Consider the following 72,089-nt stretch of genomic DNA (forward strand, 5'->3'; position numbering starts at 1 on the left):
TAGGTGAGGGGAGATCGAGCTCAACTATGTCAACACTCATGATAACCTTGCAGATATTTTCACGAAGCCGTTGGATGAAGCAAGATTTCGCGAGTTAAGGCATGAGCTAAATATCATTGATTCGAGCAATGTTGCTTGAACACTTGCACTCCCAACCATACTCGACTTGTTATCTTGTTTAGGTGTAGGCATGGACATAGGGGGAGTGTTGTTCTCTTAATGAACTCTCCCTCCCCTTATTATGCATAAATTGATCAACTCTTTCACATTAGCCATTTTTTATGGTACTTGTGCTTCAAAGACGAGTTTTGGTCATGGGCCCAAGGATAATTCTTCGCGGTGCCATACCAATTGACTCAAACATAGGTGGCCTCGGCCACCGCCCTCTCTTGTAGAGGTGTGTGGTTCTTGTCCTCGTGCTAATGCTTTTGTTGCTTTGTGTTTTCTCTCTTTTCTTGCCATTTGTTTCTCTTTTTCTTTTGAGCTAAGCCTTTGTGTCTAGTCCTTGGAGTATTGGTTGGGCGGTACTACCGCTGGTCGTGCGCGGTACTACCGCTTATGTTGACAAGCGGTACTACCGCCCACCCGAGCGGTACTACCGCTGGGGGCGGGATCAGGGGGTTATGTCGGGGCAGGGGGAGGTTTCTCCTCCCCCATACCCATTCGCACCACCCCTTCGTCCCTCTCCCTCTCTCCAGCGACTCCTCGCCGCGGGAGGGCTCCGGCGGGCCGCCGTCTCCGGGCCATCCCTCTCCATTCCCTTCGGTGGAGTCGATCCCCACCTCGTCCTCTTGCCATGGATGCCGGTATTGCCCTCGTTCCTTCTCTCTTTTTGTCTAGTTCTCAGATCTAGCATTTTTGGGGAAATAGTGGTTGCATCTCTAGATTTTTGGCTAAATCTCGGCTTGAGTAGTTTGGAGAAGGCGTCTAGACTATGTGGAATAAGTTTTGGTAGGATTATTTTTGAATTTGGCAGTCCGGTAGTGCCGGATCTGACCACGGCAGTAGGAACCGCCGGTTCCCCGTCTTGCGCGGTACTACCGCTCCCGCTGGGGCGGTACTACCGCTTGGGCGGTACTGCCGCCTATGGCCAGCGGTACTACCGCTGCCTGCAAGATTCCATCATTCCCCTACCTCTGTTTGATCCGTGTTGTTTTGTTTGGAGGCTTACACTTTTTCTTTCGTGTTGGTTTTTCTGTTCGTGTGTTTGGTTCCAGGTGGTGAATGTCCTGAGGAGCAAGTCCGCCGTGTCAACCCCGGTCGTGCAACCTCAAAGCACTACTGCACCTCTGAGTCAGTAGGTGCTTCCTCAAGTGCGGCTCCTCCGCCTCAACATCAGAAGAAACTTGCCAACAGGCCGAAGCTAAAGGGCAAGACTGTGACTGAGTTGTCTGCTAAGGAGTTCTGGGAAAGGCATCGCCGCAACCCCTATGCGGAAGACCAAGAACCCAATTTTGTCAACCGCCCGTTCTGGAACCGCTTTCAGTTTGCCATCTACTTTGATGTGATCAAGGCCAAGAAGAATCTCTTTGTTAGTGTTCGCTCCATCGACACGGATGCCATGGAGAAGGATCTTGAGTACTTTGGTGAAGCTCTTCAGATGTGTACTCAGCTCAACATTCTCAGAATCATGCAGTTCAACAAGGACTTTGATGCAGATTTGGTGGCTCAGTTCTATGCTACTGTCCATCTTGGAACTGATGAAGAAAGGACTCTGACCTGGATGACAAATGGCAAGTTACTGTCTGTCAAGTGGAAGGCCTTCATGGAGTTACTTCATGTGGAAGATCGCGGGCTTGAGACTCTTGTCGGCTTTCACCCTCACCGCAACGTCAACTCCACTCACAAGCAAGCTCTCTGGCCCTACTGCACTGTGAAGGTTCACCCTGTGACTAAGAAGGAAACCTATGAGTTGTCTACCTACCTGGACATCCTTCATCATGTCTTTCGAGAGACCCTCTTTCCTCGCATCGGGAATCTGGATATGGTCCACTCCTATCTCGTGGATATGCTTCTCTTCTGCCAGCATGAGAAGGAAGCAAACACTGGCGAGTCCCTGGACATTTCTCATGTTATGTGGTCTGAACTTCTCACTGCCATTTCTGAGCGCAAGTGCCCGATCTATGGTCCATTTATCATGCTGCTCCTTGAGAAGGCCTGGGCACGTGTCCATCCCCAGGTGATGCTGGAAACTGGAGAATTGGTCTCTCATGAGATCAAGCGTCTGAGGAAGAAGGACAGTTGGGGCGGCCCAGCCCCTAAATCCGGGGGGCCATCTACTGCTGCTGACATGGAGACCGAGGATGGGACTGAGGCCGATGATGACGATGAGGATTATGAGCCTTCTGGGACAGAGCCTTCTGGGACAGAGCCCTCTTGGGCAAAGAAGATCAAGCGCAAGATGAAGAAGCTCTTCTGCATGGAGTCTCATGGTCAGTACATGACTCATGTGGCTGAGAAGAAGGCCAGGGGGCGTCACAAGGAGCTCATGCGTCAGCTAGGTGCGACCGTTGTTAGTGGGTCTGAGGGCCAGATCACTGAGGAAGAGGAGTGGATTCAGCAGCACTGTCCGTGGACCGATTCCGACACCGAGCAGTTTCTGACTAAGGATGGTGGTGCAGATGACCCTGCTGGGATGTGATGAGAGAGCTCCTCAGTTTGCCTTCACCTGGAGCCATAGCGTCGCTCTTTACCCTTTTGGTGTCTCGATGCCAAAGGGGGAGAGAGCTTAGGGATTTGCTTTATGGTGTGCTTTATGGTGTCGTCGTTTTCTGTGTTGTGTCGTTGTGTTTTCTCGCGATTTGCCTTGTTTGGTTGTGTGCCAGTGAGACCTAAGTTCCAGATATATGGTGTAAGACATATGCTACCTTATCTTTATCTATGTCTTTCTAGTACTTTGGTATCTTATGAGTTGCTTGTCTATCATGTTATATTACCTGCTCTCATGTATCCTATGCTTAGGTTGTTGGACTATAAAATATAGGGGGAGTGTTGATCCTAATGTGTGTGTCCTACTTTCAAAGGCACTACCAACTAGGTGCACACATTCAGGGGGAGCCCGTCTATATTTTGTAGTTCTAAGTTTCTTTACTTTCATGATATATCCTTATGCAAATCCCTGGTTGTCATCAACCCACCAAAAAGGGGGAGATTGTTAAGGCATATCTCTCTAGATGTAGTTTTGGTGATTGATGACAACATGTTTGCGGACTAATCGTGTGCTTTGAGCATTTCAGAGATTCATCATTTGGCACGAGACGATTTCTTTCCCCTCGGAGTGTCATTCAAGACGATGTAGCTCTTTCGCTTCTTTTGGTGGATTAGTTTCGTAGGAGTCACCGTACTATCAAGAGGGGGTCCGCTTTGGTAAGGCTAGGGTGGAATTAACACGTACACATCCTCTTTACACCCTCTGAGCCTTACCGCTTCATTGGAGTTTTCTTTCCTCTCTCTTTGGGCTGAGTCTGGTCCCAGCGGTAGTACCGCGGTACCCAGCGGTAGTACCGCTTAGGGGTCACAAGCGGCAGTACCGCTCCGCAGCGGTAGTACCGCTGGTGGGTCCTCAGCAGTAGTACCGCTACGGTACCAGGCCCCTACCGCGTCGACTCGAGGGGTCTTTTTTCGTGTCGGATTGTGCGGTACTTCGCAACGGCAGTAGAGCGGCATTACCGCTCTTAAGCGGTAGTACCGTCCTACCACCGCGGCAGTACCGCCCATGTCCATATCTCCCCTGCCCTCCAATCTCCACGGTAGTACCGTCGTGGGAGCGGTAGTACCGCTGGTCTCAGCGGTAGTACCGCCCTCTGCGGGGCTGTTGTGGGGGGTAACGGTTGGATTGTTCCCCCCCACTATATAAAGAGGTCTTCTTCCCCATAGTTGACCTACCTCTTCCCCCAAAAGCTCCATTGTTGCTCCAAGCTCCATTTTCGCCCGATCTCTCTCCCTAGCCAATCAAACTTGTTCATTTGCTCGGGATTGGTTGAGAAGGCCCCGATCTACACTTCCACCAAGAGAAATTTGATTGCCCCCACTTATCCCTAGCGGATCTTGTTACTCTTAGGTGTTTGAGCACCCTAGACGGTTGAGGTCACCGCGGAGCCATAGTCCATTGTGGTGAAGCTTTGTGGTGTCGTTGGGAGCCTCCCATTAAGTTGTGGAGATTGCCCCAACCTTGTTTGTAAAGGTCCGGTCGCCGCCTTCAAGGGCACCAATAGTGGAATCACGGCATCTCGCATTGTGTGAGGGCGTGAGGAGAATACGATGGCCCTAGTGGCTTCTTGGAGAGCATTGTGCCTCCACACCGCTCCAACGGAGACGTACTTCCCCTCAAAAGGAAGGAACTTCGGTAACACATCCTCGTCTTCACCGGCTCCACTCTTGGTTATCTCGTCCCTTTACTTTCGCAAGCTTACTTGTGTTATATCTCTTGCTTGCTTGCGTGCTTGTTGTCATTGCATCACATAGGTTGCTCACTTAGTTGCATATCTAGACAACCTACTTTGATGCAAAGTTTAATTTGGTAAAGAAAAGCTAAAAATTGTTAGTTGCATATTCACCCCCCCCCCCTCTAGTCAACTATATCGATCCTTTCAGCTGGCTTATCGGGGGTGCCGTGAATTTGACACGAGCGATCGAGTATGCGGTCCAAACTGGACGGGCCCAGATTGCTTCTTTTGAACAGCTTTTTCCGCTGACCAGATTTAGAGCCACTGAATCCGGCATTGACAGCCGTGTCTGCGGCGTTGTCGCCGTTGTTGCGGCGCTTGTGTCTGTTGCGACGCGGTCTGCCGTTGCTATCCTTGGCGTCTGAATCGCCAAGATTTCTTGACGTGTTGTTGCTGCGAGCCAGCCAGCTGTCCTCGCCCGCGCAAAAGCGGGTCATGAGTGTCGTGAGGGCTGGCATAGACTTCGGCTTCTCTTGGCCGAGGTGCCGGGCGAGCCACTCGTCGCGGATGTTATGCTTGAATGCCGCTAAGGCCTCTGCATTTGGACAGTCGATAATTTAGTTCTTTTTAGTTAGGAACCGGGTCCAGAATTTCCTGGCCGATTCCCCTGGCTGCTGGGTTATGTGACTCAAGTCATCAGCATCCGGTGGTCGCACATAAGTGCCCTAGAAGTTGTCAAGGAATGCGTCTTCCAGATTCTCCCAACTGCCAATGGAGTTTGCTGGCAAGCTATTCAGCAAATGTCGAGCCGGTCCTTTGAGTTTTAGTGGCAGGTACTTGATGGCATGTAGATCGTCGCCGCGGGCCATGTGGATGTGGAGGAGGAAATCTTCAATCCATACTGCGGGGTCTGTTGTACCATCATATGATTCAATGTTCACGGGTTTAAATCCCTCTGGGAATTCGTGATCCATTACTTCATCAGTGAAGCATAGGGGGTGTGCGGCACCTCTGTGCCGGGCTATGTCGCGACGCAGTTCATACGAGTCTTGTCTGCTGTATTCAGCCCGGCCGGATTTGCTTTTAGTATATCCGGCGTGACGATCATCGTCACGCATTAGGGCACGCCCCCGTGATCCGTAGATCGATCTTGTATGTCCTGCTTTGTTTTCCAATACGTGTCGCAGGTCCTACGTGTTGCCCCGGGCCTTGGTGTTTTTGTTTGACTGGCGACGGGGTGCGGGCTGGACTTCGGGTTGATATGCCATTCTGTCTCGGCCACGGGGTGGCCGATCAGCCGCATCATACGCTGGTAGTGTGGGGTTTAATGCTTCCTCCTCGAGTTGGGGTAGCAACCTGCGCTTTGGGTAACTCTTGGTTGGGCGCTCGAGTTCATATTCCTCGGCCGCCAGGACCTCAGTCCATCTATCCGCTAGCAGATCTTGATCAGCTAGAAGCTGTTGTTGCTTTTTCTTCAGGCTATTTGCCGTGGCTATAAGCCTGCGCTTGAAGCGCTCCTGCTCGACGGGATCCTCAGGCACGATAAATTCTTCATCGCCGAGGCTCACCTCGTCTTTGGAGAGAGGCATGTAATTGTCATCCTCTGATTCTCCGTCTGCTGCCTGTTCCTGAGGGCTAGCTTGTCCATCCTCCCGCTCGAGGCCTGGCTGGAGGGGATTGTCTTCGTCTTCGGCACTATCCGGAGCATTATTGTCTCTTGTGCCGGTATCGCTGCTTTTGCTATGGCGGGACTTAGAGCGGCGCCGCTGACGCCGGTGCTTGGATTGCTTCTTGGAGGGATTATCCTCCGTTGCCTTATCGCCATCGCTTTCTTTGGGGGTGTCCACCATGTATATATCATATGATGAGGTGGCAGTCCAGCGCCCTATGGGTGGTGGTTCATGTTCGTCTCCTGCATCGTCGTCCATACCGTCGATGTCTTCAGAGCCGAAATCGAGCATGTCGGTTAAATCGTCGACAGTGGCTACTAAGTGGGTGGTGGGTGGGGAGCGAATTTCTTCGTCGTCTGCATCCCACTCCAGCCGGACATAGTTCGGCCAAGGGTCTCCTGACAAGGAGAGAGACCTTAATGAGTTTAGCACGTCGCCCAGCGGTGAGTGCTGAAAGATATCCGCGGAGGAAAACTCCATGATCGGTGCCCAATCAGATTCGATAGGCACGGATGCAGGCGGTTCAGAGCCCGTGGCCGGGGACGAATACAAGTGTCCGGCAACACGGGTCTCATAGGAGGTAAAGTCAGTATTCGGCTCTATCGCCGCTGCGTGCGTGGCCTCCGTGGCGGGGTCTATCCACCCATCCTCGGACGGCACGATCTGCTCTGGATTGAGGGCCGGAGTAGCTGCAGGTGTGATCTCCCGAGCACTGTCCGACGGTAGAGCTAAGTCATGCTCGTCGTGACTGTGCGGCGCACCTGACATGGGCTCGAATCCGTCGAAGATCAAGTCTCCGCGGATGTCGGCAGTATAGTTCAAGTTTCCAAACCTGACCTGATGGCCAGGGGTGTAGCTCTCGATCTGCTCCAGATGGCCAAGCGAGTTGGCCTGCAGTACGAAGCCGCCGAATACGGAGATCTGTCCGGGGAGGAAAGCCTCGCCCTGGATCGCATCGTTGTCGATGATCGAAGGAGCCATCAAGCCTTTATCACGACGGCACAGTGGAACTCTCAATGAAAGCACCAATGTCGGTGTCATAACCGGCGAATCTCGGGTAGGGGGTCCCGAACTGTGCGTCTAAGGAGGATGGTAACAGGAGGCGGGGGACACAATGTTTACCCAGGTTCGGGCCCTCTCGATGGAGGTAATACCCTACTTCCTGCTTGATTGATCTTGATGATATGAGTATTACAAGAGGTTATCTACCATGAGATTGAAGAGGCTAAACCCTAGAAGCTAGCCTATGGTTATGATTGTTCTTGTCCTCCGGACTAAACCCTCCGGTTTATATAGACACCGGAGGGGGCTAGGGTTACACAGAGTCGGTTACAAGGGAGGAGATCTACATATCTGAATTGCCAAGCTTGCCTTCCACGCAAAGGAGAGTCCCATCCGGACACGGGACGAAGTCTTCAATCTTGTATCTTCATAGTTCAACAGTCCGGCCAAAGTATATAGTCCGGCAGTCCGAGGACCCCCTAATCCAGGACTCCCTCAGCGACGACCTGCACGGGCATGGACATGGGAGGGTGAGTCAAACCAGAGGGAGAGAGAGAAAAGGAAAACCGAGGGAGAGAGGAAGCTGATGGAGGGAGCAGCGGAGCTAGTCAACGGTGGTGAGGTGCTCCGGTGTGGTGGCGCGGGGCGGCGGCCTCCTAGACGTCGGTGGAAGACCGGCGAGCTCATGGATACGCCCGAACAAGTGCCGCGCAAAGCATCGGAGGCATTGCATGGAAGAGACTTTAGTCCCATACTGCTAAGGGAGGGACATGATGACCAGCATATAAGGGAGGTACTTCGTTGCTATCTGAATACTTGAACCACACAAAGGCTAGTGATGCAAGCACACACGCATATGGCGCGTGCGCCCGCGTGTATATTCGTGACTGGACTTAGGACTTTGGACGCTTGGCGCGGCAACGGTCGATGTCACTAACTATATTTTTTCGCATTTCAAAAAATCCTTTTTTTGCCAAGGAATGTTTGAATATCAAAGGAGGCGACGATGCCAGCTATACTCTGAGCCAGGGAGTGCGGGAAATTGTTATCATTGGAAGCTCCTTTCACATATAAATTTGTTCTCTGTGGTGTCTTGTTTTGTGTTTTTCTTTCTTTTGCTACCTTGTTAGACCTTTGTTGTGACTTTGGCGGTTGTTGTATTTATAAAGTGGTCAAAAGCCTTTTTCGGTAATATTACTAGGGCTGATCACTACATGGGTAAACCTGGAACTCATAAGTTGAGGGAGGAAAGTTGATACGTACCACAGATAGTCTCGCGGTTGTTGAGCTGATATTAGTTTTGTAATTGTTGTGTGGTACACTCGCAATAGGACAAATGAAGCTTGGTTTTTCGTAGGGCGGAGCGATCGGATGTCTGGCGAGAAGTCTGTTTGATAGCGTGGCTTGGTCTCTTTTGTATTTCCCGCATCTCCTGAATCTTGGTTGCTCTTAGCTGATGATTTTAATTTCAAGTGTTATCTCTTTCACTGAACCGCAAGGTCTGGTCCCAAGATTGTGGCAAGTTGTTGGATTGAACTCAAGGACTTGTGTTCAAGTTGATAATTTGGAGGCAGCCTATAATCCTTCCAGTAAAGCAATGATAGAGGCTCCAAAAGAAACTTATCTCTATTTTTGTTTTGAGTTTATCATGGCGCGCGAGATTTTCTCCTTGCTCAACTGAGTGTTCATAAATCAACAGCAAGGGCGGCTGAAATTGAAATGTGTTTGAGTTTGAGCATCTCCTGCTCGTGTTTGTATGCTCCTTGGCCAATTATAGTAGCATTGTGATTTTGAATCTTTGTTATTTATTAATATTAACCCAAAAAATCCAGTGTATCGTTGGATCGGAGCAAAGGTTTAGTCTAGAAAAATTAAGAAACTGTCTACTCTACCGCATTAAAGTCTATAGCACTGTAGGAACAAAACCTTCCCACTTGATCAATTTTTTGACACATGCACGAAACATCTAAAGACCAATTTAAATGTATTATCTGATAGATGGGCCATGCAGAGGCAAAATATCAGTTGCATCATAGAGTGATCAACTCGGCTCATCTAATCAATGGATGCCTCATATTTTCCATTTAGACGAGGACATACTGTACATGTTTCCAGGCTGAGATGATCACAGTGTACCATAATGTTTTCAGATATACAGTCCGGTGAAAGATGACAATTATGCACCGCATTTGGTGCACGTTTGTTGGATCATTACATGACCTGAAGCAAATACATTTTTTCAAGAAACTGGCAACGTAGATTGTCCGTCGTTTTCATTAAGATTGGAAAAGGAGCCTAATAACAAGAAAGATTATATGAATGTGGCAAGTGCCATCTGCCTAAGAAACTCTAATTACTCACTAAATCCCGCCTTCTCCCAGAGCTTGACCTCTCCTCAATTGCTAAATTGGTCACATGGTCGATTATTTCTGCTTTGTTACGAAAAACTCATGAATTACGTTTGAGAAAAATCTTCCTCATCCCCGTGATGCTCATCACTTTTATCGCCTTCCTCTTCCTGGGTGGCAGACGATCATGTAGAGAAGACCACCACTCTCTGACCGTATCAAGGGGCAAAAGAGATGTGAGGCCTCTAGTCTAGGATTAAACAACCAGAACAGGATCTCCCGCGCAAATGGGCAGGTGGTCGACAGATTCCGGGCATTGATTGCAGAGAGTGCATGCACGCTAGTTGAGATGAGCTAAAGCAAATATTAAGATAATAGATATGTCAGATATATAGGAAATTGTTAGTTTGAAAATTTTGCATTAATATTGTGTTACCGACCATGTTCATGGAACAGCATATTCAAACATATAATAACCTAAGAAATTTACATTGGAATTGCGTTCAGATATTCGGAGAATTCACAGGCGAGGATCATGTCCGGCTTGAAATTACCGACTCTCTGTGAAGAAACTGGTATGAGCACTTCCACCGCCCTTTTTGCAAGGTCGACACCGATCATCCATGCCTTGTTATCACGAAACTTTACCTTAGTCATCATGTAAACAACGTCATCACCGTCAATGCCTAGGGTGGGGTAAGTTGAAGACAGATCCGACAGAGTTGATTTCCCGGCTTGAGCATCCCAGAGCTGTGGGAGCAACCTAGCATGGTCAGGATTGTCAACCGAGATGGCATCGATATCAACAGTGTGCCCCTTGTGCCAATTGTTCCAGGTGGTATGCCTATTACATGTATGGAGCTTCCAGCCAAGACAGACAGCAGCTAGCACGGGTTTGGCACGGGCATCCTCCTTCTTGTGGGAGAGCGGCCGAGGATGAGGGATGATGTCGACGCTGTCAACATTATCCTCCCGAGTCTTTCTAGGAATAATAGACACTTTGAACCGAAGTTCCTGCTCGACAAACTTGATGCGACCATTGCAGCAGGTGACATCCCGGACCAGCCGCGGGGCAGCTCTCCGTTCCTCATTAGACTATGCAAGCTTGGGTATCGGGATTAAACTAAGGACAGGGTTCTTGTCAAACACGTTGCAGGTGAGAATGCCGCGCCAGAGGTCGACCCAGCCTACGGCACCTGCACCTCCTCCCAGCGCGATCGCCTTGTCTAGACGAGGGCCGGGCAGGTCCTCTTCCCTGACCCCGGCAGATGTTTGCAACCGCAATGCCGTGATGGTCCACTTGCCCGTCTTGGAAGAGAAGACTTGGAGCTGGTAGTCTGAACGGACCATCGTCATGAAGAGATCGGCGATGAGGAATCCCCCTTCGTCGTCGAACGGCAAGACGCACGTGTGTAACGAGTTGGCGGTGCCCGGAGGAGTATGAGGAATCCGCGTGAGCGACGGCGGCAGGCCTTGTAGACGAAGTACTCGAGGCGGACGACAGTGAAGGCGAAGCGGAGGAGCACAAGATCCTTGGCCGAGAAGACGACCAGGGGCTCGCTCGCGATCGCGAAGTCGCCGCGCTGGAGCTCGGGCCCGTGGACGCAGAAGTGGGCAGGCAGATGTTTGCAACGGCGACGGCGTAATTAACGGCCCACTTAATTGCCTCGTCAACGCGATTACTACTACTACAGTACTTCCTCGCGTCCGCCATCCAAGGCGTCGCTCGCTCGATCGACCCTGCTAAGGAAAGGAAGGAACCAACTACTAGTACCCGATACAGGAGTAGTACGACCACGAGAGAAAGAGAGAGAGAGAGAGATGGTCGCGATTCACCGTTTTCCTCGATCCAGCCAGAGCCAACAAACGAACGAATCCCTTTTCGTTTCTTCCATCCTTATAATAATAATCGAATATAAAAAAACGACGGAATTGGTATACGACATGTCCGCTGGGTGTGGGACCCATCCATCCTCCCATGCCCCTCTTCCCCTCTTCGTCGAGCTCCCACTCCCACGCACGCAAGTTGGCCGCCCGCCGGGAATCCGTCGAACCTCGCCTCGCCTCCGCCATGGCACCTCCTCCTCCTCCTCCTCAAAAAAGCTCACCTTTTTTCTTTCTTCCTTTCTTTCTCTGCAATCAATTCAAATAAGTCACTTGGGTTGGGTTGGGTAGGTCGCCGCCGGCAAACGACGCCATCCATCTTGCGCAACCATTTTTGGTACGGTGCGAGCATCTCTCCTCTCCCCGCGCTCCTGCTCAGTCCTCGATCGCTACGTGCACTGCACTGCAGCTTGCCCTCCTCCTCCTCCCCTCCTCTCCTCTGCTCCCCCTCTTCCTCTTCCCCGTCGCATTGCCTCCCTCCGCGCCGGCGGCCGGGCTGGGCACCCAATGCAAGCTGCTCCGGCCGAACCACCACCCTCGCCGTTCGCCAACCAACGGACCGGACCGGACCTGCTGTGTCCCGTCCGCCTGCTGCAGGGCGGAGCGCACGCACGCAGGGTGTTCGGCCCAAAGAAGGTTCTCCACGACCACGACCCGCGATGCCGGCCGGCCGGCGACGAAAAGGTCACCTCTCGTCTTCTCGTGCCCAACGCCAACGGCCGGCGCTCAGCTGACCTGATCCATCGCCATCCTCTTAATTTGAGCCGCATCGTACGGTACGTTTCATACCCGACGTCACTGCCGGCCGGCGAGCACGTACGGCGCCGTCAAACACGCCTGGGCAGCGAGGACGGCGAGCCCAGCCCGTACATGCATGCAGCGGCGGTGAAGACGAACAAGGCCCGGTTGTTTTGTTGGCCTCGATCGACGGTGAGCAACGGCCGTACCTCGATCGTCCCGCCGCCGCGATTTCTCCCTCACCTCCCCGCCAAGGCATCTCCTCCTCAAAGGAAAAAACCTCACCTTTTTCTTTCTTTCTTTCTCAGCAATCAATTCAAACCAGTCACTTGGGCTGGGTAGGTCGCCGCCGGCAAACGTTACGTACGCCATCCATCTTGCGGGCCGGCGACCATGCATTTTTCGAGCAAGGATCTCTCCTCTCCTCGCGCCGCCGCGTTTCTCTTCCCTCGCTTCTGCTCACTGCCCTGGCAATGGCTACGTGCACTGCATCCTCTTCCCCGTTCCCGTTGGCCGTTGCCTCCATCTCCGCCTCGCCGTCCCGTCCGGCCGTCTGCCGGGCGCCGCGCACGCACAGACTCCTAAGCCATGCATGCGCGCATGGTGCTCCGTGCCTCGCGACGCCGGCGATCGAGGAAACGCATCCTGTCGTCTCGTGGCCGACGGCCGGTGCTGAGCTGAGCATGGCGCTAGCTCCATCCAATCGTCCTCAGTGCCATCCATCGATCGAGGTCCACAAGCGGCCATCGTCCCTGCCGATGAGCACGCCGCCGTCAAAGTCGTTGGCCTCGAATCAAAGGTGACTTCTTTTGGCCGCACCCGCATCGTGTCGTACCCAACGCCCGATGTCCCGGACGGCGAGCACGCCGCCGTCAAATTAAGACGCCTGGGTAGCGACGGCGAGCCCGTACATGCAGCGGCGCCGGCGATCGACAGGGGATGAAGCCTGCATGCGGCTGTGAAGACCAAGGAGAAGGTCTGGTTGTTGGCCTCCATCGACGGTTAGCAACAAACGGCCGACGGGTGCATGCGACCCGCCGGCCAGGCATACGTACGTACGTGTGCATGCATATTACTCCCTCCGGTCCAAAATAGATAACTCAATTTTATACTTTCTCCGTTCCAAAATAGATGACTTAACTTCGTACTATATCATGTGGGGCCAGCTCTATAGGCGTAAGGGACCTGCACGGGCTGGCCCTGCACCTGCCTAAAGATATGTCCTAGTTTAATTACAGTCTTTTTAAATTAGGAGTCTGGGTATTAGTTGGAAAGGTTTAGTCCCAAGAAGGTACCCTGCCAACACCCAATTATAATAGGCGTCTTAGTCTGGTCTTGTAATTAGGCTATATATAGCCAGCCCTTGGATCAATAAACGCAAGCAGAATATCCTACAACCTCTCCTCCCTTGCTCCTGCGCCACGGCGCCCCTCCTCACCCCCTTCTCCAACCATAGGCAAGCGAGGGTCTCGCCCTCGTCCTCCTAACAACCACGACAACCTGCGCGGCAATCAGCCGGGCCGTGACAACTTGATATCAGCTTCCTCGTCGATCCCAGCGGCCATGTCTCCGCCACCGCCGTCGGCGCCTCTACCGCAAACCCTAGCAGACTTCGCGACCAAACAACACGAGGATCATGAGGCCTTAGTCGCCACTTTGAACAGCCTCTCGGAGGAGAACCACACTGCTCGGACAGAGCGCTGAGGACCGCGCCACCCTCCAGTCCATCGTCGCGACACTCAAAACCCTCCAGGACCAGCTGACGGACACGTCACAGCAGCAGCGCGCGCAGAACCTGGCCCTCCTTCGGCTGGAAGGCAAGGGCACGCCTCAATTGGGTGGTACGGGGCTCCTGCGGCCCCCAGATGCGCCCTCCCACACCGGGGCCCCGGCCGATCCAGGGGATAGGGCTCCGCGCCTCTACAAGATTGATTTTCCCCTCTTTGACGGGACCAGCAATCCACGGCCGTGGCTGACACATTGCAATCTCTTCTTCCTCGGGCAGCGAACGCCGGAGTCGGATAAGACTTGGCTTGCCTCATACCACCTCACCGATGTCGCCGCATTATGGTATGGCCACCTCGAGACTAAGCTGGGCCAGCGGCCGTCCTGGACCGAGTTTCAAAAACTGATCGCCAACCACTTCGGACCGCCGACCCGTGCCAACCCCTTTGGCGAGCTGATCTCCACCCGCCGCTCCGGCACCGTGGCAGAATACTCCAAGCGCTTTCTAGAGAATCTCTCTCGGGTGCGCCCCATTGCTGACGACGATGAGCGGGATATCTTCACCAACAACTTGGGCGAGCCTATGAAAACTCAGGTCGAGATGCTGAAACCGGCGACTTTGGACGCAGCTATGGACTTAGCAATCTCCTTTGAGCACCTCAATACTGTCACCAGCACCGCGACCACTCCGGGTCGGCCCAGCCGTCCACTCCGCCCCATGGCTGCACCTACTCCGGCCTTGCCGGACTCCTCCAACCCCACGCCCGCGCTCGTCTTTAAACAACTCACGCCCGCCGAGATGGATGAACGGCGCGCTAAGGGTCTCTGCTTCAATTGTGACGAGAAGTTCGCGCGGGGCCATCGCTGCAAACGATTGTTCTATATTCAATCCGCCAACGCCGAAGAGGAGCAGTTTGAGGATTTTTAGGAAGCACAAATCTCACTCTTGGTTGTTATCGGAATTCCCACCAGCAACACAATGCAGGTCACTCTTCGCATCGGGGACCATGACTTGGTCGCCTTGCTTGATTCAGGCAGCACTCATAACTTCATCCACGAAGAGTTGGCCACCATCGTCGGGCTGCCTTTCTCCTCCAATCGTCGTTTGGGAGTCACGGTCGCTAATGGCGATAAGGTGACCTGTCGGGGACTCCTTCAGCAGGCTGCGATCATCATTGACAAGGAACGTTTCGTTGTTGATCTGCATGCCATTCCATTGGACGGGTTCGACATCGTCCTCGGTACATGATTCCTCAAAACTCTTGGGCCAATTCTCTGAGATTTCACTACGCAGTGGATGTCGTTTTGGCACTCAGATCACCGTGTGGAGTGGTCGGGCCTCGGCTCCCTCGGACGTCCTGCCCACCTACACGCGTGCGAAGGCAAGGAACTTCTGGACAACCTGCTGGCCACTTTCACCGATGTTTTCGCCGACCCACAGGGCCTGCCGCCGCATCGCGCACATGACCATCATATTCATCTTATTCCCGGGACACCGCCGGTTGCTATCCGTCCCTACCGCTACCCAACGATTCAAAAAGATGAACTAGAGCGCCAATGTTCAGAGATGCTGGCTCGCGGTCTGATCCGTCCTAGTTCTTCTGCATTTTCATCCCCCGTTCTACTCGTCAGAAAGGCCGACGGGACTTGGCGTTTCTGTATCGACTACCGTGGTCTCAACCTTGTCACCATCAAGGACAAGTTTCCAATTCCTGTTGTCGATGAACTTCTGGATGAACTCAAGGGCGCCCGCTTTTTCACCAAACTGGATCTCCGGTCGGGTTACCACCAGGTTCAGATGGCCCCTGAGGATATCCACAAGATGGCCTTCCGCACACATGAGGGCCTCTTTGAGTTTGTAGTGATGGCCTTTGGTTTGACAAATGCCCCAGCGACGTTCCAAGCACTCATGAACGACGTCCACCGTCCCTACCTTCGTCGGTTTGTGCTTGTGTTCTTCGATGACATCTTGGTCTACAGCTCGTCCTGGTCGGATCACCTACGTCATGTCAAGCTCGTTTTGGAGGCTATGCGCAAACATCAGCTGTTTCTCAAGCGCTCCAAGTGTTCCTTTGGGGAGGAAACCATGGCTTATCTGGGACACGTCATCTCCGCTGCAGGAGTTGCCATGGACAGCGACAAGGTTCTTGCCATGGTAGACTGGCCGGTTCGGCGCACCGTCCGCGCTGTGTGTGGTTTCTTAGGACTGGCAGGATACTACCGTAAGTTCATCCGGGATTTTGGCACCATTGCAGCTCCCCTCGCGGCACTCCTCAAGAAAGACGGATTTCTTTGGACGCCTGCAGCGACTATTGCCTTTGAAGCCCTCAAGAAAGCTCTTACCACAGCCCCTGTGCTTCAGTTGCCGGATTTTGCTGTTTCATTCATTGTGGAGTGTGATGCATCTGGATCTGGTTTCGGGGCAGTCCTCCATCAAGGTGGCGGCCCCATTGCCTATTTCAGCAAAACCATCGCTCCGCGTCATGCTTCTCTTGCCGCTTATGAGCGGGAGCTCATTGGTCTGGTGCACGCCGTGCGCCACTGGCGGCCCTATCTTTGGGGCCGTGCGTTCGTCGTCAAAACTGACCACTACAACCTAAAGTTTTTGCTGGACCAACGCCTCGCTACCATTCCACAACATCATTGGGTGAGCAAACTGCTGGGGTTCGACTTCACGGTGGAATATAAACCGGGTCGCCAAAACATCGTCGCCGATGCTCTTTCTCGCCGTGATGCTCCTGCCGGCCAGGCACTCGCCATATCCAGGCCTTCTTTTGATCTGTTTGAAGCTCTCCGTCAGGCTGCACACACGGACCTGGCGCTTGTCACTTTCCGGGAACAACTAGAATTTGGTGAGTTAGGACAGCCTTGGGCTCTTGTTGATGGTGTTGTTACCTTCCAACAGTAGGCTTATGTGCCACCCGCGTCGCCGCTGCTCGGGGAGGTCCTGGCTGCAGCCCATGATGCGGGCCATGAAGGTATCCAGAAGTCACTTCATCGTCTTCGCCGGGATTTCCATCTGCCGCAAGCAAGGGCCGCACTTCAGCAGCATATTCGTGCTTGTCAGGTTTGTCAGCACAACAAGACGGAGCAGCTTCATCCAGCCGGCTTATTGCAGCCCTTGACAATGCCCTCTCGTGTCTGGGAAGACATCTCCATGGATTTCATTGAGGCACTTCCGAAGGTGGGCGACAAAAGTGTGATACTGACCGTTGTGGACCGTTTCTCCAAGTATGCGCATTGCATCCCCTTGGCGCATCCGTACACTGCGGAGTCTGTTGCTAAAGCCTTCTTCTCCAACATTGTCTGACTTCATGGGTTTCCCACATCCATCGTTTCGGATAGGGATGTGGTTTTCATTTCGGGCTTTTGGAAGGCTTTGTTTGCCGCCGCGGGGACACGCTTGCACATGAGTTCGGCCTTCCATCCGCAGTCTGATGGGCAATCTGAGGCCGTCAATCGCGTCATCACCATGTACCTCCGTTGCATAACTGGGGATCGCCCACGGCAGTGGCTCCAATGGTTGCCTTGGGCGGAGTACTGCTACAACACTTCGTACCACTCAGCGTTGAAGGACACGCCTTTCAGGGTGGTTTATGGACGGGATCCCCCCTCATTCCGGGACTATACGCCGGGCGAGATTCGCAATCAGGCGGTGGAACGGCCGACCGTCGACCGCGATTAGTTCTTACACGACATCCGTGAGCGTCTCCTTCAGGCAGCACAACAGTACAAGCATTACTATGATGATAAGCATCGGGCCCTTTCTTTTGATGTTGGAGAGTGGGTTTGGCTCCGTCTTCAGCACCGGCCGGCGGCATTCCTTGGAGTAGGCGCCAAAGGGAAATTGGCTCCCAAATATTATGGGCCTTTCAAAGTCCTCGCTAAAATCGATACGGTTGCTTACCGTTTGGAGCTGCCTCCACGCGCCCGCATTCACAATGTTTTCCATGTGGGGGTCCTGAAGAAGTACCATGGCCCACCGCCGGAAGTTCCGTCGATGCTTCCACCTCTGTTTCAGGGTCGAGTACATCCAACCCCTGTCCAAGCATTGCGTGCCAGCAGGTGCTCATTCACTGGGAGGGCCAGCCGGCGTCTGCTGCTTCATGGGAGGATGTTACAACCTTCCGTGAACGTTATCCAAGCTTCCAGCTCGAGGACGAGCTGTTTCAGAATGGAGGGGGAGATGTCATGTGGGGCCAGCCCTATAGGTGCAAGGGACCTGCACGGGCCGGCCCTGCACCTACCTAAAGATATGTCCTAGTTTAATTACAGTCTTTTTAGATTAGGAGTCTGGGTATTAGTTGGAAAGGTTTAGTCCCGAAGAAGGTTACCCCAACACCCAATTGTAATAGGAGTCTTAGTCTGGTCTTGTAATTAGGCTATATATAGCCAGCCCTTGGATCAATAAACGCAAGTAGAATATTCTACAACCTCTCCTCCCTTGCTCCTGCGCCACGGTGCCCCTCCTCACCCCCTTCTCCAACCATAGGCAAGCGAGGGCCTCGCCCTCGTCCTCCTACCAACCACGACTACAATCTGCGCGACAATCAGGCGGGCCGTGACATGAACGAAGGGAGTATATGTACACATACACAACCGAAAATAAAGGCCGGCTAATGCATTGACCATGTTATATACGTATACAAAAATCGTGGATCCATCATTTCTTGCTAGACTAGATGCATCGACTAATTAATTCGTGGACCGGTCTGTGGTGCACAAGCATCCATGCACTACGTACGCCCGTTCCATTCTATACATGTCTTTATTTATTTTCTACAAGAGACAGAAGCCGCAGGTTTTTTGTGACCGGTCGTTCTTTCTTCCTTGGAAGAAAAAGGGCGATCGCACCGTCGTCTCTCCCAAGGAGAGTTTCTCCGCGGTCGTTCATCATCTTGGCTGGCGGCGATGAATAAAGATTTTTCAGATCCCTACCCGATAAGGCGATCGGACCTATGGTTGGGGATGGTTTTGAAAACCAATCTATCCAAGCAAGGACGGTGTGGTGGCGGCAGCCTCCTCGTGGTGGACATGTGTCGTCGGGCTTCGCGGTTGCGATGGCGTCTGCTCCAACATCGGCGCGGAGGTTGGGTGGTAGTCTAGGAGCGGACACCATCTATAAGACGGGATGTGTGCTAGGTTCACGGTTGATGGATGGCATGTGTGGTTTCCTCCTTCGGCGTCTTAGTCGTGGTGGAGTGCCAGATTTAAAGTTCGATGGCGTGTCCAGGGTGTTGCCCCGATCTGATTCGTTCAACGCAATGGCTTCACTTTTGGTGAGCCACCTTGCAGGTCCGGAAAGTTGCATATTACTGATGGATTCGCGTCAAGCTCGGGTGAGAAAGTGATCTATCATTCTTTTCTTTGGTGGCTGGCGTGGTGGTGACGGAGGCAGGTGATGGACGTTGGTGTCAAGCTCAAAGATGTTCTGCTATTTTTTCAGTTTTGCCATGTCGGTTCTTACATAACTTGTACTTTGATCTTTATGATACGAGTGAGACACGTATTAACATGCAAAAAAAAAAGGCTAGAAGTCACGTACGTGTACATAATTTGCAGCATACTATTAATGTAATTGCCTCTCTTTTTTTCTTCCCTCCTCTAACTAATTCATTATCTCATGTAATTGCCTCTCTTTCTCTTTGGTTATTCCGCATGTACAAAACTTATTTGGGGATTAGGTGATACTAGACCCGATCGATGATCCTTGATTCATCTATAGAACATCTAAATAATAATATTACTGTATGTATACGATAATTCCTTGCCCCTCTCTTGGCTTCCCACCTCTCGATGAGAATAATGGTGTGTGCGACTCATGGACTAGAGTGGCTTGGCAGCATGGGTGCTGGTTGTTGAAGGTCCACGAGTCTGCGATTAGACTGTGACGCAATGATCCATGAAACCCAACGACGAGTAAATGGCCATTTTACTGTCGTCATCTTGCTGGATCATGCGTCAACAGCCACTCACTCAGAGTAGATTTCTACTCCAACCCCCATGACACTACCATGACAAAGTTGACCGTTTTCCTGTCCATTTCTCCCGCACTTTTCTTCTGTCGATTTATCTTGCCAAATATCCCCTCCCCTTTTATCCCACCCTTTCCCCGTTGATTTCTCCTGCCAAAATCTACTGATATGTTTTTCCCTTCCTATCTGAGGATATAGTTTTGGTCAACTTTTAAGTGCTTTTAGTTGGAAAAATCAACATGTGATAATAATGTTATGTCATGTTAATTATGAAAAGATAAATAAGTACTTAAAAACTTTTAAAACATTTATTCAAGTGGTTGGTTATATAATACATCGTAGACACGGAAATTAGTTTAAGCTATGAATCCTTGGCCATAATTTTAGTTATGAAAATCAACGGTGATACACGTGCTCTTCCCTCCGTATCCTCATCCTCAAAGAGACATACCTTGTATGCATGCATGATACTACTTTTGTCCGGGTTTACATGTCTAGTCGATCAAAACTCAGGTAGCAAGACAGGAATTAAGTGGCGCGATTAACTGTCCGTAATTACACTCCTGTGTGGCGCGTGCATGCAGCGGTACTTTCGCGAAACTAGTAGTACTCTCTCTCTCTCTCTCGTGGATAACTTGACCCAATGAGCGAGCTCCATTGGCCTCATGTTTATTTAGGAAAAGGCTGGAATTAAGGGAGGTATTAATTGCACGCTGGAGAATCCGTTAGGATAATCCGTTTTTTCTAGCCGTATAATCCGACCTTTTAAATTCTGAATCCAATTTATGGGTGAAGTTTTAAGTAGTAACTAGCAATGTATGAATGATAATCTTTACTTTCCAAATATTTCACTCCCGCTCAAGTCCAAAATTGAAGCGGTCCAAATTTCCAATCCCAAAATCTTGCTCGTGCGGGAGCTAACCGCCAGAGAAGAGCCTGAAAATTTTCAATCTTCCTCCCGCCCAAGTTTCCCGCCATCCGTATCTAAAAATTTCCCATCTCCAAAATCTTTCCCCCGCCGGAGCTAGCCACGAGTGAATGAAGAGCCCAAAAATTCGCCATTCCGAAAATTTACTCCCGCCGGAGTTGGCCGCCAAGCCACGGGAGCACAAAACTTTCAAATCATCAAACGAAGAAGAAAGAAAAGCCGCAAGCCCAAGAGTCCATGACCCACCTAACCCCGCAAGCCCAAGCTCTCTCTTTCTTCCATTCCCCTCTCGGTTCCCCCGTCTCCTCCCTGCCCACGCCGCCGCCGCCGCTTCCACCCACCCTCCCCTCACCGGCGGCCCTGCCCTCTCCCTCTCCCCTACCTCCGCCGCCACCACGGCCGCACCGGTGCTTCCGGAGCCGGGCGCGTCCGTGTGAAGCGCGGACATCCCACGAAACCCTAGAAGCCCCCCACTTCGCCGCCGTGCAGCAACGGGAGGAACACCGGCGGCGCCACGGGCACCGCCGACTTCTTCCATGGCGAGGTGCTGCACCTCGGCTACGGCGGCGGGATCCTCCAGGCACGGGCCGGGCGTTCGAGACCTCGTCGGAGGCCGAGGTGGTGGGCAGCTTCGTCGCCATGGACATCTGTGAGGATCCGCTCCGCGGCATCTACCTCTACGGCTTCCAGAAGCCCTCCGCCGTCCAGCTGCGCGCCGTCATCCCCATCATCAGTGGCCGCGTCGTCAACACCCAGGCCAAGTCGGGGACCGGCAAGACCTCCATCACCCCCCTCCCCGTCTGCCAGGTCGTCGTGAGCAACGTCCACGGGTAAGCCCAGCCCATCCACCCCACTCTGCTACCGTCGCTGGATTGTCAAATCTTTTGGTCAGGCCAAAGACTTGGATTTTAGGGTCCATTTACCTATTCGTCTTGGATTATCAAACAGTTTGGTGGGGCGATTGTTCGTCTCATTCGCGTAGATTCGTTCGTGTGCGGGGCCTTCCGTGCTCTGGATTTTGTGGTGCTATGCGTGACTGATTTCGGCACAGATTTGTGGAATACTCTGAAAATATTCAGAGTCCATCCATCTGCTCTTGACGATATGCACTGGAAGTCTTTTTTACTTTGTGTTTTACCCCCATTTAACCTTGTAATTATTCAGCTTTCTATGATGCATATGCACTTGATTCAAAATAGATCTGTGGAACCTGTTAAAACAGTCAAGTTCTAGTTTCTAGTGCACTGGATCCATATGCTTATGCCTCTGCAAGTGTGTTGCACATTTTACAGTGTGCTGGCCTTGATGCCTTGTCAGTTCCAGTTTCTGTGCCGTTAACTGTGCGGTTCACCATTGTTTAGTTTTAGTACTCCCTCTGTAAAGTAATATAAGACCATTTAGATCACTAAAGTAGTGATCTGAATGATCTAATATTACTACTTTACAGAGGGAGCACATCTGTAATGCACTAGCTTTGATAATGTACATATACCACTTGCTCCAAAACAGTGAAGCTGAAGTTAATATTGGGTACACTGTCGATTCTGTAGGATGCAGGCAATTGTTATACGGTCACCAACCAGGGAACTTTCCAGTTGCCACACAAACAGAGATGGTGATGCAAGCTGTTGGTAAATACTCCCTCCGTCCGAAAATACGTGTCATCAAAATGGACAAAAAGAGGTGTATCTAGAACTAAAATACATCTAGATACATCCCCTTTTATTCATTTTGATGACAAGTATTTCCGGACGGAGGGAGTACGTACATGAGCGTCTCTGTGCGTGCCTGTGTTGGTGGCAAAAGTATTGTCGGGGATATTAGGAAGCTCGAGTCTAGAGTGCATGTTATTTCAGGCAGAGTATGTGATATGATCAACAGAAGGAGCTTGCGCACAAGAGCCATCAAGCTCCTAGTCCTGGTTAGATTACTGGGAGTCATGCTGCATTTGTTTTTTTAATTTGTTCAAGTTCAACGATTCTAACATGCCTGATTTGGTTTCATAATAGGATGAAGCCGATGAGATGTTGAGCAGAGGTTTCAAGGATCAGATATATGATGTCTAGAGATATCTTCCCTAGAACTTCAGGTTGGTCTTTGAACTGCTCTTTTGCGTAGTTTATCAGTCTGTACTGTCATCATGATGATGCTTTTTACTACAGAATTCAAGATGTAACTTGATCGGTTGTAGGTTTTGCTTAGGTAGAATCGGCTAGTTCTTGGGTTATCGGGTCTTGTGATGGACTGTGTGTGATGCCAATGTTTATGCTTCTTCTGGTAGAATTAATAACCAGTGTCACCGTTTTATATCTACCAGTAATAATATGATTGTTTGATTATTAGTGCTTGGTCCATGCCCATGACACCTGCATCCAACCACAAATATGTCTACTGGGGCAGGTCTGATATTTATACCAAAGATAAACCTCGCTTTCATTCCTGGTACCCAATATGGGGTCTTGATTGTTATATGCCATCAATCATGTAAGCAGATCTTTTTTCCTACAAAAGATTTCATCATTGAGCTACGGTTGGAACTGCTACCTTCATGTTATACACATGTTGGTTATATTTAGTTGTACGTGTGGCTGTGTTGGAGAACTATTCGCTCCTTTGCATTGTTAAACATGTGTTTTTGTTCAAGACTTACCTGCTGCGTGCGTGCTGGCCATCGAGCCGCCGCTGTCTGTGATGTTGATCATCGGATTATGGTAATTGCTCTAGGCTTTCTAAATTTCTCTGGTCATGCTTGTCTTAGGTTTGCTCATCCGTGTACAGGCTGAAATGCGGCAAAGCTTGGCTGCCTTGACATGTCCAAGCTAAAAAACGACGAACTCAAACTTAATGGTGCTCGAGGTGGACGCCGCCACCCAAGACCAAGCTGGCCTCCTCCACAATCACGCGCCTGAAGATAATGGGGCTTCCTACACCGTGTTCGCATCGCCTCCACCGGCATCGGGCTGCTTGCTGTATAGGTGAGATCCATTTCCCCTCACCGTTGATGCTAACCATGTTCCTGTGTTTGATTCAAGCCATGCTATAAGACATACATGTAGTCAGCATGTACTATGATTCAAGCCATGTGTTATGTGATCATGATAGCAGATTTTTTCCTTACCAAAAACAAAATTGAGCTTTGAAGAACTGTTGGAGGCTTCTCAGGTTTCTACCTTCATGTTAAACATCTGTTGGTTATAGATAGATTTATTTATGTGTTCATGTGTTGGTCTATTGGAGAATTATGTGCTGCTCTGCATTGTTAAACATGTGTTTTTGTTCAATACTCCCTCCGTCCGGAAATAACTTGTCATCAAAATGGACGAAAATGGATGTATCTAGAACTAAAATACATCTAGATACATCCATTTCAATGACAAGTATTTCCGTACGGAGGGAGTACATGCTTGCTGTGTGCTGGCCATTGAGCCGCTGCTAGCTGTGATGTTGATCATCGGAGCATGGTGCCATGCTTAATTACTCCAGGCATGTTGAAGTATGCGTGTTAGGTTTCTAAGTTTGTGTATTTCTATTCTCCGTGGATCCAAATTCGTGTGTTTGATTCAGACCATGTTATAAGTCAGAGTGTCAGAGTGCATGTATCATATACAATGCATGTTGGATCTATGTGATATATGCAATCAATCATGTAAGCAGTTCTCTTTCCTTGCTACCGAAAATTTGAGCATTGGAGAGCTGCTATAGGCTTCAAAGGCTGCTACCTTCATGTTTAACATGTGTTTATAAGTAGATTTATGTGCGCCTGTGTTGGTATATGGGACAACTGCTTGCTCCTTTGCTTTGCTGAACTTAACATGTGTTCTTGTTCAAGGCTTGCGTGCTGTGTGCCGGCCATCGAGCCAGTGGCTATCTATGATGCTCATCACCACATTATGGTAATTACTCTAGGCATGTTTAAGTATGTGTATCAGGCTATCTAAATGTCCCTGAAACAACTTGTTCTAGGTTTGTTTATTCATGTACATGCTGATATGTGGCAAGGCTTGTCTGCCTTGATGTGTCCAGGTGCAGAAAGGATTAAGCCAACTCTGTTTTTCAGGGCATGGTGTCATTTTTTTGCTGTTTAATTTTCTTCCAAGCGGATCGGTTGTTTGGTTTTCATTCTAGGAATGAGTGAGATTTCTAGACGCATTCCATATTTCAAATTAGTTTTGCGAATAAAAATGCGTACTTGCAGTTTCAATTTGTGTCGATGTTAGCAATTTAGATACCATCATTCTATAACCAGTTTTGCATCGAGGTACCTCTATGGGTAGATGCATTTCTTCCAGCTTATAGCTAGCACAGTTGCTAAGCCGCGACTACATGAAGTCATGAAGAGCTACCATTCTGTTTGGTAGCTAGTAAGCTCATTAATTGTACGAAATAATCTCTACCGTTGCAAATATATGAAGATGCCCAGATACGGTACCAGTTCTAAAGGTGCAAATATCTGATGATTCCGCATGATTCTTCTGATATATGTCTCAAAATTGAGCTTTTTAAAACTGAGGTTCAGCCTGTCACAAATCAGTTAACTGTTTCTCTGCTTCAGTCGAAGTTTGTTATCATAAATTGGGAAAAGAAATTGGTCTAATGACGCTCTCTTGCTTGCTTATCAGGTACCAACACCTGGGACGGGTTCGAGATACGGGTGCATAAGAGGGTGATCAACCTCGTCAGCTCCCTGTCAGGCAGATTGCCATTGAGAGGTTGAGGTGACCATCAGCTACTAGCAGTCGTCGTGAAGGGAGCCAAGGACATGCATCTGGTGGTTAAGGGCCCCGTGAGGATGACCACCAAGGTGCTCAGCACCACCACCAGGAAGTCCCCATGTGGCGCAAGGTGACCTCTCGCGTAATGTGCTGTATAGTGGCAGATTGATATGTCTTGCTAATGTTTGCGAGACATGAATTCAGATGCGGTGCTAATGTTTATGCCCAGTAATATTTATGGTCTTGAACTGCAAATACATGTTTAATTGTCTGATGACTTCAGAAACAAGCTTGTGTAGTTTTGCAAATAATCAAATTGGACGCTCATCTTTTCAGCCCAATGCCTTTTTAGTATTGCGAAATGTTCTCTCTAAAACTAGATGTTTGTATTGCATACAAGTATTCATGAAAGCCTTTCTATATATTTAGTAAAAATCCTCATACCTGTTTAGTATTTCAGTTGAATAAATTTATATTTATAAAAAATGAGAGGCTTGCTGAGGCATGCCCTTTATTCCCTAGTTTGTTTCAACTTAGTCATTTTTTATTTGTTGTATCTAAGAACCCTTTCCCTCTATTATAACCAGGACATGTCCAGACTATGCTGATGGCAAGGACTGGCAAGTCTGATGCCATGTAAAGGAGAATAAATACAAAAGCTTTTGGAAGGGCGAAAGCGGTTTGAATTTGACAACAGGGATTCCCCCATGTGTTGGCGGTGGTGGCCGCCTCTTCTGACTCCAGCATAGGTAACCACTTGGTTCCTTCTCCTGCCCTTTCACATGCCCTGTGTAAGCCGGCCATCGTGCCGTGGCCATACTGTGCCGGCCATTGCGCCGATGATCTAGTACTTGTGGTGGTGGTCATCTGGCCACCAACCCCTTGACTGAGTTTTCCAAGATCATCTCATAGCTGACGTGTCTACACTGTATGTGGCTTATCTTGTTCAACAATAGAGATTAGGTCTATGCAAAATAATCTATGTAATAGTGCTTCTTCTGGTCATACTACTTTCTCCTAAAATGGCTTCTTCTTAGGCCTATTTGTTACATCTGTTGTTATGAACAAAACAAATAGACTTTGTGTTCTTGGTGATTGATTGGTCAGTTCTAATCTTATAAGTCTAGATGTTACCTTTGCATTTGACTTCTTGTGCTATGTTTGTTGCTACGGTGCTACAGAATTGCATCTACCTAATGTTCCTGCTAGTCATGGTAGTTGCAGCAAAATGAGCCCTAGCAAGAATGGAATCCTATATTGTTCTAGATGTACATTTCTTGTCAGCTTGTGGTGTGTATTCCTGACATATGCCTACGTTAGTTATTACTCCCTCTGATCCATAATAACTATCGCAGCTTTGAACTAAAGTTGAACTAACCTTAGTTCAAAACTGCGACACTCATTTTGGATCGGATGGAGTACTTTATAGTCACAACCATTTTATCATTATTTAGCGTAATGATCATGGCCTTTTTTCAATTTCTATGGGGGCATATTTATTTTCCATTGTTGTATACTTGTGTTTTAAATTAAAACATAATAACGTCCTCACTATGTATTATGTTGACCATACTTGCAATATTATATAGTGTTCTTCTCAAACTAGAGGACACTTGTGAGCTCTCAAGTACTCCCTCTGTCCCATAATATAAGAGCGTTTTTTACACTAGTGTAGTGTCAAAAATGCTAATATATTATGGCACGGAGGGTGTAGTTATTATCACTCTGAGCACCATTGCATAATCTACCTAGTAGGTCTACACATTCTAATAGGAAAAAGTTCATTAACTGATTGAGATGAACACAACAACAAGAAACTCAACAAGAGTTGTGTCGAATTTCACATGATTAAAAATGCATCTATGGACTTGATTGCCTGTGCACAGTGCATGAACTGCAAGTTGAGTAACCACTGACTTTATAATGCTGATTGTACCTCACAGGACTGCATTTGTTTTGCAGGAAACCTCCGCAAAGAACAAACTGAACCTGTCCAAGGTGAGTTTCCATCAGAAAAAAGGGTTGATGTGCTTCGTGGTGCATTGCTGTACTGTGGTAACTAATCATAATCTTCAATGCTTAGCAAGTTTCTTTTGCTGTACCCGCCATCTCTGTTTGTGAATTCATGGATCACCATGAACCAAGTTCCAAGCTGTAAGCGTACTGAAATTATAGGATATTCATGCTATGGGCTGAATGCTACACTCATTTCATGAACTAAGTTGCGAAATTGATGATATTACACACCAAGCTGCTATTCATGGAATTTTTAATCTGCGTGTCACTTTTGAACGGTTGTAAACATCATGGAAGATAATTTTGTTTTCTGGACTAATTTATTTGCAAACCATGCACATGAATACTAATCTCAGCTCGAATGATAATGTCCTAAAGTGTGTAGTTGTGCATTCATGTAATTAATGTATTTCGTTAATCATTAACAGAAGAAGTGTGTAGAGGGAGAATCTACCGCAATTAACTACTTGAGGGAATGCCATCGTGCCATGGTTTGGTCGCACCTTAACAGCGGTGGTGGAGGCTAGCTCTTCTAATACTCCGGCACAGGTTAGCCACTTTGTACCTTCTCCTGCTCTCTCACATGCTGTGAGGTGCCCAGCCATCGTTTTGTGGCTGTGTTGTGCCGGCCATCGCGCCAATGATCTAGTGCTTGTGGTGGTATTTGCAAACCAGCCACTCTTTTGATTTTATTTGTTCATCATGTTTTTTTACTAGTGGATCTTTGATTGGATTGTTGCTGTTATATGGAGTTTTAGGTGGTTTTGGAATTGGGTATTGTGGTTTGGTTGTGCGGATGGACGTGCATGTAGTACTAGTAGTAGTAGGCACTAGAAGTAATGCGTCTGTGTTAGATTTTTGAGATTACATGAGCCTTTTATTAATAGGAAGAGTGTTGGATTCTTGCAATCATGTGAACTGTTCCATGAACCCTTATGCCTTCATTTTGTGGTCCAGTTGGACTACCATTTTGCTATGGCTCTTGTGAACTCATAGGTTATCTTGATCATTTTTGTTCTTTATCACGGGAATGTGTAATTTGATGATTAAATCTTAGCCAAGTTCGCAATGAGTACAAAGTTCATCTTATGGCTAAGAGTTGCTTGCTTGCATTTTGTCTCTTTTGTTGGCTGGTTACTTAATTATGGCTAAAAGTTCATCTTAGCACGGCTGCTAAGCCGCGACAACATGAAGAGGTACCATTCTGTTTGGCAGCTAGCAAGCTCATTAATTGTACGAAATAATCTCTTTTGTTGCAAATATATGAAGATGCCCAGATAATGTACTATTTCTGAAGGTGCAAATATCTGCTGATGCCGTATGATTCTTCTGATATTTTTCTCAAAAATTGAGCCTTTTTAAAATTGAGGTTCAGCCTGTCACAAATAAGTTCACTATTTATGTGCTTCCACCGAAGTTTGTTATTATAAATTGGAAAATAACTTGGTCTAACAACGATCTCTTGCTCGCTAATCAGGAGGTACCAACACATGGGATGGGTTCGAGATATGGGTGCACAAGAGGGTGATCGACCTCGTCAGTTCCCCGTCAGGCAGATCACCCTCGAGAGGTTGAGGTGACCCATCGGCAACTAGTAGTCGTCATGAACGGAGCCAAGGACATGCAGCTGTTGGTCAAGGGCCCCGTGAGGATGACCACGAAGGTGCTCAACACCACCACCAGGAAGTCTTGCTGTGCTGCAAGGTGACCTTTCTAGCCTAATATGTTGTATGGTGGCAGATTGATAGGTGAATGAATGTTAAATGGTTGTGAGACATATGAATTCAGATGCCGTGCTAATGTTTACGCCCAGCAATGTTTTTGGTCTTGAACTGCAAATACATGTTTAATTGTTCGACAACTTCAGAAACAAGCTTGTGTAGTTTTGCAAATAATCAAATTGGACGCGTATCTCTCTAGAAGTAGACATGTCCAGAATATGCTGATGGTAAGGACTGGTAAGTTTGATGCCATGTTAGGGTATCGGAATGAAACTTAGAACAGGGACTCTTGTTGCCATGTGTTGGCGGTCTCTTCTAACTCCAGCACAGGTAATCACTCGTTTTGTTCTCCTGCCCTGCCCTCTCATGTGGCCGTGCTGTGCCGGCTATTGCGCCGATGATCTAGTACTCGTGGTGTTGGTCATATGGCCTCCAACCCTTTGACTGAGTTCTCCAGGACCATCTCCTGGCTGACGTGTCTACAACTTTATGTGACTTATCTTGTTCAACAATAGAGATTTAGGTCTCTAGAAAATAATCTACTAGTGCTGCTTGTGGCCATACTACTTTCTCCTAAAATGGCTTCTTATTAGGCATATTTGTTACATCTGTTGTTATAAACAGAACATATAGACTTATGTGTTCTTGGTGATTGATTGTTCAGTTCTAATCTTATAAGTCCAGATGTTACCTTTGCATTTAACTTCTTGTGCTATGTGTGGTGCTATGGTGCTACAAAATTACCTCTACCTAATGTTCCTGCTAGTCATGGTAGTTACAGCAAAATGAATGAACTTGATTGCCTGTGCACTGTGCAGACACTGCAAGTTGAGTAACCACTGTGACTTTATAATGCTGATTGTACCTCACAGGACTGCATTTGTTTTGCAGGAAACCTCCGCAAAGAACAAACTGAACCTGTCCAAGGTGAAGTTCCATCAGATAACAAGGTCGAGGAGCTTCGTGGTGCAGTGCTGTACTGTGGTAACTAATCATAATCCTCAACGCTTGGCAAGTTTCTTTTGCTTTACCTGCCGTCTCTTTTCGTGAACACATGTGTATTTATTCATGGATCACCATGAACCAAGTTACAAGCTGCAAGCGTCCTGAAATTGTAGAATATCCATGCTATGGGCTGAATGCTATGATCATTTCATGAACTAAGTTGCGAAATTGATGATGTCACCCTGAGCTTCTATTCATGGATTGTGTAATCTGCGTATCACTTTTCAATGGTTGTAAACTTCATGGAAGATAATTTTGTTTTCTGGACTGATTTATTTGCAAACCATGCACATCTATACTAATATGAGCTTGAATGGTGATGTCCTAAAGTGTGTAGTCATGCATTCATGTAATTAATGTATCTCGTTAATCATCAACAGAAGGAGAAGTGTGAAGAGGGAGAATCTGCTGCAGTTAACTACTTCAAGGAATGCCATCGTGCCATGGTTTGGCTGCACCTTAACAGCGGCGGTGGTGGCCACCTCTTCTACGACTCCGGCACAGGTTAGCCGCTTTGTTCCTTCTCTTGCTCTCTCAGATGATTTGAGGTGCCCAGCCACCGCGTTGTGCCCTTGTTGTGCCGGCCATCGCGACGATGATCTAGCGCTTTTTGTGGTCTTTGCAAACCAGCCACTTGTTTGACTTTATTTGTTCATCATGTTTTTTACCAGTGGATTTTGATTGGATTGTCACTGTTATATGGAGTTTTAGTGGTTTTGGAATTGGGGATTGTGGTTTGGTTGTGTGGATGGAAGTGCATGTAGTACTAGTAGTAGTTACTGGCAGTAATGTGTCCGTGTTAGGTTTTTGAGATTACATGAGCATTTTATTAATATGAAGTGTTGGATTCTTGCAACCATGTGAATCGTTCCCTGAACCCTTATTCCTTCATTTCGTGGTCTTGTTGGACTACAATTTTGCTATGGCTCTTGTGAACCCATAGGTTACCGTGATCATTTTTGTTGTTTATCACGGGAATGTGTAATTGGATGATTAAATCTTAGCTAAATTTGCGGTGAGTACAAAAATCATCTTATGGCCAAGAGTTGCTTGCATTTTGTCTCTTGTTGGCTGGTTGCTCAATTATGCCCATTTTGTCTTTGTTTTAGGCCGTGTTGCATTCATTGGAGAGAAACCTGACTTGGCAGTTTCTTTGCATATTACAGGGTAAAAAAACCTGGAAGTCGAAGAGGGGGGCAGGTTGACATGCGGCACGTGTGGTGGTTGTCAATCTTGATCCTGCAGTCCTGAGGGATGATGTGATGTTGGCATTCAAGGAAAATATAGGTATGGAAGTCACAGGTTTTGTAATTGCCTATGTGGTACACTTGTACGTAACAGGACTAGTGGAGTTTGATCTTCTGTAGGGCGGAGTGATTGGATGTCTGGCTAGAGATCCGTTTGATAGCGTGGTTTGTTTTCCTTTATATTTGGAGCATCTGGGTTCCTCTTAGCTCATGGTTTTGATTTTAACCGAACTGCAAGTTCCAGTTCTAAGATTGTGCCAACTTGTTGAATTGAACTCAAGAACTTGTGTGGAAGTTGATGATTCGCAGGCGGTGCAATCCTTCCAGTAAATGTGCGTTTTTTCTATCTTTTTTGTTTTGAGTTTGTCATGGCGTGCGATATTTTCTCCAAGCCCAGTTCAGTGTTCATCAACCAACGTGCGAGGACCGCGGAAATTGAAATGTGTTTGGTCGAGCACCTTCTGTATCGTGCGTATATTGCTACCGTCTGAATGTAAAACTGAAAAATGTGTTTGGCCTGTGGGGTGTTGTAGTGCCCCTCGAGACGTCTTTTTTCATCTCGCCTTTGTTTTCTAATAATGCATGCCCTGTATCTTCGAGTGGCCGAGTTCTTACTTTCCATAAAGCGTGGCAGCAATGCATATTCTTGAAAAATTCTAAAAGCCAATTAAAACCTTCCCTCTTTGAACAAATTTTTCACAGATGCATGAAACATCTAAAGCCAACTTAAATGAGCCTGATATAGGTGCATCATAGAGCCACCTCGGTTAATCTAATCAAGAGACACATCATATTTCTATTTAGAGGAAAACAGGCTATACATGTATTCCATCTCATTATCGAGACCCCACGACATACATATGGGTAAAAAGCGGAACCTTTCTGGTCCTAAAAAGGTGACGGCGCCTTTCTACACACATAATGAGATTTGTAAATGGACTAGTATACTAGTCCAATAGCAAGTATTTTATAAGGCAATGACCGGTCACTCCAACGACCCAGCATACGCCCAAACAGTATCCACCATGCAGCAACATCTCGCCCATGCATGCGCCCGAACAAGAGCTGAGCAAGGCATCAGAGGCATTGCTTGGAAGAGACTTTAGTCCCATACCGCTGAGGGAGGGACATGATGACCAACATATAATGATGCCTCAACAAGGAAAGAATGTCAAAGACGCGGCCATCGTCCGCCATGACCAAAGTCGGTGCGGTTTTCACTGACAGTCGCGCCATCCCGACCTCGCAACTGAATCCGTGCGTATCCGCACCATGAATAGGAATGCAGCCGCCGAAACACCGGCAAATGGACTCTGGCCGCCCCTTACCGGCACCTCCACGCGCAGGCAGACCAAGAGCCAGGCCGCGGCGGGTCTGAACGGGGATGAGATTCATGACCGCCACCACCAACCATCACCAGAGAGCTCACCGTAGAACAGGTTCCCACTTTCCCACCGGCTTTGGAGGCAGCTGCCGCCGCTTGACCAGGGAATCCCACCCTGGAGGACGGCCGCCACCGCGGCCGAGGTTTCAACAAGTGACTACATACGGAGCAAAATGAGTGAATCTATACTTTAAAATATGTCTATATAATTTCGTATGTGGTAGTCCATTTAAAATCTCTAAAAAGACAAATATTTAGAAACGGGGGAGTAAAAGCCAATTAAAACCTTCCCTCTTTGAACAATTTTTTCACAGATGCATGAAACATCTAAAAGCCAATTCAAATGAGTCTAATATAGGTGCATCATAGAGCCATCCATCCATCTACTCGGCTCATCTAATCAACAGACGCATCATATTTCTATTTAGAGGAAAACAGGCTATACGTCTATTCCATCTCATCATAAAGACGCCACGACATACTTCCTCGGTTTCTAAATATAAGACCTTTTAGAGATTGTAATACGGACTACATATGGATATATGAACACATTTTAGACTGTATTTATTCATTTTGCTTCATATGTAGTCAATATTAAAATGTTTAAAAGTCTTGTATTTTGAAACGGAGGAAGTACGTACAAGTAAAAAGTGGAAACTTTTTAGTCCTAAAAGAATGACGGCACCCCTTCTACACACAGAACGAGATCTATAAATAGACTAGTATACTACTCCAACGGCAAGTATTTTATAAGGCAATAATCGGCCATTCCAACGGCCCAGCATACGTCCAAGTAGTATCCACCATGCAACAACATCTGGCCCATGGATACGCCCGAACAAGTGCCGCGCAAAGCATCGGAGGCATTGCATGGAAGAGACTTTAGTCCCATACTGCTAAGGGAGGGACATGATGACCAGCATATAAGGGAGGTACTTCGTTGCTATCTAAATACTAGAACCACACAAAGGCTAGTGATGCAAGCACACACGCATATGGTGCGTGCGCCCGCGTGTATATTCGCGACTGGACTTAGGACGCTTGGCGCGGCAACGGTCGATGTCACTAACTATATTTTTTCGCATTTCAAAAAATCCTTGTTTTGCCAGGGAATGTTTGAATATCAGAGGAGGCGACGATGCCAGCTGTACTCCAAGCCAGGGAGTGCGGGAAATTGTTATCATTGGAAGCTCCTTTCACATATGAATTTGTTCTCTGTGGTGTCTTGTTTTGTGTTTTTCTTTCTTTTGCTACTTTGTTAGACCTTTGTTGTGACTTTGGCAGTTGTTGTATTTATAAAGTGGTCAAAAGCCTTTTTCGGTAATATTACTGGGGCTGATCACTACATGGGTAAACCTGGAAGTCATAAGTTGAGGGAGGAAAGTTGATACGTGCCACGGGTAGTCTCGCGGTTGTTGAGCTGATATTAGTTTTTTAATTGTTGCGTGGTACACTTGCAATAGGACAAATGAAGCTTGGTTTTCCATAGGGCGGAGCGATCGGATGTCGGGCGAGAAGTCTGTTTGATAGCGTGGCTTGGTCTCTTTTGTATTTCCCGCATCTCCTGAATCTTGGTTGCTCTTAGCTGATGATTTTAATTTCAAGTGTTATCTCTTTGACTGAACCGCAAGGTCTGGTCCCAAGATTGTGCCAAGTTGTTGGATTGAACTCAAGGACTTGTGTTCAAGTTGATAATTTGGAGGCAGCCTATAATCCTTCCAGTAAAGCAATGATAGAGGCTCCAAAAGAAACTTATCTCTACTTTTGTTTTGAGTTTATCATGGCGCGTGAGATTTTCTCCTAGCTCAACCGAGTGTTCATAAATCAACAGCAAGGGCGGCTGAAATTGAAATGTGTTTGAGTTTGAGCATCTCCTGCTCGTGTTTGTATATGCTCCAGCGTGAAAGTAAAATTGAAAAAAATATATGTTTGGTGTGTGGGATGTTGTAGTGCTCTGGAAATGTTTTATCTCGCTTTTGTTTTCTAATATGCACACCCTGTATCTTGAGTGGCCGAGTTCTTGCTTTCTACTGTATAAAGCACGGTGGTAATTGATGCATATTCTAAAAAACGATATAAGCGCGTGCGCTTGCGGGTATTTCAAGATTTATGACTTGTGACAAATTGTGTTGTAGCCAATTATAGTAGCATTGTGATTTTGAATCTTTGTTATTTATTAATATTAACCCAAAAAATCCAGTGTATCGTTGGATCGGAGCAAAGGTTTAGTCTAGAAAAATTAAGAAACTGTCTACTCTACCGCATTAGCACAGTAGGAACAAAACCTTCCCACTTGATCAATTTTTTGACACATGCACGAAACATCTAAAGACCAATTTAAATGTATTATCTGATAGATGGGCCATACAGAGGCAAAATATCAGTTGCATCATAGAGTGATCAACTCGGCTTATCTAATCAATGGATGCCTCATATTTTCCATTTAGACGAGGACATACTGTACATGTTTCCAGGCTGAGATGATCACAGTGTACCATAATGTTTTCAGATACAGTCCGGTGAAAGATGACAATTATGCACCGCATTTGGTGCACGTTTGTTGCATCATTACATGACCTGAAGCAAATACATTTTTTCAAGAAACTGGCAACGTAGATTGTCCGTCGTTTTCATTAAGATTGGAAAAGGAGCCTAATAACAAGAAAGATTATATGAATGTGGCAAGTGCCATCTGCCCAAGAAACTCTAATTACTCCCTAAATCCCGCCTTCTCCCAGAGCTTGACCTCTCCTCAATTGCTAAATTGGTCACATGGTCGATTATTTCTGCTTTGTTACGAAAAACTCGTGAATTACGTTTGAGAAAAATCTTCCTCATCCCCGTGATGCTCACCACTTTTATCGCCTTCCTCTTCCTGGGTGGCAGACGATCATGTAGAGAAGACCACCACTCTCTGATTGTATCAAGGGGCAAAAGAGATGTGAGGCCTCTAGTCTAGGATTAAACAACCAGAACAGGATCTCCCGTGCAAATGGGCAGGTGGTCGACAGATTCCGGGCATTGATTGCAGAGAGTGCAGACAGGAGGATGGTCCAGGCCTCTCCTCGCTATTGAGATGAGCTAAAGCAAATATTAAGATAGTAGACATGTCAGATATATAGGAAATTGTTAGTTTGAAAATTTGTATTTATATATTGTGTTACCAGGTTCACGGAAATACTATATGCAAATATAATAACCAAAGAAATGTACCTTGCAGTTGCATTCAGATATTCGGAGAATTCACAGGCGAGGATCATGTCCGGTTTGAAATTACCGACTCTCTCTGAAGAAACTGGTATGAGCACTTCCACCGCCCTTTTTGCAAGGTCGACACCGATCATCCATGCCTTGTTATCATGAAACTTTACCTTAGTCATCATGTAAACAATGTCGTCATCGTCAATGCCTAGGGTGGGGTAAGTTGAAGACAGATCCCACAGAGTTGATTTCCCGGCCTGGGCATCCCAGAGCTGTGGGAGCAACCTAGCATGGTCAGGGTTGTCGACCGAGATGGCATCCATATCAACTGTGTGCCCCTTGTGCCAATCGTCGTTCCTGGTGGTATGCCTATCACATGTTCGGAGCTTCCAACCAAGACAGACAGCAGCTAGCACGAGTTTGGCACGGTCATCCTCCTCCTTGTGGGAGAGCGGCCGAGGATCAAAGATGATGTCGAAGCTATCAACATTATCCTCCAGAGTCTTTCTAGGAATAATAGACACTTTGAACCGAAGTTCCTGCTCGACAAACTTGATGCGACCATTGCAGCAGGTGATATCCCGGACCAGCCGCGGGGCAGCTCTCCGTTCCTCATTAGAGTATGCAAGCTTGGGTATCGGGATTAAATTTAGAACGGGGTTCTTGTCAAACACGTTGCAGGTGAGAATGCCGCGCCAGAGGTCGACCCAGCCTACGGCACCTCCTCCCAGCGCGATCGCCTTGTCGAGACGAGGGCCGGGCAGGTCCTCTTCCCTGACCCCGGGAGATGTTTGCAACCGCAACGGCGTGATGGTCCACTTGCCCGTCTTGGAAGAGAAGACTTGGAGCTGGTAGTCTGAGCGGAGCTTCGTCATGAAGAGATCGGCCATGAGGAATCCCCCATCGTCGTCGTCGAACGGCAAGACGCACTTGTGTAACGAGTTGGCGGTGCCAGGAGGAGTACGAGGAATCCGCGTGAGCGAGGGCGGCTTGCCGCGGCCGGCCTTGTAGACGAAGTACTCGAGGCGGCCGACAGTGAAGGCGAAGCGGAGGAGCACAAGATCCTTGGCCGAGAAGACGACCAGGGGCTCGCTCGCGAAGTCACCGCGCCGGAACTCGGGGCCGTGGACGCAGAAGTGGGAGATGGCGGGCGGGTCGGCGAGGCAGAAGGTGATCTTGACGGTGCGGCCTGTGCTGGTGAGGGCTTCGGCGGTGGTGGCGTTGTCGCGGACGGCCAAGTAGGCCTTTCTGTCGAGGAGAACCCAGGGGGCGTAGCGGGCGCCGGCGCGAATCACGGCGGGGGGCTGGAAGGAGGAGGCGGGGATTGACCAACCCATGGTCGTCGGCGGCGGATTGGATTTTGGGACTACTCTAACAATCCCGCACGAACTATACATACATATATGACGGAAACATGACCTGCAATCCCACACGAACTCGGATTCGTTTCCTTAACGTGGGCTCATCAGACACAGAGCCCGGATTGGACTGCTTTTCTTTAGGGCAACGATCTGCGCCGGTGCGCCGGCCCAACTGTTGGGCCGGTCCAACCCCAGCCGTCAGATCTGGCCCCCCGAGCCGTCAGATCCATTCGTCCCCAACCTCTTATCTTTAACCTCTGGCACGGGAAAGGGAGAGGCCCGCCTCGCACGCGCTGACGCCCCCGCACGCGCCGACCGCCTCGCCTCCTCACCGCCGGTCACCCTCACCGTCGGTCGCCGCTGGTCGCCGCCCTCACCTATGTCCCAACTTCGGTTCGCTGGACACAGCGCCCCGGCGGTTGCAACTTCTCTGATTCTGCAGAGTCTGGTTGTAGCAAAAAATAAGTTGGTTCCAGCAAAAATCAGATACGGTGGTAGCAAAATTTTTGGCTCGTTCCAGCAAAATCAAAAGAAGTTGTAGCAAAAAATAAGTTGGTTCCAGCAGAAATCAGATACGGTGGTAGCAAAAATTCTGGCTCGTTCCAGCAAAATCAAAAGAAGGTAGTAGCAAAATTCGGGGCTGGTTCCAACAAAAATCAGATACGATGGTAGCAAAAATTCTGGTTGGTTTCAGCAAAATCAAAAGAAGATAGTAGCAAAAAACGGGGCTGGTTCCAACAAAAATCACATACCGTGGTAGCAAACATTCTGGCTGGTTCCAGCAAAATCAAAAGAAGGGAGTAGCAAAAATCAGGGCTGGTTCTAACAAAAAACACATACGGTGGTAGCAAAAAATCTGGCTGGTTCCAGCAAAATCAAAAGAAGTTAGTAGCAAAAATCAGGGCTGGTTCCAACAAAAAACACATACGGTGGTAGCAAAAAATTTGGCTCGTTCCAGCAAAAGCAAAACATGGTTGTAGCAAAAATCCTACTGTGGTGGCCATGGAGAGCAGCGAACCCAGCTGTGGGCGGCCATGGGACGAGCGCTAGTTGCAGCACTGTCGTGACTGCAGCCCGCTCAGCTCCGGTCACCGCTCGCAGCAGCGGGCGCCCTTGGCGACGAGCGCTGGCTGCAGCCTGCTCAGCTCCGGCACCGCTCGCAACAGCGAGTGGCTCTGTTACTAGCACGCAACGGCCACTCCTCACCTCAGCAGAAAACTCTGGGCACCGCTCGCCGGAGCAGCAGATCGTCGGGATTGGAAAAAAATGAAGGATGTGGGCTTGTTTACGAGAGAGATGAGGGGGAATGGATGAGGATTGCGCTGGGAAGAAACAAAAGTAGTGGACGGAAAGAGATAAGGCACTAGCTGGGGTCCCACAAGGTCACGTGTCGCCTGGAAATAGAAAGGCCAGCGATCTGGTAACACGTGGCGCAAAGCAGCGTCCTTGGATCAAAAGAGATCCAACGCACGGAGCGCGACCGGCGCAACGGTTCGGCCGGCGCCCCGGCCACAGACACTTCCCTTTTGTAGCAGAGTAAGTAGAATCTCTCCCGGATTCGAGTGGTCGCCGCAGCCGGCGCGAGGTGGGCGCCGCCACTGATGGCACCCTCCCAGTGCAGCCGTTGTCGACGTTCGAAGTTCGATTACACCAGCCGTTCGATTATCACGCATGTGGCCGTCGGATTGGTAAGCGCATCGTCGTCGACGCCTCGCACAGTGACCACGCGCGCACCGCTTCGTCATCCCCGCCACGCTGCAGCAGCCGGGCAAATAGCTCCCATGCGACCTCGTTGAGTTGAATTGTCTCTCATGCGACATCGTTGGTTCAAATGGCTCTCATGCGACATTTGCGTTGGAAAAAATAGCTGCCGTGCGACACTGCTGCCTAATCCAAAGACACATGTTTAAAACTCGAATCAGGTGAGCGGGACCCAGCGTGGGACCCACTAACTTATCCAGCTCAACATTGGTACAAGAGGACACCGAGCCGTGCAGCACCCGAGCCCTACCGCGGCCTTCCCATCCTCCCCCCTCCCCGACCGTTGTTGTTCTTCTTCTCCGGCGACGACGCGCAGCAACGCCGTTCCGGGCCGCGACCTAGCAATGTCGAGCTCCGCTTCAGCCTCCCGCCGCTCATGGCCGCGCTATGGCGCAGTGCCCATGACAAGGTGCCCTGCATGCCCACGTACCGCACCCCTGAAGCGGCTAGTCACAACGACCGACAAGAATGGCAACCTTGGGCGGGAATTCGTGAAATGCGAGAGCAAACCAGAGCAGGGAAAGATGAGATTTTACTTCTCAATATGCCAGTTTTGTTTTTTGTCTCCCAATTTCATATTTTTCATCGGATTTGGGATTTAGGGTTCATCTTTCCGATTTCAGAAATTGAAGCAATGCACCCATTTTGAGTGGCTAGATGAGTACATAGAGCGGATTCAACTGGAGGGTGCATCATGGGAGCTCGATTTACCGTTAGAGGCGGAGAAGTTTGGATCGGGCCCGTCTGGATCTGGGGCCCCTGGATCTGGCAATTCCATTGGGGGCGCCAATTCCATTGGTGCTACTGTGGGGGATGCAGGAGTGACGGCAGAGCTGAAGAAGCTGAACAAGCAGATGAAGAAACTCATTGAATTGCAGAAGCAGGGCAATTTGATGGGGCTGATGGCCGGACTTCTTTATGTTTGTGTAATTGCTCTCACATTTGTTTATGTGATGATAATTAGTCGTAAGTGAATAGATTGGGCATCATTTGTAATCGTAATGATATGGATGTTTGAATAAAAGTGTTGCGCTGTACGAATTCGACATGTCTTCTCCACTCTGTTTCGGCCCCGTTTTTTCAGTTCTTCAGTTCGTCATCAGTTTCAGTTCCAGTGATAGAGGGAGAAAAGGAAAAAAAGGTTCGTCCACAGTTGCCCGAAAAGGCCAGGACATATAGAAGTTAAGCAGGGCCGAATAGAACATATCCAGGCCCATTGATAAAAGAAGTGTAGCTAGTGCAAAAAAAGTGCACACGGTCATTGACATCGATATATCTTTTTGGCTTTAGGTTATTTCACAAATTTTAAGTTTCCTGCAGTCACCTTTTTTGAGATAACTCATCTGATAATTATTTGAGCTATTTTTATGCACAAGCTATCGTGTCCGATGGTAGGGTCCCGTGTTGTTTCGCCTAAAACAAAAGGTTGGTTCTAGTTAGCAGTCTAACTTGCAGTCTTTGTGAACCAAAAAAGTTGCAATTGTTTGGTACTAGTTTATTTCAACCAAGCACCATTTTTATTTTTTTTTGATTTGTGCTATGGTGTTTTCAAAGTTTTTACTCGTGTGTTTCAAGCGAAAAAGGTTGTGCCCCTCTCAGAAAAAGAAGACATCTAGTGTGCCCCTAGTAGCATCTCCTTACAACATAGAGGGGCATCCCCTTACAACATATAGTGCATAAAACATAAAAGGAAGATAATTAACTAGACACGTGCTAACAACAACTTTTATGATTGGATCATGTTTTAGTGCATTTTTTAGTTCACATGGCCACATAAATAAAATGCAATGGAGAAACTTTAGGCCCGAAAAAACATTAATAGACAGCACGATAGAGGGGCATCGGGTACCCTAGTAGCATCCCCTTAGAGAACATATAGAGGGGCATCCCCTTACAACATATAGTGCATAAAACATGAAAGGAAAATAATTAAAACTAGACATATTGCTAGAAGACACGGGCACACGCGCCCCAACCAACACAACACAAGCTAGATAGATAGAAAGACTCGCACTCGAATAACTCCTTGGCCCCTCCTTAGCCGGCGCCCCTCACTCGTCGTTCTCCGGCATCTGGTAGGGGAGGGTGTGCATGCCGTTGGGGTGGGGGAAGATGTGGTGGAAGTTGGTGAAGATGTTGTAGGTGGTGAACGCGATAAACTCACATCCACACCAGAACACCTGGCCGAGGAGGTGGTGAGCGTCGTAGGGGTTGGTGAAGGTGACGTAGAGGCCGATGACGATGCCGTTGGCGTCGCCATCGTACTGCTCGTGGAGGTGGAACATGGGCGGAGTGCCCGGAGGGAGGTGGCGGTAGCCGGCTTGGAGGAAGAAGTGAGTCAACTCTCTAGGGCCCCTCCACCTTGAGATGGCCCACACCCTCAGGCTATTCTCGACGATGACTCCGGCCGGGTACTCCCTCTCTGGCACGGTGTGAGGGCGACGGTAGGTAGGGTCGTAGAACTGCATGGTGGCTCGAGTGGTGGATTTGGCTCGAAACGAAGAAGCGGAGGAGGCTTGAGAGATGAGTGTGAGAGGGATGAGGAAATGGTGCCCTTTTATAGCCGCGTTGCAGCCGTAGTCAATGTACACGATGCCTTCGATCGTTTTCTCTTCTCCGTTCGTGTTGGCATAAGTAATTGCGGGCATTAATTCAAAAACGGCGGGCAGAGCATCCAAAGAGGCACGGGCGGCACAGGCGAGATGCATCGTTTCGTGGACTTGCATCGGCGGTGACGCCGTGTGGGAGACAGGCCCGTTCATCCGCGCGTGACACTGAAAAAGGAGCTGCACCACCGACGCGTCCGTCCCGTGTCTCAGGTTCAAACATGCATTTGTTAAAATAGCTTAGATGCGACGTACCTATACGCTGCGCCCCTGCCGCTGCTTTACTGCGTCGATGCGTGCATGCAAGCCCGCATGCAAAGGGCTAGGCTGTGTCCCAGCGTTCACGAGCACAGAATAGCTAGGCTGCGATGCCGTTGCATGGCATGCATGGGACAGGGATGACCCACATGTCAGTGACCCTCTCGCATGCAGCCCATCCTCCCCTCTCGATGGCCGTGCGCACGCACGCCAGGCTCTGCCGGGCCCGATCCGCTCGGCCCAACGGTCACTGAGATGCTCCCCCGCTCAACGTTATCTGCTCGTCAGAGAAAAAAACGGTGGCCAATCAGATTGGAGAATCAGGGCTCCCACGGATCGCCCCCGCAGAATCCTTCTAGAAGGCCTATCCGACGGCCGCAGTTTGGCGTTAGGGTTAGATCGACGGTGGATGTTTGGCGCTAGGGTTACATGGGTTTTGGAGGCAGTCAACGGGGTTTTGAAAGGTTTGACTGAACATTCAAATGTGTATAACTAATTCAAAAAAAAATCTAAAAAATGAAAAACCTGCGCATATAGTCTTGTTATGTTACATAGTTATGATATAAAATGATAAACTTGATCTAATGATCTTTGCATGAAAAAACCTTCACAAATTGGACTATCTCGACTGAGGTTGCATAGAGTTCAAAGGAGTGAGAAGAGGGTTTGAGGTTTTGAAAATGCAAAAAATCATAAACCTCACCTTAGCTTCATTTTGGAGTGACTAAGGAGGATCTGAAGTTATTTTTTTATTTTAAATTTTTAAACTTGTTTTATTGCTGACTTTGTATTAAAGGGTGTTTTTTCAAAAATAAATTAATAATATGAATACTTATTCAAAAAAAGGTGAGACTTCGTATTGATCCTATATAGGTATAATATAAGCTAAGAAAATCTTTTTGGGTGATTTTGAGAAGGTTGAAAAAACTTGCTTAGAAATGGGGTCGTTTTCCCTTACTTTGGAGCCTGTTTGGACAACATTTTCAGTAACTATGAGTTGGACTTCACAAAAAGGGTTGTATTTATGAACTAAAGTGCATAGTAGTACATAAAACAATGCAACATCACAGAACAAACAAATGAACTCCAAAAATATTGGAGATAGGTTCAAATTTGAATGTCGGTTCAAATTTGAATTTTATTTCAAGTCAAATCAACATCATAGCACATAAGTTTTCACATGAAAGAACATAAGTTTTCACATCAAATGACAACAAAATTAAGTTTTCACATCAAATTTGAATGATTTCGACTCTATTTCTTTTGCTTCTTTCTACCACTCGATTTCTTCTCCTTTTTTTCCCACCGTTTGGTTCCACGGCGCATAGTTTGTTGATGCTGATGCTCTTGCTTTTTGGCCCCTTGGTTTTCTTGCCAACTCCACTAGGCCCCCTCAACTTTTGCACCTCACCATGTCCCACTTCTTCAGTTTGCACTTCTGCAGCTTGAGTAGATGGCACACATTGTTCAACTACTTCAGTTTGCAACTCAACATTTGGGAGCACAACGTCCAAACATGGCAACACAACTGTCAAAGCAAATTCGCATGGTAGCACTATAGTTGCTTCATCTGCAACAGTTTCATATTGCCCTAGCGCCTGCAAAACAGATTGAGTATGCATCACATCGTCCAAAACAGAAACACTTAGCTCATGTTCAGCAGTAACAGTTTCATTTTGCTCCATATCTTTGTCACCAAACATTATCTGCTTAGTGCTCTTCCTTCTAAAGCCATTGAGTCTTGCTTTTTTCACTGGCCAGCATTGTTCAACAACAAGAGGTGGGGCCTTTTCTGCACGCTTCCTCCTAAAAAAATAAAGCATTTCACTTGGTTAGATACTAGAACAAGTAGCAAAATCAAAAACTTGCAAAAACAGTAACATAAACATACTTTGGCCTCTGAGGAGTGTAGATGCATTTGGATGAACCAACTCTGTGCCCAAGTACCTCACACAATTTGCACCTATTTTTGTTACCTTTTTCAGCCCTTTTGGGCTTATCATTCTTTTCCTTTTCCTTTTTCCCCTTCTTACTACAACCACCTTTCTCAAACCAAGCTTTGAATCTGCTCTGTTTTGGCCTCCCAGCCTTTCTTCTAGTGACAGGGGGACACAAGTTAAATTCTATTTCCACCTCAGGCCACTGAGATTGGTCAGTCAGTGCAGGAATTGGACTTGCATATGTAGCTTTGAATTTTTGTACTAAATAATACTCATGCAAATATGGGTGCATATTTAACTTGGGTTTAGATGCCAAAAAAAGTATGGAATGCTCACATGGTTTTCCAGTGTGTTGCCACTCTTGGCAAGTGCACTCACGCAACTCAGTATTTACCACATGCCTCTTGCCACTCTTTGTATCTCTAACTTAAGCACCCCACAAGGAAGATTTCTCAACAGATATATGTGAAAGATTTCTACTCCCGTTGACCACCTGTTGTACCACTGCTGGAAGCTTGTCCCCTTCCAAAATATTAGCAATTTTTCCTCTCAACTCCCACAAACGCATGATCATGATCCTTATTTGGTCCACCATGTCATGCACAGGCAAGTCTTTCAAATCCTTCACTTTGTTGTTAAAACTTTCTGCCAAGTTGTTATTGATATGATCACATTTTATGGCAGTATTAAAACCTGATCTATACCACAACAGAGAATGGTGGGTGTTCAACCATGAAGCAAATTCATTATCACTACATGATGCCAGTATCTTACCAAGGTGATAGGAATGTGTCTGTCTGGTGTAGGATCTTGCTGCTGGCCACATGCGCCCAAATTCATTTCCTCTGATTTTTTTATCAGATTCATCCACATATGTCCAAAGCACTCCCTCTGCTCAGCATGGGGGAAAACATTTTTACTGCATTTTCCAACCCTTTACATGCATCTGTGTGGATGGCCAAAGGAGAAACTGGCCCTATGCATCTTTCCAGTTGCATCATGAACCATATCCATGATGCCTCTGTCTGATTGAAACATTCCTATTGCAATTGGGAACATCTAGTTGTGTCCATCTAGAGCATTGCATGCAGCCAACTGACCATTCCACTTTCCAGTCAAAAAAGATGAGTCTATGCTCAAATATGGACGACAACCTGCTTTGAATCCATCTATGCAAGGCTTCAAACACATAAAAAACTTGCTGAATAAAACCTTGCCATCCTCTGTTACCTCTGTATCTATCTCCACCACACTTCCAGGTGACCTCTTCTCCACCTCTGCTTTAAAACTATACAACATCCTAAATGTATTTGCCCAGTCACCATACAATGATTTCATGGCCCTTTGTTTTGCTTTCCACACTGTGGTATATTGCAGCTGGATGGGGTACAGCTTCTCCAAGTCAACTTTAAGCCTCTTTGCAGTAGTGTTTGGAGTCTTGGCTAAAATAGGAGTAATCTTCTCTGTAACCCAAAGCTGTGATGTCATCTTTGAAACTCTCTGTGAAGTGGTCATACATGTATGCTGGTGTGGTATTTGATTTACCCTTACTGTACTTCCATCAGGTTGTAGTCTGGCAGACAAGTACCATTTGCAAGGATTGCCACCACCATCATAACCTTTGCACCGAGCATAAAATTTCTTTCGATCAGTCCACATAGTCTTGGCATCAAACTCTTTTTTCACTGCATAGGTCCTGAAAGACATCCTAAACTCCTTCATGCTTGGCCACAACTTTCCCACCTCAATAACTGGGTTCTCTTTGTCATACAAACAAACCAGCTCATTATCATCTGCATCATCCACATCATCTGCAACCTCTCTCATCAGCTCTTCTTCATCCTCATTTGCATTTCTAGAGCATGTGTTACCATCAGCTGGCAAAGAACTGTCATCCTTCTCCTTATCTTTGTCATCAACTTGAATGCCAAACATTTCGGCCATATCAATGTCAGATATTGGTGTAATGACCAAATCTGTTTTTTCATTCAACTCTACTACATTCCAGTCAACAACAATCTTCCTAGCACCATGGGTTCCCTCCTCTCCATCTACATCAATCCCTGTATCTTCAGCTACTACAGTCAGTTTAGTCAACAATGCCAACATCTTCTTTTGTGAAACCCACTCATTATCTTCCACCTGTGCAGCCATCTTTGATGGCACATAACCAGCTCTGGAATGAGTTTGCAGATCAATTAGCTCAGCATAAAATGTTACTTGTTTGCTTGCCCACCCTTCTTGCTGATCAATTTCAGCAACCATGTATTCTCCATCTTCAATTCTCACATATTCATCATTATAGTTATCGAAACGTTGCAGAGATACCTCTTGTTCTGGACCCCAAACAATACTCTCCACCAAATTGCCCACAGCCTTCTCCTTCATGCTCTCCAATTCCTGGGGATCAACATCTGCAAATTCGACATCCAACCTCACGGTGGTATCTCTATCAATGTCTTGGACACTACCATCACTGAGCTTGGCTTTACAGGGAAAAAATTCCACTATAATTGCGAATGTGGTGGCAGAACCTGAACCTCCCCTGTTTTGTCAATGGCAGGCAGCGGCAGCAGTGTAAGCGACAGTCACTACCAAATCGAGTTCGATAACAGCTAAAAGAGAAAAGAGGGCGGCATTACCGATTTGAAGCACTGTCTCCTCGCTCCATCTCATTCAGCCCCCGCGCTCCTATCCAATCGAGATTCTAAAACGCCAAGAAACAGGGGCAGCATGAGGCCACATATTTATCCAAAATTCTGGGGAATGGGACTAGAGTTTGGAAAATACTCACTCGCAATAGCCGCTGCCGAGAAAGGCGCTCCACCACCGGGCCGCGGAGAAGAAACAGCCCCCAGATCCAATCGAGATTCTAAATCGCCAAGAAACAGAGGGGCAGCATGAGGCCACAGATCCCCCAAAATTCTGGGGAGTGGGACTAGGGTTTCAGGCTCACTCGCAATAGCTCTGCCGCTGCCGAGAAATGCGCTCCACCACCACGGAGAAGAAACCACTGCCGGAGAAGATGCTTACGGCGGCGCCGCTCGCCCAGTCCAGCACGGGCGAGTCGAGCACGGTCACACAGTCACCGGTCAAGTCGTGGACGGTTGACTCTTGACTACGTGGCCCTAGGTGGACCCCACCAGTCAGAGCACATAACCCCCAGTGTCCTAACCAAACCTCAGCCTAACTAACAGCCAACTAGCCGCGTAAACGGGTTGTCTTGCTTGAGCTATTTCTGCGCTGGGAGACGTCACATGAGAGCCATTACAACCAACGACGTCGCATGAGAGACAATTCAACTCAAATATGTCGCATGGGAGCTATTCGCCCGCAGCAGCCGATCTCCTATGCAGCACCCTAATCCAGCTCTGTCGTTCCCTTGTAGCGACCCGGCACCACCCAACAGCGTGGTTGAGGCTTGCAGCAGCGTCGACCGTGGCACCGGCATCGTCCCTCCTGTTGGCGCAGCTCTCTCTCTCTCTCACTCAGGACTAGAGGTAGAAGAAGGAACATGGCACATTGAAATTTTTCCGGCGATGAACGCCGGGCTACACATACAACTTTTTTCTTTTCTTTCGAGAGCACTCCTCACCTCAACGACTGCATCGTCTAGTCTTTATACACGAGGTAACGCAACGCCTACGTGTGAACTAACCTGTGGTTGGATGGTTAGAGGGGCAGTGGTATCCCCAGCCCACCAGGGTTCAAGTCCTGGTGCTCGCATTATTCCTGGATTTATTTCAGGATTTTTGGCGATGCGCTTTCAGTGTGAGGAGACGTTCCCGTCGACGACGAGGCGCCTACGATGTCTTCGTGCTAACGGCCGCACGCAAGACGCACACGCATAGCTATCTACGGCCGCGCTAACACAAACACAGACACACACGCCCTCGCCACGCATCGGCTGCATCCCGCACATTCCGCGCGCATCTGATACGCACGAAAAGCCCGACCCCACCAATGCGTCCCGCACGTCCCGCGCACTCGACGAGCCCGATTGCACCAGAAGCTGTGGCTTATTCCAACACACATCCCCTAAGCCACGGCCCAGAGAAGTCTGTCGTCGTCGACGTTGGCGTCGGCCAAGAGAGCCTGCTCCGCCGCCGGTCCTTTCCGCAGCTGGGGGCACTCGCACCGGAAGTGCCCGTGCTCCCCGCATTTGTAGCAGTGTCCACGACGCTTCCCTCCATTGCCCGACGATGTGCTCACCGTGCCGTCATTGTCGTGGTCGCCGAAGCCGCGTCCGCCTTGCCGTCGCTCCCGAGCCGCCCACTGTGCCGCCATCATCATCAGCTGCCCGTCCGCGTGCTCGCCGCCGGCCTGCACGCGCCGCCGCGTCCGCTCCTCGAAGCCTTGAGTCGCCTGAGTGCCTCCTCGAAAGCCATCTCCTCCATATTGCAGAATTGCTCGATTCCGGCCACCGCGGCGTACAGGCGGTCCGGCACGGTGTCGAGCAACTTCTTCATCATGGCGCTGTTGTCGAGCGTCGACCCGAGCATCGCGTACCTCGCCGCCATGCCACTGACCTTCCCGGCGTAGTCGTCCAGCTCGTCGCCGTCGTCCATCCGCATGTGATCGAACTCGTCGCGCAGTGTCCCGAGCCTCGCCGCCCGCACCTGATCGGCGTCGACGAAGCAAACCTTGAGGGAGTCTCATACCTCCTTCGCGGTTGGCTTCGTCGCCACCTGCATCAGCAAGTCCTCTGACAACGCCCCCAGCATCGCCCCCCTCGTCGTCTTGCTATTCCCGGCGTCGACCGACGCGCCCTCCGCCGGAGCCACCGCACTCCACAGCCCCTGGGCGTCAAGGATAGCCTCCGACTTGATCGCCCAAGCGGTGCAGTTCATCGTCGTCAATGGCGGCAGCTGCAACGACATCGCGCCCGCACCGCCAGCGTGTGGACGAGCGTCATGGCCGCCGGCAGGATCGCACCGAAGCTCTGATACCAAATGTTGGCGCAGCTCTCTCTCTCAAGACTAGAGGTAGAAGAAGGAACATGGCACACTGGAGTTTTTCCGGCGACGAACACCTAGCTGCACATACAGCCTTTTTTTCCTTCCAGAACACTCCTCAGTGACTACATCGTCTAGTCTTTATACACGAGGTAACGCAACGCCCACACATGCATGACCCACACGAACGCATGCTGCCCACATCGCTCCGCCTGCGCGCGCTGATCCGGTCGGCCCGCCCGCGTCCACGCACGACGCGGGGCTCCCCAACAGCTCCGTGCATTCATGCGTGCACGTTACGCACACGCTACACATCTAGCTAGCTACGCTAACGGCCGCACGCACGACGCGCATGCATAGCTATCTACGGACGCGCTAACACAAACATGGACACACACTCTCGCCATGTTTTCGCCGCGTTCTGTACGTCCCGCACGCACCCGACGCGCCCGACCGCACCAGTGCGTTCCGCACGTCCCGCGCACCCGACGAGCCCGACTGCACCAGATGTCATGGCTTATTCCAACACCTCCTTTGCATAACCCCTATTGCGGCTTGCAGCGTCGATGCCCGAGACGGCAGCAGCCGACCGACTAGAGACACATATGCCGGTGCCGCTCGGCCTTCTGCTCCAGCACCCTCCTTTGTAGCAACAGGGGGGCACCCTCCGCAGCTTGCACGGTCACACCCGCCAGCCGGCCTTGCAGCACCTGTTCCAGGCGCTCGACCCCTGGAACTGGGTGCGCCTGCGGCATGCCGTTGCAGCATAGGCGCAAACGGTCACAGCACGTTGTCGCGGCACTGGCGACCGCGGCCCTCGCAGCTCTGCGGCACATCATTGCAGCACCCGCAGCTGCCATACGGCGGCTAGCCCTATTCGGCGGACAGATCATCAAGTAACGACGCAACACATACCTTACCGGCGTGCATGTCCTCTATTTCATATAGTTTTTCTTTTGGTTTTTTCCTTTTTTCTCATTTTTTATTTTTAATTTCTACTTTTTTGTTTTAATATCATTTTCCAATTTTCTTATTCCATGCTCCTATATATATATTATTTATTTATTTTAAATTTATCCTTTTCATTTTATTTACCTTTTTCTTCTAGTTTTTATCCTTTCCATGCCCTATTCTTTTTATTTTTTCTTCCGGAACCATTATTTTATTTTACTTAAAAAATAGATTTTTGCCTTTTGCGTACTATATATATATATATTTAAATATTTTCCTTATATTTAAATTTTATTTCCCTTTTTCCAATTTTGCAAGCATCTTTAAAATTCGGGAGTATTTTTTTGAATTCATGGATATTTTTTGAATACACGAACATTTTCCGAAATCAAAAACATTTTTTTAAATCATGAATATTAACTAAATTCTTAAATATTTTATCAATTATGAACATTTTTCAAATACACGAACATTTATTGAAATAAAAAACATTTTACCAAACCATGAATATTTTTTAATTTCTTGAACAATTTTTGCAATTGTGATCATTTTTCGAATTTGCCAATAGTTTTTGAAATCGTGGAACATTTTTTGAATTTGCAAGCATTTCTTACAGATTCATAGTATATTGTTTGAATTCATGAACATGTTTTGAATTGACAAATATTTTAAAATTTGATAACAGTTTTAAATTCAAGAACAATTTTTTGTTTTTGGCAAACTATTTCGAGACATTGAACTTTTTTCTAATAGATAAACTTTTCTTGAAAATTGGAAACAATACTAAAAATTAATGAGAATTTTAAATTTTCAGTTAAAAATTATAGAAAATCAGGAACATTGTTATGAAGTCGAAAAAATGTAAAATTATTGAACATTTTTTGAATATGCGAACATTTTTCTTAATCATAAATAAACTTTGCAATTCATGAACATTTTATGATTTCACAATTTTTTTTTCAAAACTCGCAACTTTCCTGATTTTCTTTGTTGAAATACCAAATTATTTTAAAGAAGAAAACAAATACAAAAGAAAAACCCAAATGATAAGTGCCACACGTGCTGCACGAAACAACATGGTCCAAACGTCTTCATTACCATCCATTTTATCACATCAAACAAATGACATCAGCGAAATCTTTTTGCTTTTTCAGACTTAAAATTAGTTTATCTCTTAAATAAAAATTCTGATTAGAAATTTGTTTTCATCATTAAGTCCACCTCGAAGAGATCTTTAAAAAACTAGATCTCATATTGATATGTTTCGGCAACTTTTTTTGGGGGCAAAAAGTTGGCATGCTGTTACACTGAAATTGTCATAGTGTTTACACTAAAGTTGCCAATTTTCATCTTTTAGATTTAAAGATACCATTGTATTTCAATTAATTTTCGCGGCATATTTTATTAATTGAGCATGGCAATTTTTAGTAATTAACCACAAAAAATTAATTTATGAATTATGGCAATTTTTAGTAACTCATCATGGCAATTTTAGTTTATAGATCATGTCAATTTTAGTATTTTGCACCATGGCAAATCTACTATTTTGACCATGGAAACTATTTTGTATGAACCATGACAATTTTAGTTTCTCATTCATGGCAAATTTGAGTCATTGAGGATGCATTTTAAAGTAATTAACGACGGACTCCTTTTTAATTACGAATCATGTATAAATTATGTCGTTGATCATGGCAAATTTAGTTTCTTAACTCCCTTTTTATAACATGTTACTTTAAACATAGAACAAAAAATAGTTGAAACATATCATGACAACTTCAGTGAAAACACCATGACAATTTAATGCAATAGACATGGTAAATTTTGACCGCCAAAACATATCATTGAAACGTATCGATATGGGATCTAGTTTTGATGTCTTCGCCGCGACGGATTTGATGGTGAAACGTATTTTCAGTCAGTTTTTCATTTAAGAGATAAAATATTTTAAAGTTTGAAAAACCCAAAAGATAACCGTTAACATCATCTATTTTTTGTCTCTGTTTGCATGCATATGTGAAAGAAACAAAAAGTCTGACATGTCACAATGAGTGCTAGAACGGTGTTTGGTCCGACCTCCTTCAGCCCACATGTGTAGACGGAATTATTTCATGGCACACGTGTGGCATTTATCAGGGTCCAAGAAAAAACAAAATAAAGAAAACAGGGGACGTCCCACCCCGCTCATGGGTCGGTCAAACAGGGCGAGGGGCGCATTGTGGTTCTTGCTGGGTCATTCAAAAAAGTTTAATGATTTAGAAAATGTTCAAATTTGAAAGATATTCGGAAAAATAAAAAAAAGAAGTAAACGGAATTTAAAATAAAAGTTAAATAAAATTATATATATCAAAACATGGAAAAAAGAATAAATCAAATCAAATCAAATCAAATTCGCAAACATTTTTTGTATTCGCACTCAGTTTTGTAGAAATTCACCATATATTGTGTGAAGTTGTGAGCATTTTTTTAACTCGTGATTTATTTTATAAATCTGTGAATTTTTTTAATTGGTGAATATTATTAAAAGTTGAGAATTTCTAAATGCATGAACATTTATTTTTGTTTTTGACGAACATTTTCAAATGCATGAACATTGTGTGAATCAACAAACATATTTTTGAATACATGAAATTTTTTGAAATTTGGGGACGATGTTTGAAAGTGATAAACATTATTAAATGTCCTTGCCACCGCCCCAAGGACTTCCACCATCACCCCGACACGCACACTGCCGCTGCGTCGCCCCTTCGAGCCGTAGCGTCGCGGCACGCGGTCCACTTTGTCGTCCCCGTTCGTCGACTTCTACGTGGTATGCACCGCACGCCTTCCTAAGCACGAGAACACAATTGTACGCGCCCGGTCTTCATCATGATGTTTGATTTTCGCCGCCTAACTCGAGCATCGCAGCGACGCTCCTAACCTTGCCGCCGCTGTCGTCGCCTTCCACCTCTCTGCTACTTCTTGAGCTTGCGTTGTTTTTTCCCTTGAAGAGGAAAGGGTGATGCAGCAAAGTAAAGATAAGTATTTCCCTCAGTTTGAGAACCAAGGTATCAATCCAGTAGGAGACAACGCACAAATCACCAATACCTGCACAAACAATCAAACAACTCGCACCCAACGCGATAAAGAGGTTGTCAATCCCTTGACAGTTACTTGCAAAAGTGAGATCTGATAGAGACAGATAAATGGTAAAGTAAATATTTTTAGTATTTTTGGTTTATAGACCGGAAAGTAAAAGATTGCAAAAATAGTAGATCGGAAACTTGTATCATGGAAAAGAGAAACTTATATGATGGAAAATAGACCCGGTGGCCATAGGTTCACTAGAGGCTTCTCTCAAGATAGCAAATAATACTGTGGGTGAACAAATTACTGGTGAGCAATAGATAGAAAAGCGCAAAGTTATGACGATATCTAAGACAATGATCATGAATATAGGCATCACATCCGTGTCAAGTAGACGGAATGATTCTGCATCTACTACTATTACTCCACACATCGACCGCTATCCAGCATGCATCTAGAGTATTAAGTTCATAAAGAACGGAGTAACGCATTAAGTAAGATGACATGATGTAGAGGAATTAACTCAAAGCAATATGATGAAAACCCCATCTTTTTATCCTCGATGGCAACAATACAATACGTGCCTTGCTGCCCTACTATCACTGGGAAAGGACACCGCAAGATTGAACCCAAAACTAAGCGCTTCTCCCATTGCAAGAAAAACCAATCTAGTTGGACAAACCAAACCGATAGTTCGAAGAGAATTACAAAGATATCAAATCATGCATAAAAGAATTCAGAGAAGATTCAAATAATATTCATAGATAAGCTGATCATAAATCCACAATTCATCGGATCTCGGCAAACACACCGTAAAAAAGTATTACATCGAATAGATCTCCAAGAAAATCGAGGAGAACATGGTATTGAGAATCAAAGAGAGATAAGAAGCCATCTCGTTACTAGCTATGGACCCGTAGGTCTTTGGTAAACTACTCACGCTTCATCGAAAGGGCAATAGAGTTGATGCAGAAGCCCTCCGTGACCGAATCCCCCTCCGTCAGGGTGCCGGAAAAGGTCCCTAGATGGGATCTCACGGGTACAGAAAGTTGCGGCGGTGGAAAAGTCTTTTCATGGATGCCTCTGGTGGTTTGGAGATATTTGGAAACATATAGGCGAAAGAATTAGGTCAGGGGGGTCATGGGGGGGGGGCACAAGAGAAGGGGGCGCGCCCTCCGTCCTTGTGCCGCCTCGTGGCTCTTCCGACTTCATCTCCAAGTCTCCTGGTTGGCTTCTGGTCCAAGAAAAATCATCGCGAAGGTTTCATTCCGTTTGGACTCCGTTTGGTATTCCTTTTCTACGAAACTCAAAAACGAGAAAGAAAACAGGAACTGGCATTGGGCTCTAGGTTAATAGGTTAGTCCCAAAAATAATATAAAATAGCATATTAATGCACATAAAACATCCGAAACATATAATATAATATCATGGAACAATAAAAAATTATAGATACGTTGGAGACATATCAAGCATCCTCAAGCTTAATTTCTGCTCGTCCTCGAGTAGGTAAATGATAAAAACAGATTTTTTGATGTGGAATGCTACCTAACATATTTATTCGTGTAATTTTCTTTATTGTGGCATGAATGTTCAGATCCATAAATTCAAAACAAAAGTTTAATATTGACATAAAATCAATAATACTTCAAGCATACTAACAAGGCAATTATGTCTTCTCAAAATAACATGGCCAAAGAAAGCATATCCCTACAAAATCATATAGTCTGGCTATGCTCAATCTTAATCACACAAAATATTCAAATCATGCACAACCCCGATGACAAGCCAAGTGTCGTGGAATTGTCACGGCAGATGTCCTAGCGGAAGGACTTAGTCGTGGAGCCATCGCAACTAGGTTAGATTAAAGGGGTTAATCGGGACACAAGACACAGAGGGTTTATACTGGTTCGGCCCCTCGCGATGTAGGTAACAAGGCCTACTCCAGTTTGGGATTGTATTTCTTGAGTTTCGATTACCAGGGAGTGAATACGCTTGACCTATCTCGCGATCTCTTGTTTCTTGCCCTAAACCGCCGCCGGGTCGTCCCTCTATATACACAGGTTGACGTCCGGCGGCTCACGGAGTCCCGACCGGCTCATACATAATGTGTACGGCTTGGTGACTAGCTACGCTTGCCTTACAAAACAAGTCATACACATATGGCGGTTCATTGAAACATCCACACTTTCCACTGCCGCCACCTTAGGTTTAGAATTTTACTGCCTTTTCTGAACTGTGGTAGATCCAAAATAATTGCTCCATCTTGCAAAACCTGTTTGTCCAACACTTAGCCAAATTTGAAGTATCATAACTGCCATGGCAGCTCACACCGCAAATCGTGATCCATCATAAGACACTAAATCTTGTTAAACCACCACCATACGCTTTATAACTTGCCTGACCCGACAATATATCTCCGGTTTAACCAATTCTGCAACATATATCTTGACTGTTAGACTCTGTCCGGCTTAGCAGCAATTTTTTTAATCTGGTAGGTACCATTAGTCCCCTTTTAAGCTGCCAACACTTCAAGGCTCTTCCCAGGCTTAATCTGTCAACTGTTCATAGCATTTTACCCTTAAGTCAATAGTCTGGTTTAATAGCATGATCTTAATCCGGTAATATTTCCTTTCCTTAGGACTTTGTTTTCGAAGATGGTCAAGACTGTCACCGCCTGCAACTAGGTTGTTTCCCAGGTCATCGAGGAAGACTTAAAAAATATGTTCAGACTGGCGTTTAAGCCAAAAAAGAAGCCATCCACCGGAGGGTTCCGGGTAATGAAACTCGCCCTGAGCCCAAAGATGGTGAAGTGGTGGTTTTTATGGATCATATGGACCGGAGCTTTAGCCCTCCCGGCTCAAGATTCTTCCGTGATGTGTTGCATTTCTTCAAGCTTCATCCACAAGATATCGGAACAAACTCCGTTTCAAACATCTGCAATTTCCAAGTGTTCTGCGAGGTGTACCTTCAACAGGATCCCACCGTAAAACTATTCAGAGAGTTCTACTACTTGAACCGACAGAATGAATTCACAGATGGACCTAGCCTTGAACTAGGCGGCATATACATACAACGTCGGAAAGAGGCTATCTTCGCAGCTGCTAATCCGCCCAGTCACCCCAAAGATTAGAACCAGACTTGGTTTTATTGCCAAGATACTTCGCTAGAAGGAGAGAACTCCCTGCCGGGTTACCGCGCCAGCCAGCTTAGTAGCGGACATCATCTTCCGGACCGTATCAGCACAACAGAACGAAAGAAATATGTACCGGTTTTCGCAAAGATCCGGGCTCGGATGGCCTACAGCTTGACCGGAATTGATCTAGTTCGCTGCTGGGTCGCCTGGAGAGTCTTGCCTCTAAGCATCCGGCCCGGTTTAATGTGTGAGTATACCGGCGAGCTAACAGATCCTCAGCATCACTGTAAAACCGAAATGACTGAAGAATACATCAATGAAATGACTAAGACTTTGTTGAATGAAAGCTTAGAAGATTGCAGTAAAGTTGGACTGGTCCCTTTCTGCGTTTTGAATAAGCCGCCAGATGTAAGTTTGACTCCAGCTCATACTTGACTCATATTTTCATTTGTGCTGCTTGCTCGTACCCATTCAATGTTTACAGGCTGACTCACACTTCTGGGACAAGAAATTGCCTGAAAAAACAAAGAAAACCCGGACAAAGAATAAGGCCACCAAAAGGCCTGCTAAGAAGAGATCCAACACTGCCGAATTATTCAATTTGGATGACAAAGATGATGATGACGAGTCGGAGGTAGAACTTGATTCCCTTGGCTCGTTTTTTGTACGTGTTATTGACAATGATTATTATCAGGATGAAGCAGAGGCCAGCCGTGCAGATGATGCAGAGGTAATTACTCTTTCCTCCAGCTCAGACCCTCTGCCAACACCAAAAACTCTACAGGCAAGCCGGAAAGCAAGATTTTCTCACCCTTTAGCTCACTTGGATCCCAACTTTCTTTTGAAGAAACAGCAACATGAAGCTCGCCGCACAACCCGGAACAGTGGCGGTGGAGTTTTATCCTCCGGCTTACAGAACACCCGGTCACCTCGCAAATGTCGACCAGAGGTTTCAAACATTTCTGACTTAGATTATCCCAAGGCGGGTCTTTTCCGTCAACCTCTTAATCCATCTGATTCAAATTATCAGGGAACATCTCATTCCTCCTCCGACAACTCAATGGGAACTCAAATTCCAGCTTTCAAGACTGTGCCTGGGTAAGGGTATATTCAATCATTCAAAATTCATGCCTGATTAATATGCTGACATCTGTGTATTTCTTATTCTCAGTGGCCAGGCCAAACCTAGCAAAAAGGGGAAACTGAACAAGCAGGCTGACGACTCCAACCCGTCTGTGCCGGAAAGACAACAACCAGAATCCTCTCATCCAATTGCTGAACCCACCATTGATGACCCGCCATCAGAAGAGCACGACGTCACCATGGATCAAATAGATGTTGAACCGGTCATCTCTAAACCACCAAGCCCCATCAAACCTAATGAAGATAAAGCTGACGATGTCATCATCACCGGGCTTGGTTATACCGTGCCGGGTTGCCTTATCCAAGCACAACGCTAAGGAGGAAATTTCTGCTGCTGATAAAGGCAAGTGGAAAGCAGACTTAGAAGACTACTCCCAGTTCAGTGCCCAAGAAATCCACTTTGGTTATTTGAACCGTCTATACACCACCCGTGATTTTGAAGCCGGCTTAATCAATTTGATGAAGGAATGCTATGAGGTAGTCCAATGATTATTCCCTTCATAATTATATGTCTATCAGCCGCCAAGTCTATAGGATATGATAGGATGGAATATGCTGTAGACTTTCCAATAGCCATAAAGAACTGAACATCATCACTAGTAGCCCCCAAGGGCCGGCTTGAATCATCAAGTTAAGTCGGGACTTTAAGTAGCAGTAATGAACTTCGCATCCATAGCCCCCAAGGGTCGGTTTAACTAGCATAGTTAAACCGGGACTTACCAACATTGATAAATCAACACTTCAACATGTAACCTTGGTAAACCAGATCATATCATTATACCCGAGTCATCATATAAATTCGTCTTTGAAAAGAGCAATAGGCATTAGCCCCCAAGTGCCAAGGAAAATACTTGTACTATGCTTGGGACTTTCGAAAAGTTCTTAAGGGCGATAGACATTAGCCCCCAAGTGCCAAGGAAAATACTTGTATTGTGCTTGGGACTTCAAAAATAATCATGCTCATAATACCTTCCATGTTTGTTTATATCACAGGCTGAACTGATTGAGAAGGATTCGTAGCTCAATGATCTGAAGGCCAACATTAAAACTCAGCAATCTGAGACATCCAAGTCCAAATCAGAACTGAAGACTGCTTTAGAGAACATTGAGCAGCTTAAGCAAAACTTCAACACTGATAAAAGCGGCTGGGTGACCGAAAAGGCGGCTCTATTGAAGAGAGCAGAGGATGCTGAAGCCGCACTTAAACCGGTGACTGACGAGTTGTCCGGCTTAAAGCAGCAGATCAATAACATGTCATCAGCCATCTTCGGTAAGTAGGAAACATGACCCCTTTGCATCTCAATAAACATATTATAAATCATCTGTCGGCTTATCAATAAATTGACTGATACAGGTTCTCGGAGCACCAAATTGGGCTCAGATATGCACATCCGGCTTAAAGCTGTCTACACTCTTTTAGAATAGTTATATACTGGCACCCAACGTACCATTGCTGCTGCTATGCACAAGAAATCTCCACCCACTCTCATCAAAGATACATTGAGAGGTTAGCAGTGCTGCCCCAAAGGATTGATGATTTAAAGCGAGCATCTGCCAGAGCCGGCGCGTTGACTGCTTTAAGCCGGGTAAAGGCGTGGCAAGCAGATCTGGATCCAGAAGATTTGGCCAATGGTTGCCCAAGTGTCAAAGAGGACGAGTCTTCCTTCAGTGCTGATGACTTTGCAGAAATAGCATGAGCAATGCATCCATTAGCCAGTAAATTGGCTAAAGAAACCAATCTATCCACGTACCAGGCGGCTTACGATGCTCATAACAAGAAAGTGAAGGCGCTGGTTCATCAGGAGACGGATCTCATCCCGCCGATTCGTAAACACACCTTTGCTCCTGACATTGATCCATCCAACCTTATTGATGATGAATCTGTATTTAGAGTGTTGACCGGTATCAACTGGGCTACGCCTGACTTCTAGCTGATGGATAATCAAGGAACTGAAGAGGAAGAAGAGGCGCAGGATGATCCGGAGGCTTCAACCCGCCAAGAGTCATGAGCCGTTTTATTAATCATAACACTTTGATGTTTACGTCTCCAAAACACTTATCCTCTTTGGGCCATCGGATGCCTTGTAATAGGCTAGTTAAACTCTGATTTGCCATGCCATCGTGCACGTTTTGTTTGCATAACACTGCTGATCCGTCAGTTGAAGATCTGCCACTTATGCTCATGATATCATCAAGTATGCAGATCAGATTTATCATTTTTCCTGCACACAAACAGATCACAAGTGCCCTAGCGGTTTACCCCAGGGCGGGTCACAATACCCTATATAAAAACCACTGGTGACTATAATAGTCCATAACCAGGGTCGGCTTAATCACAACCTTATATAATTATAACAAAATATCATACCTGTGATATTTGCTTACACGGCTGACTTATCATACCTGTGTAGTAAGGGCTACAACCCAAAGATTGAGAGCAGAACACCCTGTTCAATTGATTTATACCGCCGGCTTACAACGCCGCATGCAACAAGGTGTAATATCCGAAAACTTAAAGTCCAAAGCCAGGCCGGGTTAACAAACGCCAGATAGATTCATATATGAACCATAAGGCAATATAACCCTCATCGGGTTTCAACCATGTATTAATATGTCCCAAGAGATGATTCTCAAAAAATGTTCAAATCAAATATAAAACAAAAACCAAGGCTTTCATAGGCTGCCAAGCCTTCAACGTCAAGTGCTTTTCAAGGGCTGCACGGCCACTGAGTTAAACCTTCATTCAAACCTTGTAAGCCGGGCCTCACATGCTGAATCACCGTTTTAACTTTGACAAGTTCAGGGTCTTTATAAGATTGTCTGTTAAGAGTACGACGAGTCATTCCAGGATTACCTGGGCCGAGTGGCAAACTTACAAAGACAGGATAACCCAGATTTTTTGGTGAATATACCTAGCGTCCAAGCCTATTACGAGGGTCAACAAAGCTCTTGTTCACTAACAAAGAGCCCCTAAGTAATGTTTCATTCCAGGCGTACAAGTCGGATCAACAGGGTAGTCATAGCTATGCTCGATGAGCAGGAAGCCCCCAAGTATTTTGTAATCATGGTGTACAAGCCGGATCAAAAGGGTAGTCATAGCTATGCTCAATGAGCAGGAAGCCCCCAAGTGATCATATGAAGTGACAATAAAAACTCATTATTCTCAGAAATGAAACAACAGAGGCCCTGAATTATCAGGGATGCCGACTTTATTATATTCATTATAATATATACATTGTCAAAACATGTATACCATAAGAGCTAGTGGCTCAGGTGTAATAAGGGCTGAAGATGAGCAATATTCCACGGCCGGCGGGTCTCCTCTTCCGACGTGCGTGAGTCCTTGTGGTCTCGAACATCCTTAAGGTAGTATGACCCGGTGTTCAGATTTTTGCTGACCACAAAGGGCCCTTCCCAAGGTGGGGATAGCTTGTGCATATCAGCTTGATCCTGGATAAGCCGGAGCACCAAATCGCCTTCTTGAAAGGTCCTGGTTTTAGCCTGGCGGCTGTGATAACGGCACAGATCTTGCTGGTAAATCGCCGAACAAGCCACCCCAGGGTGAAAGTGCTAGTTATCGACTAGAGGGGGGGGGTGAATAGGCGATTTTTATGGAAGTCTTCAAAACATGGGAGTTTAGAAGACAAACAATAGAAATGAACCTATTGACATGCAGCGAAAGGTAGACTACACTAGACAAGCCATAGTCAAGTATTCAATGAAGTGAAAGCACGAAGACTATTAGCAGCTAGGTAGTACGGATCAGGATGGAAGATAGTGTGAAGCCAAACAATAATAATCGTCACATAGTGAAGTCAAACAGATAATGCAAGCAGGCAATTGATACGTCTCCAATGTATCTATAATTTTTTATTGTTCCATGCTATATTATATTCTGTTTTGGACATTATTGGGCTTTATTATACACTTTTATATTATTTTTGGGACTAACCTATTAACCGGAGGCCCAACCCAGAATTGTTGTTTTTTGCCTATTTCAGAGTTTCGCAGAAAAAGAATATCAAACGGAGTCCAAACGGAATGAAACCTTCGGGAACGTGATTTTCGGAACGAACGTGATCCAGAGGACTTGGACCCCACGTCAAGACATCAACCAGGAAGGCACGAGGTAGGGGGGCGCGCCTACCCCCTGGGCGCGCCCTCCACCCTCGTGGGCCCCATGCTGCTCCACCGACGTACTTCTTCCTCCTATATATACCCACGTACCCCCAAACTACCAGATACGGAGCCAAAAACCTAATTCCACCGCCGCAACCTTCTGTACCCGTGAGATCCCATCTTGGGGCCTTTTCCGGAGCTCCGCTGGAGGGTGCATCGATCACGGAGGGCTTCTACATCAACACCATAACCTCTCCGATGATGTGTGAGTAGTTTACCTCAGACCTTCGGGTCCATAGTTATTAGCTAGATGGCTTCTTCTCTCTTTTTGGATCTCAATACAATGTTCTCCCCCTCTCTTGTGGAGATCTATTCGATGTAATCTTCTTTTGCGGTGTGTTTGTTGAGACCGATGAATTGTGGGTTTATGATCAAGTTTATCTATGAACAATATTTGAATCTTCTCTGAATTCTTTTATGTATGATTGGTTATCTTTGCAAGTCTCTTTGAATTATCAGTTTGGTTTGGACTACTAGATTGATCTTTCTTGCAATGGGAGAAGTGCTTAGCTTTGGGTTCAATATTGCGGTGTCCTTTCCTAGTGACAGTAGGGGCAGCAAGGCACGTATTGTATTGTTGCCATCGAGGATAACAAGATGGGGTTTATATCATATTGCATGAGTTTATCCCTCTACATTATATTATCTTGCTTAAAGCGTTACTCTGTTCTTATGAACTTAATACTCTAGATGCATGCTGGATAGCGGTCGATGTGTGGAGTAATAGTAGTAGATGCAGGCAGGAGTCGGTCTACTTGTCTCGGACGTGATGCCTATATACATGATCATACCTAGATATTCTCATAACTATGCTCAATTCTGTCAATTGCTTAACAGTAATTTGTTCACCTACCGTAATACTTATGCTCCCGAGAGAAGCCACTAGTGAAACCTATGGCCCCCGGGTCTATTTTTCATCATATTAATCTTCCAACACTTAGTTATTTTTATTGCCTTTTATTTTGCTTTGCATCTTTATCATAAAAATACCAAAAATATTATCTTATCATATCTACCAGATCTCACTGTCGTAAGTGACCGTGATGGGATTGACAACCCCTTTATTGCGTTGGTTGCGAGGATTTATTTGTTTGTGTAGGTGTGAGGGACTCGTGCGTGGCCTCCTACTGGATTGATACCTTGGTTCTCAAAAACTGAGGGAAATACTTACGCTACTTTATTGCATCACCCTTTCCTCTTCAAGGGAAAACCAACGCAGTGCTCAAGAGGTAGCAAGAAGGATTTCTGGCGCCGTTGCCGGGGAGTCTACGCAAAAGTCAACATACCAAGTAACCATCACAAACCCTTATCTCCCGCATTACATTATTTGCCATTTGCCTCTCGTTTTCCTCTCCCCCACTTCACCCTTGCCGTTTTATTTGCCCTCTCTTTTTTGTTCGCCTCTTTTTCGCTTGCTTCTTGTTTGCTCGTGTGTTGGATTGCTTGCTTGTCACGATGGCTCAAGATAATACTAAATTGTGTGACTTTACCACTACCAACAACAATGATTTTCTTAGCACTCCAATTGCTCCTCTTACCGATACTGAATCTTGTGAAATTAATGTTGCTTTGTTGAATCTTGTCATGAAAGATCAATTCGCCGACCTTCCTAGTGAAGATGCCACTACCTATCTAAATAGCTTCATTGATTTGTGTGATATGCAAAAGAAGAAAGATGTGGACAATGATATTGTTAAATTGAAGCTATTTCCTTTTTTGCTTAGAGATCGTGCTAAACCTTGGTTTTCGTCTTTGCCTAAAAGTAGTATTGATTCTTGGAATAAGTGCAAAGATGCTTTTATCTCTAAGTATTTTCCTCCCGCTAAGATCATCTCTCTTAGAAACGACATCGTGAATTTTAAGAAACTTGATCATGAACATGTTGCACAAGCTTGGGAGACGATGAAACTAATGATACGTAATTGCCCTACTCATGGTTTGAATTTGTGGATGATTATACAATTTTTTATGCCGGATTGAATTTTGCTTCTAGAAATCTTTTAGATTCGGCCACGGGAGGCACTTTTCTGGAAATCACTTTAGGAGAATCTACTAAACTCCTAGATAATATTAAGGTTAATTATTCTCAATGGCACACTGAAAGATCTACTTATACGAAAGTGCATGCGATAGAACAAATTAATGTTTTGAGTGGAAAGATGGATGAACTTATGAAATTATTTGCTAATAAAAGTGTTTCTTCTGATCCTAATGATATGCCTTTGTCTATTTTGATTGAGAATATTAATGAACCTATGGATGTGAATTTTGTTGGTAGGAATAATTTTGGTAACAACGCATATAGAGGAAACTTTAATCCTAGGCCGTATCCTAGTAATTCCTCTAATAATTATGGTAATTCCTATAACAATTCTTATGGAAATTTTAATAAGATGCCCTCTGAATTTGAGACTAGTGTTAAGGAGTTTGTGAATTCGCAAAAGAATTTCAATGCTTTGCTTGAAGAAAAATTGCAAAAGAATTTCTCTTGATGTTGATTCTTTAAAAAACTTAGATCTATTCCACCTAAGCATGATATCAACGAGTCTCTCAAAGCCATGAGAATTTCCATTGATGAGTGCAAAGAAAGAACCGCTAGGATGCGTGCTAAGAAAGATTGTTTTGTGAAAGCGTGTTCTTCTAGTTATGAAAATAAAGATGAATATCTAAAAGTTATTGATGTGTCCCCTATTAAATCTTTGTTTTTCAATATGAATCTTGATAATGATGGTACTGAAGATAATCCACCTTTACCTAGAAGGCGTTCCAAAAATTCTGAGTTTTTAGATCTTGATGCAAACATTGTTAAAAGTGGGATTGAAAAGATCAAAACTCTAGATATTAATGAACCCACTATTTTGGATTTCAAGGAATTTAATTATGATAATTGCTCTTTGATAGATTGTATTTCCTTGTTGCAATCCGTGCTAAATTCTCCACATGCTTATAGCCAAAATAAAGCTTTTACTAAACATATCATTGATGCTTTGATGCAATCTTATGAAGAAAAACTTGAGTTGGAAGTTTCTATCCCTAGAAAACTTTATGATGAGTGGGAACCTACTATTAAGATTAAAATTAAAGATCATGAATGCTATGCTTTGTGTGATTTGGGTGCTAGTGTTTCCACGATTCCAAAGACTTTGTGTGATTTGCTAGGTTTCCGTGATTTTGATGATTGCTCTCTAAACTTGCACCTTGCGGATTCCACCATTAAGAAACCTATGGGAAGAATTAATGATGTTCTTATTATTGCAAATAGGAATTATGTGCCCGTAGATTTTATTGTTCTTGATATAGATTGCAATCCTTCATGTCCTATTATTCTTGGTAGGCCTTTCCTTAGAACGATTGGTGCAATTATTGATATGAAGGAAGGGAATATTAGGTTCCAATTTCCGTTAAGGAAAGGCATGGAACACTTCCCTAGAAAGAAAATAAAATTACCTTATGAGTCTATTATGAGAGCCACTTATGGATTGCCTACCAAAGATGGCAATACCTAGATATATCCTTGCTATTATGCCTAGCTAGGGGCGTTAAACGATAGCGCTTGTTGGGAGGCAACCCAATTTTATTTTTAGTTTTTTGCTTTTGATTAAGTTGAGGAATAAATATGTGATCTAGCGTCTGGTTAGATGTGTTTTTATGTTTTAATTAGTGTTTGTGCCAAGTTAAACCTATAGGATCTTCTTGGATGATAGTTATTTGATCTTGCTGAAAATTCCAGAAACTTTCTGTTCACGCAAATAATTGTTAAAATTCACCAGAACGTGATACAATATTGATTCCAATTTCTGCTGATCAATAAACAAATTATCTAGGTCTTCCTATTTCTTCTGAATTTTTGGAGTTCGAGAAGTTTGCGTTAGTTATAGATTACTACAGACTGTTCTGTTTTTGACAGATTCTGTTTTTCGTGTGTTGTTTGCTTATTTTGATGAATCTATGGCTAGTAAAATAGTTTATAAACCATAGAGAAGTTGGAATAAAGTAGTTTTAACACCAATATAAATAAAGAATGAGTTCATTACAGTACCTTGAAGTGGTGTTTTGTTTTCTTTCGCTAACGGAGCTCACGAGATTTTCTGTCAAGTTTTGTGTTGTGAAGTTTTCAAGTTTTGGGTGAAAGATTTGATGGATTGTGGAAAAAGGAGTGGCAAGAGCCTAAGCTTGGGGATGCCCATGGCACCCCAAGATAATCTAAGGACACCTAAAAGCCAAAGCTTGGGGATGCCCCGGAAGGCATCCCCTCTTTCGTCTACTTCCATCGGTAACTTTACTTGGAGCTATATTTTTATTCACCACATGATATGTGTTTTGCTTGGAGCGTCTTGTATTATTTGAGTCTTTGTTCTTAGTTTACCACAATCATCCTTTCTGTACACACCTTTTAAGAGAGACACACATGATTCGAAAATTGTTAGAATACTCTATGTGCTTCACTTATATCTTTTGAGTTATATAGTTTTGCTCCAGTACTTCACTTATATCTTTTAGAGCATGGCGGTAGATTTGTTTTATAGAAACTATTGTTCTCTCATGCTTCACTTATATCTTTTTAAGAGTCCTATAAAATAGCATGGCAATTTGCTTCAACTAAATATCATGAGAAATTTGATACTAGATAATTGTTTTGAGATATAAAGGTGGTAATATCATAGTTGTGCTAGTTGAGTAATTGTGGAATTGAAAAATACTTGTGTTGGAGTTTGTGATTCCCGTAGCATGCACGTATGGTGAACCGTTATGTAACGAAGTCGGATCATGAGGTATTTATTGATTGTCATCCTTTGTGTGGCGGTTGGGGTCGCGCGATGGTTAACTCCTACCAACCCTTCCCCTAGAAGCATGCGTAATAGTACTTTGCTTCGAGGGCTAATAAATTTTTGCAATAAATATATGAGTTTTTTATGACTAATGTGAGTCCATGGATTATACGCACACTTACCTTTCCACAATTTTCTAGCCTCTTCGGTACCGTGCATTGCCCTTTCTCACCTTGAGAGTTGGTGCAAACTTCGCCGGTGAATCCAAACCCCGTGATATGATACGCTCTATCACACATAAACCTCCTTATATCTTCCTCAAAACAGCCACCATACCTACCTATTATGGCATTTCCATAGCCATTCCGAGATATATTGCCATGCAACTTTCCATCGTTTCGTTTATCATGACACGTTCCATCATTGTCATATTGCTTTGCATGATCATGTAGTTGACATTGTATTTGTGGCAAAGCCACCATTCATAATTCTTTCATACATGTCGCTCTTGATTCATTGCATATCCCGGTACACCACCGGAGGCATCCACATAGAGTCATATTTTGTTCTAAGTATTGAGTTGTAATTCATGAGTTGTAAGTAAATAAAAGTGTGATGATCATCATTATTAGAGCATTGTCCCAAGTGAGGAAAGGATGATGGAGACTATGATTCCCCCACAAGTCGGGATGAGACTCCGGACTAAAAAAAAGAGGCCATAAAAAAAGTCCCAAATAAAAAAATGAGAGAAACAGAGAGAAGGGACAATGTTACTATCCTTTTACCACACTTGTGCTTCAAAGTAGCACCGCGATCTTCATAATAGAGAGTCTCTTATTTTGTCACTTTCATATACTAGTGGGAAATTTCATTATAGAACTTGGCTTGTATATTCCAATGATGGGCTTCCTCAAAATGCCCGAGGTCTTCTTGAGCAAGCAAGTTGGATGCACACCCACTTAGTTTCTTTTTGAGCTTTCATACACTTATAGCTCTAGTGCATCCGTTGCATGGAAATCCCTACTCCTTGCATTAACATCAATTGATGGGCATCTCCATAGCCCGTTGATTAGCCTCGTTGATGTGAGACTTTCTCCTTTTTTGTCTTCCCACATAACCCCTACCATTATACCTTATTCCACCATAGTGCTATATCCATGGCTTGCGCTCATGTATTGCGTAAGAATTGAAAAGGCTGAAGCGCGTTAAAAAGTATGAACCAATTGTTTGGCTAAAACCGGGGTTGTACATGATATTAATATTTTGTGTGGGGAAGATGGAGCATAGCCAGACTATATGATTTTGTAGGGATAACTTGCTTTGGCTATGTTATTTTGCTAAGACATAATTGCTTGGTTAGCATGCTTGAAGTATTATTGTTTTTATGTCAACATTAAACTCTTATTCTGAATCATATTAAAACTGAACATTCGTGCCACAATAAGAAGAATTACATTGAAATTATGCTAAGTAGCATTCCACATCAAAAATTCTGTTTTTATCATTTACCTACTCGAGGACGAGTAGGAATTAAGCTTGGGGATGCTTGATACGTCTCCAACGTATCTATAATTTTTGATTGTTCCATGCTATATTATATTCTGTTTTGGACATTATTGGGCTTTATTATACACTTTTATATTATTTTTGGGACTAACCTATTAACCGGAGGCCCAGCCCAGAATTGATGTTTCTTGCCTATATCAGAGTTTCGCAGAAAAAGAATATCAAACGGAGTCCAAACGGAATGAAACCTTCGGGAACGTGATTTTCGGAACGAACGTGATCCAGAGGACTTGGACCCTACGTCAAGACATCAACCAGGAAGGCACGAGGTAGGGGGGCGCGCCTACCCCCTGAGCGCGCCCTCCACCCTCGTGGGCCCCACGTTGCTCCACCGACGTACTTCTTCCTCCTATATATACCCACGTACCCCCAAACTACCAGATACGGAGCCAAAAACCTAATTGCACCACTGCAACCTTCTGTACCCATGAGATCCCATCTTGGGGCCTTTTTTCGGAGCTCCGCCGGAGGGGGCATCGATCACGGAGGGCTTCTACATCAACACCATAGCCTCTCCCATGATGTGTGAGTAGTTTACCTCAGACCTTTGGGTCCATAGTTATTAGCTAGATGGCTTCTTCTCTCTTTTTGGATCTCAATACAATGTTCTCCTCGTGTCTTGTGGAGATCTATTCGATGTAATCTTCTTTTGCGGTGTGTTTGTTGAGACCGATGAATTGTGGGTTTATGATCAAGTTTATCTATGAACAATATTTGAATCTTCTCTGAATTCTTTTATGTATGATTGGTTATCTTTGCAAGTCTCTTTGAATTATAAGTTTGGTTTGGCCTACTAGATTGATCTTTCTTGCAATGGGAGAAGTGCTTAGCTTTGGGTTCAATCTTGCGGTGTCCTTTCCCAGTGACAGTAGGGGCAACAAGGCACGTATTATATTGTTGCCATCGAGGATAACAAGATGGGGTTTATATCATATTGCATGAGTTTATCCCTCTACATCATGTCATCTTGCTTAAAGCGTTACTCTGTTCTTATGAACTTAATACTCTAGATGCATGCTGGATAGCGGTCGATGTGTGGAGTAATAGTAGTAGATGCAGGCAGGAGTTGGTCTACTTGTCTCGGACGTGATGCCTATATACATGATCATACCTAGATATTCTCATAACTATGCTTAATTCTGTCAATTGCTCAACAGTAATTTGTTCACCCACCGTAATACTTATGCTCTCGAGAGAAGCCACTAGTGAAATCTATGGCCCCCGGGTCTATTTTCCATCATATTAGTCTTCCAACACTTAGTTATTTTTATTGCCTTTTATTTTACTTTGCATCTTTACCATAAAAATACCAAAAATATTATCTTATCATATCTACCAGATCTCACTCTCGTAAGTGACCGTGAAGGGATTGACAACCCCTTTATTGTGTTGGTTGCGAGGATTTATTTGTTTGTGTAGGTGCGAGGGACTCGTGCGTGGCCTCCTACTGGATTGATACCTTGGTTCTCAAAAACTAAGGGAAATACTTACGCTACTTTACTACATCACCCTTTCCTCTTCAAGGGAAAACCAACGCAGTGCTCAAGAGGTAGCAGCAATGACTTCACAAGGACAAACTCTAAGTAAAGAGAAGTAAGAGATAGAACCAGTTGCTTGATGAGGACAGTGATTTGTCGGACCAGTTCCAGTTGCTGTGACAACTGTACGTCTGGTTAGGGAGGCTGAGATTTAACTCAAAAGTCCGCGTCTTCACCTTATTCCCCTTGAGCTAAGGACACTTAGTCCTCGCCCAATCACTCTGATAAGTCTTCAAGGTAGACTTCCAAAACTTCATAGACTTCGTTCACCGGCAATCCACAATGACTCGTGGATGCTCAGAACGCGACGCCTAACCGGCTGGAGGATTCACAGTCCTCAAGTGTAACAAGTTTTCAGGTCACGCGGACAGAAATACTTCAGTGATGCCAAACACTCTTTGGGCTCTGGGTGTTTTGGGCTTTGTCCTCGCAAGGATCTCTCTTTCAAATGCTTCGGAGGTGGGTTGCTCTCAAACGACAAAAGCCGTGCACTAACTCTGAGCAGCCACCAATTTATGGTGTAGGGGTGAGCTATTTATAGCCAGGAGGCAACCCGACCTGATTTGTCCGAAATGACCCTGGGTCACTAAGGAACTGACACGTGTCCAACGGTCAGATTTCAAACACACGCGGCAGCTTGACTTGGGCTACAAGTAAAGGTGACTTATCCGACTCTGGATAAGATTTGCTCTCATTGTCTTCGCTCGAAGACATAGGATTTGGTTGAGCATCACTTCAGTCACTCTGACTTTGTTCACTTGGACCCCACTTAACAGTACGATGGTTCCTATGACTCAACAAAGAAGAAAAGGAAACTATGAAACAACTATGTCTTCGCTCTCCATAGTCTTCATGCGATGTCTTCTTATGTCATAGTCTTCAATGTGAATATCTTCACAGACCACCATTATCTTCAATGTCTTCACACATTTTTAGGGGTCATCTCCGGTAGGTAAACCGAATCAATGAGGGACTACTACCTGTGTTATCCTGCAATTCTCACAAACACATTAGTCCCTCAACCAGGTTTGTCGTCAATACTCCAAAACCAACTGGGTGGCACTAGATGCACTTACAATCTCCCCCTTTTTGGTGATTGATGACAAACCGGTTGAAGTTTTGAACAGGGATAAAAGTATGTGAAATTGTAAGGGTTAAGGTATTGTCTTCATAAGTAGCAAAAGGCTCCCCCTGAAGATGTGCATATAAGTAGTTTGCATTTGAATGCAAATGCACATGGCAGGTTTTGGTTTGTGGAGGTCCTCTTCAGCTCATGAAGACAATTCATCATGCATGAAAAGATATAACAAACACAATGACATGCATAATGGAAAATGGACGTCTGCGAACGACTTCATGCGGAATTTATCATCGCATCACATATTTGACGGAAAAGGTAGCAGACGACCATCAAGTTTAAGTGTTACAACTCAAAGAACCAAATGTATCAAAACAAGAGTTGTAACCACTTGGCAAAATATAAAGCAACCACCCATATGGACCCGCTTGAAGACTATCAACTCATATGCTTCTCCCCCTTTTGTCAGTAAGGACCAAAAAGGTTTGAATACATAGAGCATCTACTCGTTCCCATGAGGAGTAGGAGAAGGAGCAGGGTCGATGTTGTAATCCGGTGGTGCAGAAGAACTTGGCGCATTGTCGATACGAGGCGAAGTTGTAGTTGGTGAAGTAGCATCATCTTCGTCATCGATGACTCTGGCATTGATAGTGGCCGCCGACGAGGAGTACTCAGAGTCTTCGAGTGAGGGAGTCCGACGCAAGACAACGTTCCTGGGAGGAGTGGAATCAAATTTGAATCTCTCTGTGAAGCCATCTTGTTGAAGATCATCTTCAGAACTGAGCAATGTCAGACTCTTCCACGACCACCGACAACTTTCATGAGTGACAAATGCATTCTTGGTGGCTAGATTGCAAATGCGATTAACATCCACCAACAGACTCCGCATCTGACGCTTGAGCCAGTCATGATGCTTATCTTGTTTCTGATGCAAGGCCACGAGAAGCTCTCGGTCACTGAGTACACGAGAGCGCTTTCGAGGCCTTTGAGCAATAGTGCTTTCAGTGGCTTCAGTATGGGCACGATGAGGTGTATGTGTATTTCCAGCCAAAGGATAAACACAAGTTGCAGCAAGAACTCCTTCAATAGGTTGAGTGAAACTTTGACGATCGACGTTGTGAAGATAAATTGGCTCCTTGGCAGGCTCTGGGTATATGGCTTCGACAGACATATCAACCTCTGGCAAGAATATGAGATGGTTGCACGCAGAGGGCTGATAGTTGATAGAAGAGTGAAGCTTGATGAGGCGCATTACCCATGGAGCATAAGCCTTCAGACCAAATAGATCAGAGCCACATGCAGCAAGTTGTCTGATGAAGAAATCCTGAGCATTAAAGCTGATGTCATTGAGAATATAGAAAACCAATGTCTTCATTGAGCCTTCAAGCTTTGCTGCAGAAGAATGTCCTTTGATGGGCCATAGAGTTTGCCTTATAATATGATATATGGTGCGGGGCAGATACTCTAGGTCTTCAACAAAGAATTCCTTTGGATATTCAGCATCTTGTGGCAGTGGCTTCATCATGCTCAGCATTTGGCTCATATTTGGCTCAGGCTTCTGGAATATGCTCTCCAAAGCATTGCAGTGAAGCTGACAACCAGGTTCATACAATTCACCTGGAGTGGGCAGGGCAGTAAGCTCAATGATATCAAGAGCTTTGGCTTCATGGTGTACATTGCCTGTCATCCACTCAAGGACCCAAGTCTTCGGATCCCTGTTGTAGCCGCGAATGTGAAGAGTAGCATAGAATTGTAACAGAAGCTCTTCATTCCAATTTTCTTTGTCGGTCACAAACTGCAGAAGGCCAGCATCTCTGAAGCAGTAGAGGGCTTCTTCCAAGCAG

At 46.1% G+C, this 72,089-nt stretch overlaps 1 protein-coding gene and 1 pseudogene across 2 annotated transcripts; one reads left to right on the forward strand and one right to left on the reverse strand.

Moving 5' to 3' along the window:
• The first annotated feature begins 20,842 nt into the window (after nt 1-20,842).
• LOC109732881 (uncharacterized) lies at nt 20,843-31,687 on the forward strand (annotated as a pseudogene).
• A 3,466-nt stretch (nt 31,688-35,153) lies between these two features.
• Nucleotides 35,154-38,628, reverse strand: LOC123493552 (uncharacterized). 2 transcript variants are annotated; one of them, XM_073496948.1, is made up of 3 exons: nt 38,055-38,628; nt 35,954-37,942; nt 35,154-35,821 (listed from the first exon to the last, which is right to left on the reverse strand). In XM_073496948.1, the coding sequence occupies exons 2-3, from the start codon at nt 37,336-37,338 to the stop codon at nt 35,809-35,811; spliced, it is 1,398 nt and encodes a 465-aa protein (XP_073353049.1). In that variant the 5' UTR covers nt 37,339-37,942; nt 38,055-38,628; the 3' UTR covers nt 35,154-35,808. The 2 variants fall into 2 exon arrangements, with proteins under 2 accessions (XP_073353049.1, XP_045083188.1); XM_045227253.2 differs by having other exon boundaries at nt 35,954-37,747; nt 38,295-38,612.
• Between the last annotated feature and the right edge of the window lie 33,461 nt (nt 38,629-72,089).

Source organism: Aegilops tauschii, chromosome 4, assembly GCF_002575655.3.
Source record: "Aegilops tauschii subsp. strangulata cultivar AL8/78 chromosome 4, Aet v6.0, whole genome shotgun sequence".
NCBI classification, from domain to species: Eukaryota; Viridiplantae; Streptophyta; class Magnoliopsida; order Poales; family Poaceae; genus Aegilops; species Aegilops tauschii.

Bases quoted from the DNA above. Each gene is read 5' to 3' on its own strand.
- LOC123493552 (XM_073496948.1), bottom strand. From the start codon at position 37,338: ATGTATAGTTCGTGCGGGATTGTTAGAGTAGTCCCAAAATCCAATCCG.